The following is a 72,089-nucleotide window of genomic DNA, read 5'->3' as shown; positions in this document are numbered from 1 at the left end:
GATCAAAAGATTACAACAATATTACTCTGGGTCAGAAACATTCATTACACCGACAGATGTGCACATCTGCCATATCTGCCTGTAAGCTCTTGATTTCGGTATACTTGATCTCAGTACAAGGGGAATCCCGTGTTGTAGGTCCTTTGCCCTTGGGAATTAGTCTGCTTGGAAGACCTCCTGGTTTGAGGACATTTTCAGTTCTGAGTTAACCCCTATTATGCATTATTAGCATCAGATAAATCAAGACATTGTGCAGACGTGTTGAAGTTAGAGAAAATGTTTTCACTAAGAAGCAAAAGTTATAAGATGCTCCTAATACTGCAGCAATACACACCACATAGAAACACAGAATTTAACGTCAGAGAAGAACCGCTGGGCCCATCTAGTCTGCCCATTTTTTAACCTATTGTTACCTCCAGCCCTATTTAATCCTTATTTTTATTTTATTTTTAAAGATATCCTTATGTCTATCCCAAGCATGTTTAAATTGCTCTACTGTATTATCCTCTACCACCTCTGATGGGAGGCGATTCCACTTATCCACTACACTTTCTGTGCAGTAGTTTTTCCTCACATTTCCTCTGAACCTCCTTCCCCCCAGTGTCAGTGCATGTCCTCGTGTTCTAATACTTCTCTTCCCCCAGTGTCAGTACATGTCCTCGTGTTCTAATACTTCTCTTCCCCCAGTGTCAGTACATGTCCTCGTGTTCTAATACTTCTCTTCCCCCCAGTGTCAGTACATGTCCTCGTGTTCTAATACTTCTCTTCCCCCCAGTGTCAGTACATGTCCTCGTGTTCTAATACTTCTCTTCCCCCCAGTGTCAGTGCATGTCCTCGTGTTCTAATACTTCTCTTCCCCCCAGTGTCAGTACATGTCCTCGTGTTCTAATACTTCTCTTCCTTTGTAGAATGCTTCCATCCTGCACCTTGCTATAACCCTTGATATATTAGTTTTTTGCCATAAACTTATGATTATGTAATTATTCTAAGACCCCCACTAGACAAATACTTATCAAGTTAATCCCCTTTAAGTTTCCAGGTCTGTAGCTGGTTGAGAGGTTTGATCTCTTTAATCCACATCTGCTTCTTGTGGGTAGACAATCTTTGCAGGTCTTTCCACAACGCTGGCTCAGGTTGTTGCGATGGTCAAACCAAGTAGGGCAAGTGTTTTGTTGGAATGCTTTTGTTCTATCTTGTAGATTTTCTAACTGAGGGTAGAGGTGGTACTACTCCCTCTCCTTGGACAGATGGATCGCCTAATTTAATTTCCAGGTCATCTTGCTAATTTTTATCTGTTTCCAATTAAGCTTTTTGCTCAGACAGAACAACTTGTAAAATTGCATGAAAGTTGAGTCACATAGTCTTCCTCAATCACGGTGCCTCTGATAAATTGTTATCTTATTAATAAATAAATATCTAGAGCTATGCATAGAATATTAGAACCCTTTGATGCTCACATTGAAACTGCACATTGCAGCCATCTCTCTAAAGGAAGCGGTATATGTCTTGCTGTTCCGTGCCTTGGAATAATTATATTAAACCTGCATCAAAGAAACAAAGAGACTTGGGTATTAGTACCTGTGGATTTTCCAACATCTTGCTGCAAAATTCTCAATCATGTTCGACTCTCGAAGTAGCACATGTACATACCTCATCTTACAAGTCACCCTGGTGGCGGCTCATATTCCTCCATTGCTGCACGTCCTCTGTTGCTGCTTCGACCCCCTCGTCCCGGCTATATTCACCGCAACAGCCGGCACACTCTGTTGCTCCTCGCTGCGCCCGGCTGCCAGATTTTCCGCACTGGATTCTTCCTGTACACAGCCTCCTAGGCTAATTAAGGAGCACTGCACCATTTAATTAGGCAGCCCCTGGGGCTCATTGTGATTCTGGCCCCTCTTGATATTCTGATATCTTCACCTGATTCTTCGCTGTGACCCTTGCCATTGTTTCTGGACCCTGCTTGTACTCTTGTTGCCGCGACCTCTGGCTTAGTCTTCTGGATATTCTTGTTCGCTGTCAGCCTTGACCCTTTGGCCTGTCTCTGATTTTCTGTCTGCTTCAGACCCTAGACCTATTGGACCACTTCAGAACATTCTACCACCTCCCGGTTACACCTTTTGCCTTCCCCCTGCTATGGTCCCTAAACATAAGTTCCTACTTCTTTAGAGTTAAGACCTGGGGGCATCCGAGTACCTGCGAGCAAATCAAGCTATACGGGAAAGGCGGCTGCTATAGGTGAATACCTCTTCTGCCTTGTTGTAGAAGTTTATGCTTGGGACACTAGCTGTAACACTCCTAGCTTGAAAATATCCTAACATGCTGCAGCTAAAGCTTATTTTGTTTCCATTATTTTATGGAGTTTTTCACGTAGCCATACTGAGTAAGTCATTATAGAGATAACAAGTTGTCATGATTGCTTTACCCCAATATATCATTGTGATATCTGCGACAAAAATTGTACTTTTCATAAATAGTATAGTTCTTTCTCTCTGCAATGCCATTCCATCCAGGATTGTATGATAGTGTGGTCTGGAACATAATTCCCATCCATTTCATTGTGCCTTGTGTCTTATCACCTGTACATTCAGTCTTGGGCAAAATATTCACTTGTTTTACTTTATTGACTATAACTCCTATCCCAATCCTGTGTCTTTAATGCTGATTCGGCTTGTACCCTCTCTGTTTCTCGCTCTCATCCACATTTAATGTGAGCTCATAGTCTGGTGAATTATAAAGTGCCGTCACAAATCTTGCACCTCACCACCGACTAGCAACAGTGCTACATGGAACTATTTTATTTCTTCTCTAATACCACATAGATTGGCCCCCTAAATAGCTTAGTTTGATATCGTTTTCTGTTTAAACACAATTTAATGCAAATTGCTCTTTCGTGCTGTTTCTGTAGCTCTTTCTACATTTATTTTGCAGTTTGCCGTTTCCATGCGTGCATAGTTTAATCATCATTTACGCAAAGAGAAATTGTACTTTGAGCTTTTTGATCTTTCTAAACTCATTCATCTGGGAATTATTAGCAGTGTATTTACTTTTAAATTCCATGACTGGTAGTTTGGATTTTTCAGGTTGGACATTGATCTTCATTGAATTGCTATTAACAGCACTTTTCCTAAGTTTTTGTTGAGAGATGTTCAAATTTGTTTGATTGGTTCTCAAATGGTTTATTAGAACTAAGTTCTGAGACATGCTGTAGTTTAAATTCAAATCCCACCAACGTTGGGAGGGAGACCAATTGTTTTGTTTGAAGGAAAAGAGCAGAAACATAGTGCTACAGAATATTTTAGCACTCCAAAAATAAAAGCTAATCAAATTATTTGTGGCAATTGGCCTATTTGCAAAAATAAAGTCTATCGACCACCGGTCTTGGGAGATGTACTATCTAGATCTACTGTCAAAGGGATCAATACCATCCCCGATGGGTCTGCCCTACAGTGTGAGGATACCAGGCTTATGTTTAGCTCTTTGCCCACTCAGTACTAGCTGGTCAGAGCGAAGGGTGTTGGTACCAGGTGCCTTTAAAAGTTTGGAATCACTTAGGTAAACAACTGGAAATGTACAAGTGTACTTCATTTTATATATAAATGTATAGACACACAAGATACAAATTATACAAGTAACAAAAAACAGGGGATTTACTGCACATATAGCCTACTAAATATCCCTTCCCTAAATGGGCTATATTCATCGTTGCCCTTGGAGCGATGACCCGCTGTTGAGCCACTCATTCACTCCTCTACCAGTGAGTAGGGGCAGAGTCTTCCCGCTTTTGATAGGTGCACAAACCTACAAGGTCTGCAGAAACTTTGAAGATCCCAGTTTTCAGCAATATCCCAGCCCAGCCCATCAGGAGCCTTAAGTCCTAGTTAGAACTATCTCAAAGTACAAGATGATACACACAATGTATTAACATTGGCTCTATATAGCTCTAAAACCAGTCTCTTCCCCTGCCAGAAATTCAAATAAGCCCGAAACAGCATGCCAATCCTGGTGGATGTTTCGGCATGATCCAACAATCTAGGACAGGGAGTAGCCTGCACTGAGCCAACCAATTAGAACTAGGCTTGACTGGGCCAATGGAAAAGGTCTTTTGGAGCATGTGCAGTTCATTTCTTCCCTGGCCTTCGAAGGAGAAAGACTTCTTTTCCTTACAAATGACATGTTATAGCTTCACCTCAAAGATGATTACATAGTAATGTTTAGCATTAGAGGGAAGCTCTATTTAAGTTATTTAAAATCGTGTTTCAACGCTAGCAATAAAGTATAACAAGATATACAGTAATATGTAATTTAACAAAGACTGTAGCATTGGAACAAGTTCCACACTCTTAAACATAGACTTACAAGAGGTGTGTATTCAAGCCAAGAATGTAGTGGTCAAGGTAACACCAGCTCTCTCTAAAATACCAGTACCTAACATACAGTTACCATAGTTACAATAATATACCAGGTACCAGGCAGATTATAATAATAAGGACACATTTATACCTATGGAACTCACTTGGCAATATTTAAGAGCAGTGTCCCAAAGAACACACAGGGTAATACAATTTTAGCATAAGCTATTTAGCAGTGGCAGGAGAGAATGGATTTCAAGGGGGCTCAACCTTTATTTTGACAGATCTGTGTGCCACTCTAACAACCCAACTTGAAGTCTGCAAATATCTATACATAGTATCTTCATGCCTGGACAGTCCACTATTCCCCTCTGAACCATTAGAAAGTTACAAGGTTCTCAACTGATACATCTGATGACTGAGAATGATGTTGCATCAAATAAAGCACTTCAGAAAAAGAAATAACAACCTGGTTCCCACCACAAATGGCAGGTTATAAAAACCATCCCTCAAGCCAACCAAGAAGTGACCAAGATCCAGGCCAAAGGAGTGGTGGCCAGGGCTGGATCTTCTGGTTGAAAGATACCAGTGCTACATACGTTCTGGCCACCAATTGTACATGTGGATTCCACTACACACACACACACACATATATATATATATATATATATATATATATACAGAGAGCGAGAGAGGGACCAGCTGCTCTTTGTTATGTATGTGAACAAGATCTGCAATGTTTAATCTCACCTCACATTGCGTACAATCATGCTGTTGTTCAACTTTGATTTATTACAAGTGAACTCTCTTTTCTGTAGAACTAATTGGCTAATTAAAACAACCACTTCTCTAAGATGTTGTATGAGTATGAAGAATTTACTGTTTGTTTCACAATATCGGTGTTGTTCATGAGTATAGATAGGAAACGTCACCGAGTCATTTTATCTTCCGGAGAGAAAATTACATTTTAGGCTTGTTGGCTCAGTTCACAGGGATGTGATCTGATAATTATATAAAAAAAATATATATCTATAATATAAATGCCTAGTGGCGTGTGTTAGTCTGTCTGTGTGTGTGTGTGTGTGTGTGTGGAAAAAATAAAACCAAGCTGCAGCGCCACCTGCTGGGCGGAGTTATACACTGACCTACTAAATTCTTAGTGTGTGTGAAAAAAAACTCAGAAAGGGCTGAAATTTGGTATACTAAGATGTTTTTAATTTGTTAATTTAATTTGTTAATTGTTAAAAGTGTTTATAAAGATTTAAAAAATATATATATAGTTCTTGAAGGAGAAGTGACAGTTGGGAGTGGTTTGTGGTTGCCAGGGGTGACAGTGGGGAGTGGTTGGTGGTTGCCGGGGGTGACAGAGCATGAGGAGTGTGATACTCAGGACCGCTGAGAGAGATTCCTGTGTCTGGATAGACATCTGGATAGATGTGGCGATGAAAATGAAGGATGAGGTGATGGAGAAGAATGATGAGGTGGTGACATGTGGACAAAACCACGTTAATAAAAAGGCGCTTGCATCGGGAAGTAACGCTCTTCCCCTGAGGAGGCCTGGCCTAGCCCCAAATGCATGACAAGACCCTTTTTAACACCTTAAGTAGCTTGATTTGACTAGAATGCATGAGTATCATGCACGGGTTAACTTGTGTATATATATATATTCCTAAAATATGATCCTGGTGACATTGGATATGGCCAATTCATCCACTTCCATTTGATTAAGACCAGTTCTCCTGTCTCAATCCTGACTACTCTTCAGACAAGCTTATAATATTCCTCAACCACCCTCTTAATCTCCATGGGTTACCTTATTGCCACCCTCTACACAGTTAACACAAGACTCTGTGACTAATGTTGCTGTGTGACTGATCACACAGCTCACTAAGCATTTTTGACCTCTGCACTTTAGCTGGACCAATATGCAATATTTAGCACTTACCCTTGTGTATCAAACTCCCATTGTTTTATAGATTGTAAACTTGAGGGCAGAGCCCTCTTACCTCTCTGTATGTATATATTACCCAGTATTGTTTTATTACTGTGTTTGTTCCCAATTATAAAGCGTTATGGAATTTGTTGGCGCTATATAAATAAATGATGATGACAATGATGACTACATGCCTCGGCTCACATAGGCAACATACTTGTGGTCATACTAAGAATATCATACAGTCTAAAGCACCCTCAAGTTAAAAACATAAACAATGCATAAAACCCTAGATAAGAAGCATCAAGTAAATAAAACGTAACATACTATAATATAACTTGTATGGGGTAATAGCAACTAAGCACTTGTAAGATTTATTTTTATTTTGATTAATTTCCAGGAATGGAGATACTCTCAGTGCTGTTGGATTTCAGGAAGTAAAGGGGGTAAAAACTCCCCAATTTATGGCTATTTCTAGTTTACAGTTGTGAAGTGCTCTTCACAACATCTTAATAGTTATCGGCTATGGGACAGGTGAAACAGGGTAATGTTCTGCAACTCTCTAGACAAGTTAAGAGGACAGCATTATGTACATAGCTCAGTATGCTAATCTTGTCATGGCTAAACTAGAGGAGGAATTCTTATCAACTTGCACAATGAAACCTCTAGCATACTTCCGTTATGTTGATGATTTGCTACTAATCTGGATGGGCTCTGAAGATGAGCTGCTGACTTTCCATAAAAATGTCAACAAATTTCACCCAACCATTCACTCTTAACTACTCGCGATCTCAGATACATTTCCTGGACGTGACCCTATACAATAAAAACAATACAATACAAACATCAGTCTATTATAAACCTACAAGTCGCCCAGCATATGTGAGATGGAACAGCAGGACACATAAAGAAGTCCATCATTTACAGTCAATCTCTGAGATATATTCGGATTTGTTCAGACAGTGAAGACAGAAAACAACACCTGTTATCACTGAGGAATATATTCCTACAAGGATACCATCCAATAGTTATAGATGAACAAATCCACAGAGCCACAAGAATCCCAAGGAGTAGCCTCCTGGATTACAAACAGAGGGAGGTTAACAGCAGGGTGCCCCTAGTGGTCACTTACAATCCCCACATGAACATCTTGGGGAAAATTGCTGCTAACCTTCAACTTATATTTCAGAAAGACAATAGACTGAAGGAAATATTCCCAGATTTACCTCTCCTTTCATACAAACAGCCTCCAAACATAAGAAATCTCCTTGTTAGAAATGCCCTCTTATCACCATCAGAGTCTGGTACCTTCCCTTGCAAAAACAAAAAATGCAAAACCTGCACCCATGTCCTACCAACACACACAGTCCACATACCCAACATACAACGGGACTATAAAATCACTGACACATTCTCATGTACATCCTCCAATGTGGTGTACATAATACAGTGTACAAGGTGCCCTGAGGGGATTTACATTGGAGAGACCAAGCAGAAACTGCAATCCAGGATGAATCTGCACAGACACACAATAAAGAAGACTCTGGACACCCCCGTGGGTAAACACTTATCTGGACCAGGACACAGTATGACAGATTTAAAAGGTATACTGAAAGGTATTTTTAAAAATGACAGGGAGAGAAAAAATATGGGAATTCAAACTGATCAGAACATTCCAGTCATTAACTCAAGGGCTCAATCTAACATCTGGCTTTATGACCCACTACATGGACACACTTCACACCCCACAGCAAAGTGATTTCAGACCTCTGAACTTGTAAGACTTTTACTCTTCCATCCCTAATGAAAACCTCAGTTTTATTACTTTAGCTTATCCTAATGATGTATTCCCCCCTCCCCTGTACAAATTTCTTGATGCAACAGCTCTTGAATGTTGTGCCTTTTTCTCAGTCATTCATTTGTAAACCTGCCTGATGAATGGGCTTCTGTGCTCTAAAAGCTAGAAAATATAATATTTTTTTTTTGGTTAGCCAATAAAGGTATCACTCCTAAAATACTTTTGTCTTTTCTGACACAAAAGTATTTAACAACACATCAGTAGTAGGAACACTCTTAATAGAAAGTGTTGTAGAATATCTCAAATAACTAAATAACTTGCAGGATGAATTTACTGGGCGGAGTTTATGTCAAACAAATCTTATTGACTTTATTGACTTGGTGACTAAAGTAATAAATTAAGAGGGGGTGTAGATGTAACTTACATAGATTTTAGTAAGGTTTTTGACAGTGTCCTACATCACAGACTGTTAAATAAACTTGAAAGCTTGGGATTGGATTCTATCTTGGATAAGATTTTGGTTACAGGATAGAAAACAGAGCGTTATAGTAAATGGAGTACATTCACAGGAGGGAAAGGTTACCAGTGGAGTACTCCGGGGGTCTGTACTTGGACCACTGCTTTTTAATATCTTCATTGGTGACATTGCAAATGGTATTGAAGGGAAAGTATGCCTATTTGCAGATGACACAAAGATATGCAACAGGGTAGACACACCAGGAGGGTAAAACAAATGAATGATGATCTAGGTAGACTAGAGGAATGGTCAAGAGAGTGGCGACTACAGTTTAATGCCAAAAAATGCAAAATCATGCACTTGGGTCTCATAAACCCAAAGGCTAAATATAGTATTAATGACACTATAATGGAAACTACTGAGGAGGAAAGGGATCTAGGAGTCGCTATTTCAGGTGACATAAAGGCAGGTAAGCAATGTAACAGAGCAATGAGGAAGGTAAGTCAGATGCCTGGTTGTATAGGGAGAGGATTCAGTAGCAGAAAGTAAGAAGTAATAATACCACTGTATAGGACATTGGTACGGCCTCATCTAGATACTGTGTTCAGTTCTGGAGGCCGTATCTCCAGAAGGATATAAATACATTAGATACTGTACAAAGAAGGGCAACTATAATGGTGCATGGCCTACAGCACAAAACTTACCCGGAAAGATTAACAGATCTTAATATGTGTAGTTTGAAGCAGAGAAGGGAAAGGGGGGACATGATAGAAACTTTTATATATATCCAGGGTTATAACAAGGTGCAGGAGGGAAACATTCTACAAAGGAAGAGAAGTATTAGAACACGAGGACATGCACTGACACTGGGGGGGGAAGAGAAGTATTAGAACACGAGGACATGCACTGACACTGGGGGGGGAAGAGAAGTATTAGAACACGAGGACATGTACTGACACTGGGGGGGGGAGAGAAGTATTAGAACACGAGGACATGCACTGACACTGGGGGGGGAAGAGAAGTATTAGAACACAAGGACATGTACTGACACTGGGGGGAAGAGAAGTATAAGAACACGAGGACATGTACTGACACTGGAGGGAAGAGAAGTATTAGAACACAAGGACATGTACTGACACTGGGGGGAAGAGAAGTATTAGAACACGAGGACATGCACTGACACTGGAGGGAAGAGAAGTATTAGAACACGAGGACATGTACTGACACTGGGGGGAAGAGAAGTATTAGAACACGAGGACATGTACTGACACTGGGGGGAAGAGAAGTATTAGAACACGAGGACATGCACTGACACTGGAGGGAAGAGAAGTATTAGAACACAAGGACATGTACTGACACTGGGGGGAAGAGAAGTATTAGAACACGAGGACATGTACTGACACTGGGGGGAAGAGAAGTATTAGAACACGAGGACATGCACTGACACTGGAGGGAAGAGAAGTATTAGAACACGAGGACATGTACTGACACTGGGGGGAAGTGAAGTATTAGAACACGAGGACATGTACTGACACTGGAGGGGAAGAGAAGTATTAGAACACGAGGACATGTACTGACACTGGGGGGGAAGAGAAGTATTAGAACACGAGGACATGCACTGACACTGGAGGGAAGAGAAGTATTAGAACACGAGGACATGTACTGACACTGGGGGGAAGTAGGTTCAGAGGAAATGTGAGGAAAAACTACTTCACAGAAAGGGTAGTGGATAAGTGGAATAGCCTCCCATCAGAGGTGGTAGAGGCTAATACAGTAGAGCAAATAACACATGCTTGGGATAGACATAAGAATATCCTTACAAAGAACTAAGGATCAAATAGGGTTTGAGGTTACCATAGGTTGAAAATTGGGCAAAGTAGATGGGCCAAGCGGTTCTGATCTGCCGTTAAATTCTATGTTGCTATTTTTCATAATGTTGAAAGAGGACCTATCATTTCTGAAATAATGTCCTTTATATATAGTGTCCTGTGCCCCATGTGCAATCTAAAAGAATGGTCTCACTCTTCCGCTACCAAATGCTGAATGTCGGCCACAGAATCATGCTTACTCCCAGGCGGAGGACCACCAACTTCAATTTGAAATAATTTTACACATTACATAAAAAAATAATTTGATAATTGATTTATTTTAAAAATGCTGCAATTTATTTTAACTGCTTAATGACGAGAAGAATGATTGCATCCTCATGCTGTAGTACAGTTATATAATATATTTTTTACTTTTTAGTATAACTGCGAAAATTTTATATAGTTTTTTTGGAACAGATAGGACTTTGTAGGTATCGAGGCGGCCAATAGAAAAATAGGCAAAATATACTTCTTTCTTTTCTTAGCTGTTCTTAAAGACTCAGCACAACAAACATAAAGTATCTCTAAATTTAAATTCAGAAATAGTAAATAGTGATAATGTGTACTTTGCTGAAACCTAGGATTAGAAAACAGCCCTGGGATACAGAAGACACCAGCACAAACAGAGTCAAAAAATTGTTGTTCAGGCCTAGTGTCTGCAACGGGATCCAACATTCACTACGCGTTTCACTATTGTGTCTATCCGAGCCAGATGAATCCAAGCCATGGAGTAGCCAGTGACCGGTTTTTGTAAATGAATTCTAGGAGGCCGACAGAGGCTGAGCAACCTTTGTAAAAATTACTTTTGGGAACCCAAATAACAAACTGATACACATCAGCTTTCTGGAAAATGCCATAAAAGTCATTAATTTCATTGACAGCAAAAGTCTAAGAGCTCAACTCTACTATATCTGTCTCTGAAGCTCAGTCTTCCTCTATAAGCAGTAATATGGCTTCTCCCTCTCTCAATTTCCCACACTACAGTTTAAACAGAGCCTTGGTATAACACCGTGGTCAGACAGTCAATATGGGCCTGATTCATTAAGGATCTTAACTTTAGAAACTTCTTATTCCAGTCTCCTGGACAAAACCATGTTACAATGCAAGGGGTGCAAATTAGCATTCTGTTTTGCACATAAGTTAAATACTGACTGTTTTTTCATGTAGCACACAAATACTTGATAGCTTATTTGTACACTGACATTTAAAGTTGATATTTGTGTGCTACATGAAAAAACAGGCAGTATTTAACTTATGTGCAAAACAGAATACTAATTTGCACCCCTTGCATTGTAACATGTTTTTTTGTCCAGGAGACTGAAATAAGAAGTTTCTCAAGTTAAGATCCTTAATGAATCAGGCCCTATATGTGTATGTCTCACCAATAGAACTTTTAAAATCAGGAAGTTGTAGACATACCTCGTTGGTGTGTCTGGTCACTTTACACAGGGGCAGGCTACCCCCTCTTTGCCTTCCTAAAACGAGCCTTGCATCTCCACACTCACCAACAGCAGAGTGAGTGGGATATACCCCCACCCCTGCCCCCGATATGTTTGACAGTCAGGACAAAAGTTCTGGGACAGTCCACCCTCCTCAAATTGGGACTGTCCCGATTTGGCATCTAAGGAACCCTTATATTTTATCACTTAGACGGACTTCTCCGTTGGTTCCTAGACGTTTCTCACCGCTTCCTAAACTCATTACACTAATGCTTATAATGTGCAATTGTGGTTTTGTGCATTTGTGTCACTTATGCAGCTCTCTATGTGAAGGTTTGCAGATGTGGACACCTATAAACAAAAGAGAAAGTGTATTTGTGAAGACTAATCTCAAAGGTCCTTCAGAGGCTTTTCAAATATGCGCTGTACACTTAGAAGGCCAAGCTGGCTTTTAGATTCTCCTTACTAGCTTGTAAATTTTATATATTGCCCACTTCTGACATAGACAATAGCCACAAGTTACACTATAGGGAAAGCAATGTAAATATTAAACACAACTTTGAATTTTTTTAATCTGGGACATTTTTTAACGTCAAGTCAAGAGATTTTTGTACCTGTGGTTTCCTCTTTGGCTTAAGAATGAGACTCCTAGTAGAATTATGTACACAAATTCCATTAATAAGACAATTAGCCTGAGGAACAGGGAAAGTATTCTGCACGCAACCCAAACCCTCTGTCCTCAAAAAAAGACCCCCACATCTGGCAATAGTATCGTAATGAGTAAGCTAAGTCAATTTGAAACCCACAAATGTTGTTGACACACAGAGGGAACTAATTACTTGAATAGCAGATATACTATATATTACGGAGTATGAGGGAGAACGGAGAGCTGCAGATCCGTCAAATTATTTACATTCAGGCTGTTAGCGGAGAGATGTGCAGTGTGTAGTCTCTGTACAATGCTCAGTCAATGATGGAATTCTCAGTTAGTTCAGTGGAAGCAAAAAATAAAGTAATATACTTGTGGGTTCATTAAATGGAGAGAGGGATAATTGCTTTATGTGGTCCTGTCATCAGAAAGCAGAATGGGATTTTGTGCATCTATTGAAAAGAATACGGTTTTGTAATACATGTTCTAAGATAAAATAAGTTACACCGCACCACTCATCCACCCCTTGATAAATGGTTTTCACTCCAGTTCATGTGTGTTTTGCTGTGTATACATGATAGAACATGTGTTTGCAATCAGGTGCTACTGTAAAAATGTATTTTATGTACAGTAGACATTAATTACATCCTAATAAATGTATTTCATGGAAAAAAAAAACATTTTTTTATTATTTTGTTTTGTCATTAATGAATATACTACTAACAGATGGCATTATTTGAATAGTTTGTTTATTTTTTTCTGTGTGACTTTCACACAACATTCCATTCCCAGCATGCATCACTGCTTCAGACTTTTATTTTGAAGCTAGAGCAGAGCAGTTTACAAAAAGATACTTGTGGAGAGCCCAGCCAATCCCTAGTGATCCCTCTGTATGATGCTCTATAGCAAATAAACTTGTCTCTCGACTTCCCAGAAACGTGGAAAACAAATAGACACTGCAACGGCTGCCTACCTGTCCCACTTAACTGCTCTCAGCTAAATGTTCATGGTCTCAGGTTTAATGCAGACAGCGTTTACAGGATGTAATGAGATGACCTCAGGTTAGAAGTAAAAGTTGTTACCATAAATATTGCATTTATTACTAATAAATATTATTTTACATAGCCCATGCAATCTTACCTATAATTTTTCTGGGCCAATAATGTATATTTCTTAGCCTCGAGTATGAGAGAGACATAGTGCTTTATCCATGGTCACAAGGTGCTGGAATTGGGATTTGTACTGAGGTTTTCAGTTTCTCAGTGTCATTTTATATAGACAGCACATATAGCAAACACCAAGCTTTGTCTTCTCTCTATTGTAACGTCAGCTTTAAAAGTAACACTAGGAAAGATTAATTGTTTTATGCTTTAAAGTAAATTAGCTGTTATGTTGCCTTTGTGTATTGATCTGAAATCATTTAATCATTTAATAAATCTAAGTTTAAAAAAAATATGTATTATATTGTATAGTTCAAAAAGTCACATGACTATATAATTAATAAGGTTAAAAAAGAAATTGGTCCATCAAGTTCCACCAGCCATAAATTCTGTGTGTTGATTCCGAGAAAAGCAAAACAAAAACTCCAGTGTAGAAGACAGTTGCCAATTTAGTCTCACAGGGTAAAAGCATTCCTTACTGACCTCAAAAATGGAAATCTGACACATTTCCTGAATTATTCACACCCATAATGTTCTCTATTAATTATAACATTGCTTGTAAGAAAGGCAGCCAATCCATTTGTAAGTGCTGTTAGTGAATTTACCATCACAAATTTATAAAGTAAGGAATTCCAAGGCTTAATCGCCCTTACAGTAAAGAACTCTTCCTTATGCTGAAACCTTTCTTCTATTTAGAACTGATGACCCCTAGTCCTCTATATAGCCTTTTTTATGAAAATATCATTATACGAATCTCTTTATTGACCTCAAGTTTATTTACAGATATTAATCAGGTCATATTTAAGATACTTTTTTTTCCAAAGTAAAGAATTGTAATTTTTTTTTTTTTAGGTTGCATCCTCATGCAATACATATAATAGTTGATGTCTCACACCCCAGATATTATCATCACATGCAATAAATGGCACTGCTGAAAGTTTTATAAAACAAGCACAGAAAAAAAAGCTCACATGGCAAAGCATAGCATGTCAGTTTGTCCATTTAAACTTTCAGTCACATCTTTGATCTTGCATATTAAAGCCAGTAATGACTAGTTAGCTTCTTTTAACTAAGTGACTGAAAATGTATCAGGAATTTGCATCAGCAGAAAGTGAAGCAAAATAGTGTGTCTGTCATCCTGCCTAACTATCCAGTCACCTGCTGGCAAAAGCAGGAGACAAGTTCACGACCAGATAAATGTAATCTGGGACAACATAGCTAAAGTGCTGGGATTACACAAGCGGCTGGTGAGTGACTTAGAATAGGAGAAGTGACAACCTGTGACGGGTGTTCCCTGATGGCAGGGGCTGATTGGCAAATTTTAGCCCGAGGGGAAGACTCAGAGACTAAGGTGATATTAACATGGAACGCTGGCATCATTATTAAAAAGTCGGGCAAGAACTTTTTATTGCACACTCAGATCTGGCCGTCAGTCGCCGTCAGGATTGACGAACCAGCAAGGTCAAAATCAATTCAAATCGAGCGTAAATGTATCAAGCTGTGAGTTTCTGATGGGTTTGCAAAGTGGAGATGTTGCCTATAGCAACCAATCAGAATCTAGCTATCATTTCATTGAATGTACTAAATAAATGACAGCTAGAATGTGATTGGTTGCTATAGGCAACATCTCCGCTTTCCAAACCCGCCGGAAACTCTCAGCTTGATACATTTACCCCCTGATGATATTTGGATTGCGCATGTGAACGTGATCGCCAACTTGTGGCAACATCTTGTTAATCTACCAATTTTGACATGTCTAGTACAACTAAAATCTGTAGCTTCTCTATCTTCCCATCTGTGCAATTAGCCCAGTGGTAATGTCCAAACATCTGCCTGTAGTGTGTTTATCTCTCCCCATCTATATATCTGCTTACAGTTATCACTTCTCTCTGCGTCTGACTTTATTTGATAATTACTCACTCTCAGTAAATACATACAGAGATCTGTTTCTCTTTTCTCCTCACGTGTTACATTTTTGTGACTGACCTCAGGAATTCCAAAGTTGACGGATGTTCTAAGGAGGCCCATTGAGAGCTCTTCTATGATCCTCCTCTCCACGGGCTCCATGTCCAATGCTCGTTAAACTGTGCAGAACGGTTCCATTTGGAAGATAAGAGAAGTTAGATAAAAATAAAAAAAATCCCAAGAACTGAAAGTTTTGTGTCAAACCTGAATATTTTACAGATGTATGTTCTGCTTTTAAAGTGAGATTTTTTTTTAATGGATAGCAGTTCCTTCCATGGTAATAGAGATATGTATTTCTTTCCGTTCACCTCCCAAACTTCAGCAGCCTTCGAGTCAGGTCACCGGCATTTGAACAATGACCTCCTCCTAGAAAAATGAAGCTGAGGATGTTAGAGTAAGTTTATTGTGGTATGATCCAGACAGGATTCCAAAGCGCGAAAGTAGCCAGAGTTTCTCAAGAATTTACGTCAGTTTTTGGCTGTGCTTCCACTCACCGTAGGGAAAACCTACTTGATAAACGGTCTCAGCACCTTTGTTTAGAGGCACACCTACTTAGATACATATTTTTAAGATGAGCTGCTACATTGCCAGACATAGCGTTTTCTAACATACATTTATTAAAAAGTGATTTCCCAACTGAAGCATTATGGCCAATATCTTCCTTTGCGCGGCGTAGCCATCGCCGTGCAGACTTAGCGCTTCCCGTTGCATGATTAGAGCGATATATCGTGAAGAGTCTAATATTTAAAAGAATATTATATATACTGTACATACACATATATATAAATTTATTAAGAGAGTTTTTCTATAACATGGTACAAATAGCGTGCGTGTTCTGTAGCAACAGATTCAGATATCAGCTTTTATCAGTCTGCTTACTCTAGGTTGCTGTTAGGCTTATCGGGCCAATTACAAGATAAACGATTGTTCGGCCCGTTATCACATTAGTGTGTACACTCCAATGATGAACGATCACCATTCCAAAGTACATTGTATCATTTGAATTGATTCTTAAACTGGACTAAAAATCTCGTTCAACGATGGAACGATGTTGTTCCAATCCTGCAGTGTGTACGCACTCAGGACCGGCAGTGTCCATAGATCTCTTTGGAGTGTGCAGAGTCACCATCTTTTCAGCCGATGGTTATGACAGATGAAGATCACAGATCTGACAGTAAATCTTGTAAAATGTGTGTAGTGTGTACACAGGAATCTGCATGCTGCTCGGTCAATAATAAAATCGTTTACTATATCGCATAGGGAGAAATTTTCTGTAGTGTGTACGAGGTTGATGTATTTTTACAGCACCCCATTAACAACACGGTGGCTCAGTGGTTAGCACTTTGTCTCACAGCACTGGGGTCATGAGTTCAATTCCCAACCATGACCTTATCTGTGTGGAGTTTGTATGTTCTCCCCGTGTTTGAGTGGGTTTCCTCCGGGTGCTCCGGTTTCCTCCCACGCTCCAAAAACATACTGGTAGGTTAATTGGTTGCTAACAAATTGACCTTAGTCTCTGTGTGTGTGTGTGTGTGTGTGTTAGGGAATTTAGACTGTAAGCTCCAATGGGGCAGGCACTGATGTAAGTTAGTTCTCTGTACAGCGCTGTGGAATTAGTGGTGCTATATAAATAGCTGATGATGATGATTGATCTTTGCACCTTGTAATTAAATTAATGCCATCATTGATATTAACCAACGTGTTTGGATTTTAGGTGTTTTTTCTGTATGTCACAATACAAGAATATCTATCTGTATCAATTAAACAGGAATTGCTAGTGTTACATGAGACATTTTGAACAAGTTTTATTATTGGCTCAATGGGTCTCCTTTACAGTTGGATTGACAGCAATATTTTTGCATAAGATACGCACTTCCGTACTGTGAACATACATCAATAATGTCTACACATACAGTCATATCGAGATTTTTTGCGTATGGGTGACTTGCATCACCTGACACCTGGAGAGGCGGAACGTGGTTAACGAGCATTACCTGCATACAGTACGGGTTTGTTCAATTAATTGTGGCAGGTACAATTAGACATGGATACATCCTGGAGCTGGCTGTGCTGGGGGGCAAAGGGCATCTGCCCCCCCCCCCCCTCCCCCTGGGCAAGGGGGCCCCATAGGCAGGGCTTTTTTTTAATTAGAATAAATAATCCTGCAAAAAAATAAAACATAGCTTTTTTGGTCACCTCAGCTGGCGATCCGGCTCCCTCCCTGTTCCCCTTCTCCGTGCTGCGCTCGCACTGAAGGTCCGGCGTGACATCATCACCCCCGACCTTTTCATTGAGGAGCACAACACGGAGGAGGCACGATGCGAGAAGCAACGGAGGAGGCACGATGTGAGAAGCAACGGAGGAGGCACGATGTGAGAAGCAACGGAGGAGGCACGATGCGAGAAGCAACGGAGGAGCTACGATGCGAGAAGCAACGGAGGAGCCACGATGCGAGAAGCAACGGAGAAGCAAGCGAAATTCAAAGAAGCAGAAAACAGAAAATAAGAAAAAAGTAGAGAAAAGGGGGGTGCAATCGGAGAACAATATATATATTCTGTGGTTGTGTAGGTTGGGGCCCCAATGCACTGCTTTGCTTGGGGGCCCATAGCGTTGGTAAGATGGCCCTGTCCCCGGGGCTGTCCCATAGTGGGCGACCTTGGGCTGGATCACTTGGCTACCAGCCAGCAGCACTATCCAACGTCTTCTGATTGGCTGATTGAATATTAGCCCCTCCATATATTGGTGACATTTAAACAGTGCGGACTGTGCGTTATTTACCAATATTATCGAGTGGCAGCTATTTATAGCAGAATTCCAATTGGAAGAATAGAGGGTATGTTTCAGAAAACACTGGGCCTGTATAAAACCAAAATAAACCCCTTCCACAAGTCTGCAGCTATAACTAATCGTGGTCAATCAGTGACATAATCCCAATTAGTATAATGATTGTGACATCATTTCCTGAAAGCAGACAGAATACATATAAAATCACCAATGCACATAAGAAACAATCACAAATTGCTAGATTTACATATAGTAACCCTAAAACATAAAGTATAGGAAGGATGGAAAACAAGGAGGCGTGTTATTAAAGGTATCATAAGACAATTATACAATCTATCCTATGGAAAATAATTCAAGTTCAACAAGGAAGGAGGGTCATCATCATCATTTATTTATATAGCGCCACAAATTCTGCAGCGCTCACATCAGTCCCTGCCCCATTGGAGCTTACAGTCTAAATTCCCTAAGATGCATACACAATCACACAGAGGGAGACTGGAGTCAATTTAATGGCAACCAGTTAACCTACTAGTTTGTTTTTGGAGTGTGGGAGGAAACCGGAGCACCCGGAGGAAACCCACGCAAACACGGGGAGAACATACAAACTCCACACAGATAAGGCCATGGTCGGGATCGAACACATGACTCCAGTGCTGTAAGGCAGAAGTGCTAACCACTAAGCCACTGTGCTTAGTGGTTAGCACTTCTGCCACAATACTTAGATGATATACAGAAAGCATACCCCCCCTCCTCTGAAAATGAACTAAAACAATCCCTGGGTGGCTTCACTAAACAGCAAGTACTCCCAACACGAGGATATCCCAGCAGGTATCAGTGTGCAATAGTTACCTAGAGTTAAAAGACAAAAACAATTAAACACAAAATCTGATAAACAAGGACTATTTAACCAACCAGGGTTAATGTAGAACTGTTGGGTATCTTAGTAAGAACACATAAGATATTATCAGGATCTGGAAAATTGTAATGTTAAATGAGCATGTATTATGAGGCATGAGAGTACACGTACTATAAACTGAGATAAGATAAAACAACAAGAACTGCCAAATCTTTGCAAAAACTGGTTACAGACAAACATGATATCCAAACAGGTAAGATAATTACTGGCTCAGGCTCCCAGCTCTCAGCATGTCATGTGATAGCTTAGAGGGAGGAGGAGAAGGATGTCACAGTGCACATAGAGCTCAGAGGGGTGTTCGTAAGCCTCTCTGCTCGCTACATCATGTGCCATGTGACTGTGGTTGCCATGGCAGTCCAAAATCATAAATCATTAATAGCAGCCTGAAAAAAACCCCAAAGCAAACTGGTGAACACCACATTTTTCTTATAGCCTGCCACAGTGATTTATGAGGAAGGCTCTTCAATGGCTTTTTTTAAGTGGACCACCAAGGAGACACAACAAAGGGAGAGGTGGTCGGAAGCATAAGAGGAAGATAAAAGAAAAAGACTTAGTGGTGAATATCTGAACTCTTTCTGCTACTAAACTATCTGTCATCAATAAGTGGCTGTCATACTGCCCAATGCATATAGGTAATTGGTTTGAACTTGTTGAGCTTATGTTAGCCAGACGCTCTTGGCTGGTATCAGCAGTGAGAATTCACTGATCTTTATGTATCGAGTCTGTGGAATCTTGTTCTTAGGTATAAGAGCGGTTTCTCTTCAGAGAATAATGTGACTATTTCTAATGGTGTGCCTTGAAAAACATCCTAAAAAACACATAAATATATGAATAAAGATAAAAAAACATAGAAATGTTTTTCTCCACCTCAGTTAACTAAACCTCAGGATGGCGCAATAATGGCGCACAGCCAACGTTTCAGTCCTTTATCAATCCATAACTTACCCAATCCACAAGTATAGACCTTGGTCAATTAGTGACATAATCACTGCTAGTATAATGAACGTGACATCATTTCCTGAAAGCAAGAACAAGACATATAAAATAATCATTCAAATAATAACCACAAAATCCTAGATTTACATGCTGGAACAACTGAAACATAAGGATTGTGTTGACTGATTGTAGATAAATACCAATCTACTTAACTCAAGATAATTATGCCAAAAAAGGGAGCATGACAAGCAAAATACATGGAGCCAAAATCTCCCATCCAAAAATTGGGCCATAACAGTCCCTGTTTAGCTTTACCAAACAGCGAGTGCTCATAGTGTACACATGTTTCAGGAAAGCAAAGCACTCTTTACTATGTTAGCAAATAACTAAAAATTGACAATGCCTCTGATCCCCCCAGCCACACCACAATCTGCACATCCATGCCTATTGTCCGCCAGGGGCTGACTGGGCTGGGGCGGCAGGGGGGCATCTGCTCGCCGGGCTGGTCCATAGTGGGTTACTTTGGGTTGGGGCAATGGGAGACCTGCATTTATTTTCCTTTAAAGCTGCTAAGCTGAGTCTTGCCCCCCCCAAAGCAAACCGAGGGGGGGTTCCTAGCTCTTGGAAGCCCCCCTCCAAGCCTGGGGCAATGTATAATTGAGGTGGCTGGACTCTGCCCCCGCTTCACATGGCTCTGCTTGAAAAGGGAAAGCTGCGTGCACCTAACAGTAGTGCACGCAGCATTGCCCGTGTATATTATGTGGATAGGAAGAGTTGGAGAGCAGCCAAACACATACTAATATTATAGCCACGCCCCCATGTGTGATGGTCACACCCTCTGGCGACATGGTGTGAAAACCCCCCTCTACAAATCCTGCGTTTGCCCCTGCCCCCAGGCTAAAAATACGCCAGCCAACCCCTGTTGTCCACCCAGCCACTCCCCCATTTACTGGAACCACACAACCCAAATTGATCAAGCCTTTGAGACTTTCTTGTGAAAACGGTGACTGCTCGTGAGTATGAAATAATCCTGAGGTGCTTTCCCAAGAAACTCATCCCTGTCTTCATTGGCTAGGAGAGGCAGCCAATTGGTGGGCTTTATCCATACAGTACCTTTAAGCACTGCATTTATTGATATTATCCACAGGCAGTGGGGACTTTACCGGAAACCGTGGAGGTCCTGAACATGGGAAGGGGATTGCTCTTCAAGTTTCTAGGTAAGTTGTCTATAAATAAAAATACTTCAAAATAAAATAAAAATAGTAAAACAGTGAAATTATCTTATTCTCTTTATTACAGGTTTATTTAAAAAATATATATACACTTTTTACAGTGTTTTCAGTTATATCTTCAAAGAGGTTTTAATCACAAAACTAGCACAGATGTAAATAATTATGTCATTGTTTATAATTAGCAAATGACACATGAATGCAGTTTTATCAATGAGTTTATTTTAGTCCATGTTCTGCTTTCATCAAAGCAATCCTTGAAAAGTACTAAAATTCCAGGAACACATTTTTTCATGTCGTGCGTCATTTGTAGTTCTGTAAAGCGTAAGAGAATTTAAGTAAAGTTTCATTTGTTACATAAAAATAAATAAACGTTTGCTGTTATGTTCCTTTTTGACTTATATTATGCTTATAATTTGAAGTAGGGGGCACCCGAGATCCTACATATATAAAGATCGACAGAAAGGGAGAATTCAGTTCCCCATAATTTACAGTGGAGTGCCTCTGGAACGCACTGAGGGGATATGTAACATCACAGATCTTTCCTTACACCCCATAGATATGTGCAGGAAAATCTGCAATGTTCAGGTACGCATAAGCTGAAAATTCAAAATTAGCGCACCTGGACATTATGGTAATGTCTGGTGACCTATAACAGGCAATTGAATCACCCCCCCCCCCCCCTTCCCCCTGCTAGATTGTATGTTTTAATAGATCAGTCCAGGGTTTCCAAAATCCAGTCCTCAGCGAGCCCTAACAGTGCAGGTTTTTCATATCTCCTTGCTGGAGCACAGTATTCATTACTGATACATTGTAACAGATCCACAGGTGGTATAATTATCTCACTGATCATCTGAAAACCTGGACTGTTATTGGTCTCGGAGGACTGGTTTTGGGTAACCCTGGATCAGTCCAATGCAGAGTATGTGTGAATGGTCCTTAATGGTGATGTGCACATTCGGTCACTACCTACCGTATTATCATCGGTACCTAACTTGATTTTTTATAAATATGTGTAAATATGTGTTACAATATACATTCCAAAGAACCAATCAGTACCTTGAAAACATTTTTAAAGAAACAGACAAATTGTAAATAGTACCCTTTCAATATTAATCCGTTAATCAGCACACCTATATATTTATTAACATTTATTTATTAACATGCTTTATTAGCATACTCTGCAGAACTGCACGATAGTATTGAAGTAATATAATTATTAACATCTATGTAGATAAAGAATTTGAGAAAATGTGTTATGTGTCCTTGCTGTACAAAGAAATGTCGGTGACACAACACTGGAACTATTAGATTCCGACTGTCAGGTTATTATAGGTCGGAGATATGAGGAGTTGTGACCTAAACAGAAGATGTATTGAAGTAGTACAATATGTACAGACAATCACTGCAGATATCACGAAAGCTGGATAGAAACTTAGCAGATATGAAACCAGGGAAGGCAATATGATATAATCTGGCACAATGATGACAATAGTGTAGGTCTCTGATAGGATAATAGACCTCGGAAAGTCACTGATGCAAATAATAAATTACACAGATGGCGAATGGCATGGGCAACACAGTGACTAAGTGGTTAGCACTTCTGCCTTACAGCACTGGGGTCATGAGTTTGATTCCCAAACATGGCCTTATCTGTGAGGAGTTTGTATGTTCTCCCAGTGTTTACGTGGGTTTCCTCCAGGTGCTCTGGTTTCCCCCCACACTCCAAAAACATACTGGTAGGTTCATTGGCTGCTAAGAAAATTGACCCTAGTCTGTGTGTGTGTGTGTGTGTGTGTGTGTGTGTGTGTGTGTGTGTGTGTGTGTGTATTAGGGAATTTATACTGTAAGCCCCAATGGGGCAGGGACTGATGTGAGTGAGGTCTCTGTACAACGCTGCGGATTTAGTGGTGCTATATAAATAAATGAGGATGATGGCACAATATGGTAGGAAACACTTGGCACAGGTGATGAAAGGCACAGTAAGCTGGTATGCAAGTAAGACATTTATAATACAGTCCGTTGTTTAAAGGCCAAGTCCAACCAGCAGGGGTTAGTATCCACAGTACTCTACAAGGTAGTGATCACTCCTGAGACAGGCCCAGAGCCCCTCAGTGTGATGCAGGTGAGTCCAGACACCGCTAGTAATCACACGATATAGTGACGGTAAGATTACCACTAGTGTGATGCAAGGAAGGAGTAGTTCGTACACAAGCCAAGTAATCAGAGCCAGAAGTGTTTAATATCCAAAGCCATTAGTAGGAGTCAGAAGACATAGGAAGGTGAGTAGGTTACAAAACCGAGAAGCTGGCTTAGAACACGCTATCATCGGCAATTGATGACAGCGCAAGTGGGGAACTTTATCTGGGAGATGTCCAATCAGGTTAGAGAGAGGAAACACCCCTAAAGATGTTCCTAAGTCTTTTTCTCCCCACGTGTGGGTGGATTCCTCCCAGTTTTCCAGTCTCCTCCCATGTACCAAACACATACCGGTACGGCAAATGAGTTCTAACAAAGTTCACCCTGCTGGGTTTTTGTGTGGCTGCTGTGAGGAAATTAGATTGATGAACCCAAATATAATCCTCTGCTTATACATCTTATTACTGCTTAAATGATGAAGATGATGATAATAATTAAACATTAACCATGTAAAAGTGTGCATGTATAGTTGTGCAGCGATTGGGGGCCCATCTTTTAGGGTTCTCAACTTTAATGACCGCTCTTATCTGTACACAGTCTATTTTAACCTGTATGATGCAAAATTACAGAGATCGAAAATACTGAAAGGAAAGTGAAACTATGTATTCTTATAACAAAACAAATCAGCCATCCTTAGAACCTACACTATATAAATCAGTGGTGGCAGTATTGTCCTCATAAAGATAACTATATAAACATTAACTAAACAAGCAGGGAAGAAGCAGGAGCTTTGGTGTAATGAATCTTAGAAGTGTGAATCTAACCCTTCCCTGTTTTGAGGGCAGCACGGTGGCTCAGTGGTTAGCACTTCCACCTCACAGCACTGGGGTCATGAGTTCGATTCCTGGTCATGACCTTATCTGTGAGGAGTTTGTTTGTTCTCTCCGTGTTTGCGTGGGCTTCCTCCAGGTGCTCTGGTTTCCTCCCACATTCCAAAAACATACTAGTAGGTTAATTAGCTGCTATTAAATTGACCCTAATCTGTGTGTGTGTCTGTCTGTGTATATTAGGGAATTTAGACTGTAAGCCCCATGGGGCAGGGACTGCTGTGAGTGAGTTCTCTGTTCAGCGCTGCGTAATTAGTAGTGCTATATAAATAGCTGATGATGATGATGATTAGGTAGCTGGAAGGAGAAGCATTGAAGAATCATTTCTGATACATACGAGTACTAAAACTGCATGTTCTTTGGTATACAGCTAGATACTCACCGTGTGATATGGGCTGGGAAAAGAGGCCACAGGGCAGGGATTCATTTCTTATAACTCCGAAGGGTATATTTACTAAACTGTGAGTTTGAAAAAATGGAGATGTTGCCTATAGCAACCATTCAGAATCTAGCTGTCCTTTTGTAGAATGTACTAAAAAAATAATGACTACTAGAATCTGATTGGTTGCTATAGGCAACATCTCAATTTTTTTGAAACCCGCAGTTGAGTAAATATATCCCTGAGTGTCCATCAAATTTGCCCCAACTATATTAATACAAGGAGCATCTCAACCTATACAGCAACACATGTAGAGTTTATATACAAGAAATGTACACTTTATACATACACAGGTTTATGTGTCCTCTCCTCCTGTTCTCCACCAACTTAACTCTGCTCTCCAGCTCCATGTCTCTTCCGTGAGGTCCTCCTGCCCTTCTACCCCTCTCTCTACCCCGCTGGGGGCTCTCACCTCTCATCTAGCTGTACATTGAGCTTCTGAGTTACTGTGCGTTTTGTTAACTGTACCGTGCTGTCTCACCCTGTATCGTGTTTCTATCTGTCCCTGTACGGTGCTATGGATACCTAGTGGCGCCCTATAAATAAAAATTATTAATAATAATAATAATAATAATAATGTATTCACTCAGAGATTATTATTGCAGCTGCTTATTGTACTCTTTGTACCTGTATCATTTACAAACCTCATTAGCAAAAAAAATTGTATAAAAAGAGTAATAATTGTACAAAATACCATAGGATTGATACAAACTGATTATTATCTAAAAATTGTCAAAAAATGATTTTTTTTCAGTTTAATTTGCTTAAATGGTGAGCAAATTACAACTGTCCAAAAATGAGGCCATTCGCAAAACTGTGGTTTTGCGAATATTGGACAGAGTGCGTTTACCCATAGGCAATTCTTATGTGCTTAATACAAAAGTTGAAAAAAAAAAAATTGAATTGAGTCATTTTAAAGGCTACATATGATATTGTATTCTTATCAGGAAATAACATCTATAAAATTCTAATAACAATTGGGGACCTAAACTTGGCCACAGGTCCCCAAAGGTCAATTGCAGCCGGACCCCCGTCAGATTTCACTGTACAAGTTGATACATACATGTGTCTAAGTCTGAACAAATTCACATTACTGGGGTCAAGAGTTGGTTCCTACTAGGGACCTATCTGTGTCGAGTTTATGTGTTTCCTCTGGGTGCTCCCATTTCCTTGCAAAAACATTGCAGGTCAATTGGCTTCTGACAAAAATTGTCCGCGGTGTGTGTGTGTGTGCGTGTGCTAGGACGTTTAGAATGTAAGCTCCAATTGGCTACAATGATTACATATTTGTTCAGAACTGCGTAACATTATTGGCGCTATTTAAATAAGCAACAATAAAATAATTAGTCAGATGTGGTCAATATCCAGCTAGATTCATCATTTGTCCCAATCCATATCTAATAGATGTTATTATTATTATTATTACCATTTATTTATATAGCGCCACTAATTCCGCAGCGCTGTACAGAGAACACACTCACATCAGTCCCTGACCCATTGGGGCTTACAGTCTAAATTCCCTAATATACACACACACACACAGACAGACAGAGACAAACAAACATACAGACTAGGTTCAATTTGTTGGCAGCCAATTAACCTACCTGTATGTTTTTGGAGTGTGAGAGGAAACCAGAGCACCCAGAGGAAACCCACGCAAACACGGGGAGAACATACAAACTCCTCACAGATAAGGCCATGGTCGGGAATTGAACTTATGACCCCAGTGCTGTAGGGCAGAAGTGCTAAACACTTAGCCACCGTGCTGCCATGTTGGCATTGGTTTTTTTGGGGGGATTCATACACGCTCTGATTGGCGGCCACTCAGGTCTAAAACGGCTAATTGGCTGTAAAAACCATAGCGTGTATGGCTATTTATAAAAATAAAATAAAACAAACCTGGACAATGGAAATCTATATAAGTAGATGTCTCTCTTAGATTCTTTAGCCTAGTCTTGCGTAAGCAGAGTTACAATATTCCATTATTTACAGCCTAATGTAAATGTTTCCCAGTTTTAAACATGTAACAAATCCACAGTTGTTTAGTTCAGAATGACAGGAGGTCGATGACCCTGAAATAACGTTTCATTTATGTATTGAACGTGTAAACGTTGTCACGGTTTTAGATATATCAATACTGCAATTGTAGCTCTGTGATTTAACCCCTAACCTACCATACATTAATCAATTGATGTAACAGACCTCTTCCCTCACTGGGAAAAAAAAAACATCACACAGCGTAGTCATTTTATTCTAAAATAAGTTTTTAGACTTGTGCCTCATCTGTGAAAAGGAGGGATAATAAAGGGGGACTAAACTCAATGAAATAAGGATAATTTGTAGGGAGAGGTAAAAGTCTTGATTGATAGCTGTGGCTAATGAGAAAATGATTCATGGAAGTGCTCACTGCTCACTGCCATATTTTTGTAAAAAGTCTTTTCCATGTCCTAAGTCGCTGACTTGAATCAATGCATACAATAAATGTTGATGATGATACATTGCCTTGTGTGAAACAGTCTTTCTTGCAGCATGCTAGTTTTAGCTGGTTCACATATCATACTTAAAAAATGAAGCAGGACTGACTCTTGCAATTATTATATATTCATATATTTTTGGCTCTCATTGTGTGTTATACGGTATCATTAGGGTACTTCCCTGACAGCCAAAGCTCAGACTATAAACCTAATAAAAAAATACCAAATCATCACTTTCACAGTGATCAGACATTCCCCATTCAAGTGTTTGGCTCTTGGTTAAAGTTTCACTTTAAAGTTCATTTAGTGCTGATTTAAATACTATAATTCTCCAATAACACTTCTAGCACTAAGACCTTGTTCACATCCTGCTGTTAACGTAAATTAAAGCAAGCGGAGTCCCATATAAGGATATCAGGATATTTCCCTTAAAATGTCTTGGTTCCTGTTCAGTTTCCAGTGAGGCTTCCCACATAGGATCAGCCAGCCACAGGGATGAATGACTTTAAGGAACTTGCAAAATTATTTCGTACAAAACCAAAGGACCAAACCAACCTCCACTTTAGATAAGGTAACAAGCCAACCCCCTGCTCGTATTTATATCTAGGAACAAATTAAAGCTTATCCTGTCTAACATCTAAAGGAGAGATTTACTGCATGCTACGAAAACTAATTTTGAATTATTATATGTTTTGCTTTTGTTTATTAATATGACTTTTATGCAGTTTTGTAGTCATTGCTAAGCATTTACTAAAAAGTTATTCAGTTGTCAGTGTCTGCTAAGATCCCTGGATGTATAATAGAACAAGTTATTCTAGGGTTGAAGTAGCTAACAGCTATTGTGGAACTACAAGTGCCAGAGCTGCTAGCTGAGATTCTGCCATGTAAAACAAAACATAGTTTAGAGCAGATGTATGCAGTCCATGGTTCATCAGCTGATGTGGGACTACAAGTGCCTGTCAGCTTGCTGAGACTTGTAGTTCCACAACAGCTGGGTGGAACACGTGTTGCCCAAGCCTGGTCTAGGGATAGGATGGCTGTGTTGATGTAGATGAAACAATGTTTAACATTTCGCTCTCTCAGCTGAGATAACAAAGTAGCAGCTGCAATATTATCAGTTGTGTAGAATGTTATGTTTGCAGCAGATACAGATCACGTAGATAGTTCTATATATAACCAGATGTCTAGGTTCTGCATTGATGGATGAATGTTTATGGCCACTAATACAGTGTAATGTTATTGCAATGCACAGTACTGCTTGTATACAACAGGCACAGCTAATGTGGTATTTGCACCGTGCCTTCCAATGTACTGTGTGACACCTTCTGTCGTGCGGACTGACTGTCATGTTCTGCAAAGGGCTGAGGCATAATCAACCTATCATATTCATGTTCCATAGCTGCAATTCCCTTGCTCCACTTTAGATAGTGTGGTCATATAATTAGTGTTGGCTGAGTATTTTAGGGTAGCGATCATAGTGCATTTTGTAGTCAGGTTTGTGTAATTAGGACACCAAAAAAAGGGAATGTTTATTCACTAATTATCCACATATTCGGATTATGCATCAGTTTGTAATGGTAGAGGGGCTTTTTTTAGCAATTTAATAATAAACGTGCATTAAAAGCCTTTAAATAATAAGGCTTTACTGATTAGCCTAACCTGATCTATAACCATACCCCCACTTCATTCACTGTATAGATATGATCATCATTTATATAGCACCACTAATTCCACAGCGCTGTACAGAGAACTCACTGACATCAGTCCCTGCCCCAGTAGAGCTTACAGTCTAAATTCCCTAACACATACAGAGGGTCAATTTAATAGCTGACAATAAACCTACTAGTATGTTTTTGGAAGGAAACAGGAGCACCCGGAGGAAACCCACGCAAACACGGGGAGAACATACAAACTCCAGACAGAAAAGACCATGATTGGGAATCAAACTCATGACCCCAGTGCTGAGAGGCAGAAGTGCAAACCACTGAGCCACCGTGCTGCCAAGAGATAGATAGACAGATAGATAGATAGATAGATAGATAGATAGATAGATAGATATGAGATAGATAGATAGATATGAGATAGATAGATAGATAGATATGAGATAGATAGATAGATAGATAGATAGATAGATATTAGATAGAGAGATAGATAGATAGATATGAGATAGATAGATTGATAGATAGATAGATAGAAATGAGATAGATAGATATATAGATAGATAGGTAGATATTAGATAGATAGATAGATAGATAGATAGATAGATAGATATGAGACAGATAGATATGAGATAGATAGATAGATAGATAGATGGATAGAAATGAGATAGATAGATAGGTAGATATTAGATAGATAGATAGATAGATAGATAGATAGAAATGAGATAGATAGATAGATAGATAGATATTAGATAGATAGATAGATAGATATGAGATAGATAGATAGATAGATAGATATGAGATAGATAGATATATAGATAGATAGATAGAAATGAGATAGATAGATAGATAGATATTAGATAGATAGATAGATAGATAGATAGATAGATAGATAGATATGAGATAGATAGATAGATAGATAGATAGATAGATAGATAGATAGATAGATAGATATGAGATAGATAGATAGGTAGATATTAGATAGAAAGATAGATATATAGATAGATAGATAGAAATGAGATAGATAGATAGATAGATATTAGATAGATAGATAGATATGAGATAGATAGATAGATAGATATGAGATAGATAGATAGATAGATAGATAGGAGATAGATAGATAGATAGATAGATAGATATGAGATAGATAGATAGATAGATATGAGATAAATAGATAGATAGATAGATAGATAGATAGATAGATATGAGATAGATAGATAGATAGATAGATAGATAGATATGAGATAGATAGATAGATAGATATGAGATAGATAGATAGATAGATAGATAGATAGATAGATAGATAGATAGATATGAGATATGAGATAGATAGATAGATAGATATGAGATAGATAGATGGATAGATAGATAGATAGATAGATATGAGATAGATAGATAGATAGATAGATAGATATGAGATAGATAGATAGATAGATAGATAGATATGAGATAGATAGATAGATGCAGAGTATTTTTGGACAATACCGTTCTCTTCCCTTCCCACCTGCCTTACACTCGCCCTTTGTAGTGAACTGTGTTTTGCTCTGTGTATATTGGAAATGTTCGTACAAAATCTAATAGCGCACTGGTTTTCTTCATGTAACAATTACAAAAGACAATCCTGACACCATCGCTGCGAGTAATCCTGGAGGCTCTAACAGGGTATTCCATCCTCATATGAAATAAGTTTATTGATGAGTTATGTCTACATGTGTCCTATTGCAGCCATGTACTAGTAAAGAGCCGCTGCAGGGAATCATTTGTTTGAATTGTTTCTTAACTCTACGAAAGCTAGAGTGGCTCTACAAGTCCTCTGGGACTAGTAGTTCCACAACAGCTGGGGAAACATGACTAAGCCTGTTCTATGCTTGTTGTTTTCATGTAGTGGAAACAATGTTTAACATGTCTCTTTAGTACCTAGACATTATTGTATTATCTGTACAGCTTTCTGTTGTGATTTTCAGCAATGTCTTTATATGAGAAGTCAGAGTGGTTTGTTCCTGTTGCCCTGGGATACGACACCACTGTGCTGTGGTCTCTTCATTGGATACAATTGTATCCAGAGAGCGGCTTTGAGTCGTATCCAGGGAAATGAAAATAAACACTTCTTCCTGCTCTTATAAATGCATAACTGAAAAGCATAAACGGAAGCTAAAAATATAAAACAGAGGTGATTATAAGTATTTAAGATATTGCAAAAATGTCCTAGAATTACTGAGGGTAAATGTTAACGGCAGTGTGCAGAATCAAGTCACTGCATGTTCACTGGCCTGTAATGATTTAATTATATCACTGTACACTGTATTCAGACAGTATAATGGATTTACTATAATATCAGCAGGTGCTAATTTAATGAGATTCCTGGTACACAAATGACATGGAAAACACCTAATTCATTCTACTTAGCAGCTATCAGAAAGGACTACAGGAAGGGACAGGAGCAGCTGTATACAATTCCATTGTTACATTGTATTCTGATTTTCTGTAGCCTGGTCCCTTCAAGGAGTTTAAATATCTTATCCTATCATATTGAATTAGCAAACGCACACTCCAAGAGCAGTAGTATGCAGCAAACAGGTGTATTTCATGAGCAGCACAGTGGCGTAGTGGTTGGCACATCTGCCTCGCAGCACTGGGGTCATGAGTTCAATTCCCAACCATGGCCTTATCTGTGTGGAGTTTGTATGTTTTCCCTGTGTTTGCATGGGTTTCCTCCAGGTGCTCCAGTTTCCTCCCACACTCCAAAAACATACTGGTAGGTTAATTGGCTGCAATAAAAAAAAATATTGATCCTAGTCTCTCCCTCTCTCTCTGTCTGTCTGTGAGTGTGTGTCTGTAGTAGGGAATTTAGACTGTAAGCTCCAATGGGGCAGGGACTGATGTGAATGAGTTCTCTGTACAGCACTGCAGAATTAGTGGCGCTATATAAATAAATGATGATGATTTCCATGGCCCAGACATTCACATTTTATTACAAATGACACAAAATGTATATTTCTCCCAACTCGCTCATGTAGTGATACAACTCACATCACTGGAGACAATGGGCTTGATTCATTAAGGGAAGTTAAGCAACAAAAAAAATTCTTACTCAAAGTTTCTGGACAAATCCATGTTGCAATACAAGGGGTGCAAATTAGTTTATTATTTTGCACATAAGGAAAATACTGTCTGTATTTTAATGTAGCACACAAATACTTGATTAGCTTATTTGTACACTGAATTTTACAGTTGATCTAGACCATGCCCTACTCTAAATATAAATCTGCCATCACATTTTAAATTTACCTCCCCCTCCAATGCAACATGGTTTTGCCTTATTTGCTTTTGCTTAACATTCCTTAATGAATCAGGCCCAGTATGATTATATAATGCAGTGGCGGATCTACCATTGGTACAGATGGTGTGGTGCACAGGGGCCCATGGAGGTAATGGGGCCCGCTGCGTGGGGAACTAGAGAGTTTTAGGCATCGGTTCCCTCCACCGGGGACCCGCAGCTCGCTAGTTTTTTACTCTGATGTAATGTAACACTTTATTTGCATAGGTGACATTGTGTCCACCTTAAGCTGTCCTTCTACACCATTGTCAGTCAAGTGATAGACAATTACCTTAAAACTACATCGAAATTAAGCACCCATCAATGCAGTAGTAAATAGGAGGGCATTCATTTCCTACAGTCCCCCAGTTGTTTTACTGCTTAGTTGCCTACTCTCCCGAATTCCTTGGATTCCTCCCAGACTCCCGGGAGAGCAGGGCAACCTCCCAGTTAATAAATTCTTCTATATTAAAGTGACGGTGGTGGTGGGGTGGAGCTTATGATGCAAATTGTGCGTTATAGTTGCCCCGCCCACTGTTATAATTGGCCAGAAACTGTGATGGCCGTTTAGGGGGTGGGGTCAAATGATGTGCCTGCCGGGCCCTGCCCCCGACACGCCCACTTCCCCCCAATCTCCCAGAATGCCTCTTGCTAAAGTTGCCAATTATTTTTTACCAATGTTGATATTACGAGGAAGCAAAGAGATAGCTTGGAGATATGTCTTAGTAGCAGATGCTAAAGTCACATTCCCCTATTTGTAACCTATATAATAATGTAATGAATTGACATACACATGAGATAATATTGCCCTGCGTTTTTTAATAAATGTGCAAGTCGCATTTTTAATATAAAATATAATTAAATGCCAATAGAAACAAAATGATACTAAATTCAATTAAATTTAATTTTATTACGTTAAATTAACTTAAATTAAGTAACAGCTGTTGTTATTTTCTTTTTAAAATTCAAATAGAAATCTTCTCTCCAGCAGTGGTCCACATGGAAATGTCAATTAAGTAACGTTCCCAACTTGACCTATAATAACCGCCACGCTAATGATTTAGTGATGAAGGGTCGAGACGCAGAGAATCAGAAGCCGTTAGATAATGCAGCTGGAAGTTATAACTGACACACTAAAATTAATGATGTGACAAGTGTGGGCAGGGTCTGTTCTTTGAATACTTATGTAATACAAACATAATGTAATCACACACATAAAAAGTACAAGAAAAACCAACTGAGAATGTCTGAGATGTTAGTTCACTGTGAAAGCAAGTGAAGAGCATGTTCTCAAATGAAATGTTTGCCCTAAAACGGCCGCAAGGCCTAAAACGCAGGCTGGTTTATATAAAATAGCAGCCGGCTGTCTTTTTTGAGCAGAAATTGTTGAAGACATAATGATAGCTTGCATTCACCTGTACACTAACAAGTCAACTTTCTAATCTCTATCGACAAGGGTGATTGACAACTGTCACTCACACTTCATCTCCCCTCCGGGATCTCACAGAGGGAAAGAGCTATTTAAAAGAGTTTTTAATGAGGGAGAAGGTGCATTTCGGGGTGTTGCTGCCAGTTTAGTGGGGGACCTCTAAGCATCCTTTTACCCACAAAAGGGCTTAAATTTTTACACGCCATTGGAGATGGTGTAAACTAGACCACTGCCTATACTTTCATTGGGACGCCTGCTGCGCATTCCAGGCGCGTTATACGGAAAAGCGCATTATAGGCGCACATCAACCAACTTAATAACGAATTTCAATCACGCAAAAGTGAGTCAAGTATTAAAGACACTCCCGACGACCCCTCATTATTCATTTAATAAGTGATCTTAAACTTGGCTGTATTTTAGGGGGGGAACTGAAAAATTTAAATGAATAAAGTGGTCCTAAAATGGTCCTGAAATGATGTTTTACTCTTTCCACCAAATTAGGTGCTGTAAGCGCTGACATATTTTGCAGTTCATAAATTACAATTTACTAATTGCAGTCATTGACATAAATACGCAAATGCTTTAGCAGTTCTTTGACATGAGGACACTTCTATTGCTAAATTTGGTGGCCCTTTAACAATGGTTTATTTTGGACTAGAACTTGATGTCTTCATATCTTCTGTTTTTTTACCCTGGGAACAGAATAAAAGTGTATGAATAAAAGTGCAATAAACAGACCATTGATATTACACAATAACGTAAAACCTGTCACTGCAAAGTTCTCCTGAGGGCAGACAGACCCATGAGAAAAATATAGATTAAATAGAACGTAAAGTATAAAACACTAACGTTATTGTTACTTTAAGCATCAATCCTCCTTACACAAAGCAAGTTGTATGACATAAAACGTAACCGCACAGTGTCTCACCTTCCCACTTCTGGAAAAACGAGTTTTACTCTCTGGCTGTTGGTGATACCGATGCAATCAGCCGGTATTGTATCAGACATCAGCGGTGCTCAGCTGTCTGCAGGGAGCCAGGTTCTATAGATACTGTAGTTACTTAGCAGACAATCAGGACACACCTGCGACATTAAGTCATCCCACTTGCTGCTCTATGGTTGCCAAGAGTCCTAAAATCATTATAGGTGTCTGCTCCTACTCATTTTACTTTACACCAATTGTAATAGAAGGCTTTATTTTGGTATGATAAGTAATCAGATTTATAACTTTCCTAGGGGAAAGATTGCGATTCAAGGGGGACTTCCAAGCAAGGTTACAAGGGCATTTGCCCCAGGGCCACTGTTGGTATTACAGATGAGAGATGGATGAAACTTAATTCCTTTCTGCATATAGTCAATACAGCAATACTGAAACACTGATTATTCTTTACTATATTCTCTAAATGCCCAGCAAGACTCATACTTCAAGTAATTGAAATAAACAGCAATAACATTTCCCTTAGAATATAGGAACACACATCAGTCCTCTTACCCAGACCTCTCCTTATTTCGTCAATATACTAGTCGTGTCACTAAGTTGGAATGGGTAATATCTGTGCCCCCTTAAAGCCCTGGGCCACTGTCACTGACCAAATCACCCCAATTATAGTCCACCATGACCACCCTGTAAGACAGTCATGGTTTCCAAAAAATCTTCAGCGCCTTCAAATGCCAGTCGCCAATGGATGCTTTCAAAACGGTGGCTCAGTGGTTAGCACTTCTGCCTCACACCGCTGGGGTCATGAGTTCAATTCCCGACCATGGCCTTATGTGTGAGGAGTTTGTATGCTCTCCCCGTGTTTGCGTGGGTTTCCTCCGGGTGCTCCGGTTTCCTCCCACACTCCAAAAACATACTGGTAGGTTAATTGGCTGCTATCGAAATTGACCTTAGTCTCTCTCTCCCTCGGTCTGTCTGTGTATTAGGGAATTTAGACTTTAAGCTCCAATGGGGCAGGGACTGATGTAAGTGAGTTCTCTGTACAGCGCTGCGGAATTAGTGGCGCTACATAAATAAATGTTGATGATGATGATAATAATACAGTTTCTGGGGTATATTTACTAAGCTGTGGGTTTGAAAAAGTGGAGATGTTTCCTACGGCAACCAATCAGATTCTAGCTGTCATTTTGCAGAATGCAGTAAATAAATGACAGCTAGAATCTGATTGGTTGCTATAGGCAACAACTCCACTTTTTCAAACCCGCAGTTTAGTAAATCTAGCCCTCTGTCTTACATTGGCCACGCACCATCTCCACACAATTATAATTATTGTTCCACTGCCCTACGTATCATGTGTCCCCCACACCTCTTAGATTGTCAGCTCACTGGAGCAGGCTCATCGGAACTTCTGTTTCATGGAATTGTATGTTATATATTTTTATCATTATCATCCTTTATTTTATAATTAATCACCATCATCATCATCATTATCACCATTGCAATCTTCGCATCATGTACCATAGTAGCCTATTCTATATTACTTGTTGGTGTTTTGGTACCACAGCACACGTACATCTATATAATTATAGATGTAATATATTCACGACATATTTGTGTCTGTGAGTTTGACTTTAAGGTAGAACTCTGACCTAGGGATGTAACAGGCAACGGTATCAGTCCTTTGTATCAACAGTCTCCTGTTACAACATTGAACAATACCGGGCAGGTCATTGATGTAGTCTTTTATTTCACCTGGAAATCACCTGAAATACCGGAGGAGGCTGGGTCACGTCTCACGGCTTCACCATTAGTGTTAGAGGAGCACAGGAAGAGCTGACATGTCACCCAGATGACATAAACAGATAATTAACCATAACAACAACGTGTCATGTGAAAGGACGCGTAATAGGATTACTGTGGCAGTCATTTAAAAGGGAACTTTTGCCAATTAACTTCGCCCCAGTAAAACAGGATGTTTTGCAAATGGCTTTAATACTGCCTTTTAGTGGAAACGTAAACATATATTTGTTTATGTTTAAGACCCATCTCCATGGGAAAACATCATATTTCCTTTCCTATTTAATAAAATAGGATGTGGTGGACAGCCATTGACGATTTTACTTTTGTGCAACTATGTTGCTGCATTCTGCAAACCATTGGGGTGCCTGTGTGAGCTTAATCACATGACACAAATCACATGACCGGTAACCAGTGGAGCCGTATGGGTTAATAATAACATCATCAATGCTGACCACTGTGTCACTCTGCTCAGTGGTCATCTACCCAGTCTTAGGCTAGGTCTTGCTCAGTGATGTGTATTCTGCAACTAGTGTTGCTTGCAACAAATAAAATAAATTGAGTTTCTTGCAACTATCTCTTTCTTTGCATTCAATTTGTAACTTTCTTTTATTTTTACATTTGCAGACCAGTTTCTCTGCCAATTTGTTCTCAAGGAGACGCCCACACGATTTTCTATTAATATTCATCAACTGATAGCGGGGAGTTCTGCAAACAATTTTATTTATTTTTCTGCTACCTAACGGGAGCTCTAGATGCTAGCAAAGTGCTGCGTTCATCGCGCTCAATCAGGTCCACTGTGACAGGTTGAGGTGAATGTTTTTTTACTTCTATTTTAAATGATTATAGGAAATCACTGTGATGCCGGTTAGATACAATTATTTCCTCTCATTAAATACAGCAGTGTAATGACCATTGGGGTAACTCCCAATGAAATGCCTGATTTTGCAATGTAAGTCAGTATATATTACCCAGAACGGGCTTTAAAATTCCCATGTATTAAGGTGTAAAGGATAACTGATACTTGGCAACTCTCCCAGGAATGTCCTGGAGACTCCTGAATTCTGAGAGCAGGAAAGTCATCATCAGTTATTTATATAGTGCCACTAATTACGCAGCGCTGTACAGAAAACTCACTCACATCAGTCCCTGCCCCATTGAAGCTTACAATCTAAATTCCCTAACATACACACAGAGAGAGACTAGGGTCAATTTTGAAGTGTGGGAGGAAACCAGAGCACCTGGAGGAAGCCCACGCAAACACGGGGAGCACATACAAACTCCACACAGATAAGGCCATGGTTGGGAATTGAACTCATGACTCCAGTGCTGTGAGACAGACATGCTAACCACTAGGCCACTGTCCTGCCCACATCCTGACCCCGACGGGGCTTAATGACATGATACATGGCGAATGATGTCGTTTTGGACCCGCCCCCTGTGACACAACACCTATTTTGACACGGGGGTGGGCTCAAAATGACACGATTTGCCATGCTTGCCCTCTTCCACCGTCCCACTACACTCCTCTTCAGGGATCTCCCGGCAAGTATGGGATAACGGCACCCAAAACTTTTTTTTTATGTGTGTAACTCCTTAATAATAAGGTAATAACATACAAAACAAAGCGGTATAGTCATTTTAGTTGCAGCAATCTTTTGATCCAGCAGGTACCACTGAACGCTCCGTCTAGTGATCACCCAGCGATGTTGTAGATGCCCCTTCCCTATGACCTCGTCCGTGAACTTTTCATTGGCAGAAATGGGAAATTCACGGCAGTCAGGTTTTGAACAACATCGCTGACTTTCGGAATGAGAGAAACAGATATTGTAGGTTATTGGTTTCTTCTTTAAAATAAATATTTTATTTTTCATTTGAGTTCCACAGTTGAACGAATATAAAATTAGAGATGAGCGGGCTCGGATTTCGCAAATCAGAGCCCACCCGAACAGTGCAGGTCGGACGGGATCCGAGCACTGTTCGGGAACTTCCGCCCGCCAAATGAATCCAAAACGAGGCTATGACATCCAAGTCTCGCGTCGGATCTCGCGAGACTCGGATGTCATAAATTCCCCGCTCGCAGCCGCCATCTTCATTCTGCCTGCGTTTAGTGAAGAGGGAGGTTGTGGTTTGGGAGCCCCTGTATATATATCTTCAGTGAGAAGCCTTTTGCACAATTTTAGGTACATCTGATGCAGAAACCAGCATAGTTATTAGGTATGCTGACAGATTCTAGTGTAATGACATAAATGAGCTACTAACAACAAGCAGAAATTTATTAGGAGTAAAAAGAAAAAGCAATTAATGTATTTCTTGGAGTGCTAGTAGTCAGGAATCCAGAGTAGGTTGTACAGAGTCTTTTTGTCGGGGAAGAAGTAGAGTATACTGCAGGCAGATAAATACCCATTTACACATAATTAAATGCTACTTGTCTGTATTTCCTGTTATTAGTAAAAACCCTTTTTATATTAAAATGTGTTTGTGTGCTTAAAGGATGCAGCTCCCAGCAGCAGGAGTGCCCATGTTACAATCACTATACAGAGCACTACAAGGTAAAAAGTCATTTCAGATTTCCAGTGTCCTGCTGAGTCCAGTGGTGCTTTTGTCCTGTGCTTTGTTCTGCTAAGTCCATAGTTATTTTAAAATTATCCAAAAATCATAAAAAAAATAAAAAAACAATTATAGAAAATTAATTAAAACATTTTTAAAAAAAATTATACAAAAATAATTAAAAATAATATAAAAAAATTATTTAAAAAGTATAAAAAAAAATCTAGTGCAATATATTCTTGCAGTCCAGAAATATTACTACTGGAATACCTACGTTCACTGTTCTTGTAGTCCAGAAATATTAGTATCAGATATTAAACTACGTTCACTGTTCCTGCAGTGCAGAAATATTAGTATCAGATATTAAACTACGTTCACTGTTCCTGCAGTGCAGAAATATTAGTATCAGATATTAAACTACGTTCACTGTTCCTGCTACATCACAAAAGCATGAACCTGCCCTGCCATCAACAAAAACAGGAGGTAGTGACGCGCTTGAACTCCACCCTCTATATGCTGCAGAGGATGGAGGAGCAGCAAAAGGCCATTCAAGCCTACACAGCCACCTACGATGGGCCACGTGTTTGTGCCGCCCACTTGTGCTTAGCTTAGACATCCAGCTACCTCGGTGCAACCTTTTGGACTAAAAACAATATTGTGAGGTGTGAGGTGTTCAGAATAGACTGGAAATTAGTGGAAATGAATGTTATTGAAGTTAATAATAGTGTAGGAGTGGGAAAAAAAAACAAAATATGGATTTTAGCACTTTTTATGCTTTTTTAAAAAAAAAAACAGAACCCAAAATCAGAACCAAAACCTTTCGTGGGGTGTTTTGGCAAAACAAATCAGAACCCAAAACCTCAAGCTAATCAGAACCCAAAACCCAAAACACCAAAAGTGGCCGGTGCACACCCCTATATAAAATACACAGGGCCAGATTCATCTTCGGATGTCAGTCCCATTGCGCACCGTATCTTGCGTGAAATTGCTACGCACATGCTCACAAATGGACCTTGCGTCAGTGAACGCGATGGCCTGCAACTCATGTCTGAACATAACTGACTCCTCAGACTGTCTACGACTTGATGAGCGGAACAGAGGTGGGAAGGTTCAGGCGCACGTGGGCAATGTACAGGAGTGGCTCAGTGAGGTTGAGCGGTAAGGACATTAGTCCGATTGAAGCTTTGGTCAACTCCGAGGTACGTGGCTATTTTAGCCGTATAATTTGCACCAGCTACAGGTCGGGTGTTAGTGCCGACGGATAGTGATGACTGACACATATGTGTGCCAGAACATGTGCATGTAAGAGAAACTATAAAAAGGTATTGTATTTACAGTGTGCGTTAAGAACATCATGATTTATGTAGTTCATGTAAAAAAAAACTTGTAAAATGTATTTTTATCCATGATTATAGTATTTAATGTGGATCATTTATTTTATAAAAAAAAAATTGGCATTCGTTCTGATGGTACTTTATATTGCACATATACATGTGTGTGTCCTGCACTGTATCTGTCTACATACGGCAAGTAACGTACAGCCAGGTCATACTTATACCCAGATTCTAATGGAAACGTATCTTGAAATCCGCTTGCACTTGAATACCGGCGGAGGTGCGTGACAGTTACGTTCAATATTTTAAACGCAAGTTGCGTTGCAATATTTATCAGGGGTTAGGCTGGTATAATGAAGCAAATATAATTCTTAAAGAACAGGATTGTGGACTCTTTCTAGTGGTTAAATATGCAGAACAGACCTAAAAGTCACCTTTAAAAAATATCCAAAGAGGTGGACATTTCCTTTAATGTCAAGCTGACCCTGTGGTCTGGCACGCTGACCGGCTGTCAATGCCTCACATCGCCAACACTGAACTGATGCCCATGCGCAGAAGCTCCCCCCCAGTTCCATTGTGGATTGGATCACTCCTGTGTCTGCAAGAGGTAAGTCGCGTACACACTCACAGGTGACTAATGTGGCATCGAATTAACTGGGGGCACTTATGTGAGGCATAACATTACCTGGGGGCACTTATGTATGGTAGAACATCAATTGGGGGCACTTATGTGGGCGTAACGTGAATTGGGGGCATTTATGTAAGACATCAAGTGAATTGGGGCACTTATGTGAGGCATAACATTAATTGGGGGTACTTGTGTGGCATAAAATGAATTGGGGGCATTACTGTGGCATAATGTGAACTGTGGGCACTTATGTAGGCATAATGTGAATTGGGGGCACACATATAATGCACTGGCGGCATTACCGTGGCATAATGTGAATTGGGGGCACTTATGTGTGGCATAATATGCACTGGCGGCATTACCATAGCATAATGTGAATTGGGGGCACTTATGTGTGGCATAATATGAACTGGGGGCACTTATGTAAGGCACAATATCACCTGGGGCACAACTATGTAGTATGTTATGAATTGTGAGCACAACTATTTTTCATAATATTAACTGGGATTCTTATGAGGCATAAAATGGTTTGTGGGAACAACTATGAGGCATTCGCTGAATTGGGGGTTCTAGTGTGTGGCATGAACCTGAGGTGGCACACCGACCGGCTGTCAATGCTTCACATCGCCAACACTGAACCGCGTACGCAGCAGTTCCCCCCACAACCGGCACACCTGGGCATGACTAGATTTTAGCCGACACACTGATAGAAACATGTTGCCGGCCCCTGGTCTATTAAGTCGGTTTACAAAGCTGAAGTCAGGATCGGCATTGATTTATCTCACAATGCTTAGATCGCCTCCCTTTACCCGTTTCCTTGTGAGATATTTTTTTTCCTCGCTGAAGAGATTAAAAGCTATTTGAAAACAGGAAACTTCATGGGTACGGCTGAAAAAGTCAGGAAAACATCCAGAGAGTCTTTTGTTGAGCTGCTTGAGGAAATGTCTGTCCTTCTCGGGCTGCTTGGTGTGAATCTCAGATAAACACATTGTACTTGGAAAATATCTCCTGCTGGGATCTGGGGCTCCTAGTTCTAACTCTCTGGAGGGCAGGGGGACAGAGCAGATATTAATAAGGTACAAATTCCACATTAAAGGCAACCTTGTAACTGGTAACTGCCCCAGATCATCAGCATCACCATTTATTTACATAGCTCCACTGATTCCGCAGCGCTGTACAGAGAACTCACTCACATCAGTCCCTGCCCCATTGGAGCTCACAGTCTAAATTCCCTAACATACACACACAGACACACAGACACACAGACTGACAGACTGACAGACAGACACAGACTAGGGTCAATTTGTTAGTAGCCAATTAACCTACCAGTATGGTTTTGGAGTGTGGGAGGAAACCAGAGCACCCAGAGGAAACCCACAAACTCCTCACAGATAAGGCCATGGTTGGGAATTGAACTCATGACCCCAGTGCTGTGAGGCAGAAGTGTTAACCACTGAGCCACTGTGCTGCCCATAAAATAGGTGCAGGAATCCTGACTTTGGTAATATTTCATGAGAACATCCCCTTCCTTTAAAATAAAGCATTTCTTATATTATTTGGTTTTGTGTGCTACTTTCAGTAATCTCTTTTGCGTGTTTGCCCCTTGAAGGAACCCCGTTTATTACCCCAGTTCTCACAGAACCAAGGGAAATGGAAGAGTCCCGAATCGATGCATTGAGCCTAGGGCCGATGTCAGAGCCCCCCAGGAAAGCCTCCTCTCCTCAACCCCCCCTTTCTGCACCCCTGACTGTGTTTATCACTCTATGGTACATGCGCAGAAGATGCTTCACTGCTCCTCCCCCTGCACCAGCGCTTATTCTGTTATCCACATTTTTCTGTTTTTACAGTCTCAGAATTAATTTCTATTTTTTTTATTTTCACTTAACAAAAACTCCTTTGTTGCAGTGATCATATTAATGTCTATTGCAGCCCACTATTAATGTTTTGCCACTTTTTATTGTCCCCTACAAGCGACCCCTCCTCCACCACCCATGTATATTACTCATGTGCAGTTTTTACTTTTTACCGGTTTGAAAATGTACAAACAAACAATAGAACTTCCTGCAGGTCGGGTGTAATCAGCGCGTACAGATGGGAGCTGTCTCCAGCATGTTCTGTGCACAGTGCACCGTGGAATTTACTGCAAAGCAAAACAATGACACTTCCGTCTCACAGGACGTCTGTATAGAAGACCCTTCCATGTGACTGCAGAGAATATGAATGTTTACTAAGCCCCACCTGGGAATTATATTCACTGTGTTCTTTGCTAAGCCACGGTCTTACATCAAACTGATTATTTCTACGATATGATGCTTGTACCAATTTAGCCGCTGCGTGCAAAATAGATTGTAGGGACGAGAGACTGATTCGGGGAAGACCAGTAAGGGGAGAATTGTAATAGTCAATTCGGGAGATGATGAGTGCATGAATTAAAGTTTTTGCAGTGTCTTGTGTGAGATATGTACGTATTCTGGAAATATTTCTTAGATGTATGTAACAGGGTTTAGATATAGAGTGAATGTGGGGAACAAACGAGTTCTGACTTGATCTCTCTCTGTTCTTACAAATTCACCTGTCAGACTTGGCATTAGAATGTTACATAGCTGAAACAGTGGAGATCGTTTGGGTTATGATAACTCTGATTACAAACAGAATAAAGATGAATGACTCCAAATATCAAAATTCCCAATGTCATGCTATGCAATATGAAGTAAGAAAACAAGAGTGTTTCCCATGAAAGGTAGCCCAGTACATTGTGGTATCTACCTCCAACAGGCTTCAAGCCTGCACACCAGTAAAACTCTAAGATATACAGGTCATCATCCCGGGTGTGACGATGTGCAGTCTGAAGGCTTTGAAGAAGTGACTGGTCCAGCAGGGGCAATTGGAAGTGATTTTGAGTGACAGGTGAGCTTGGGTAAAGTAGCCAGGAGTATGGGGGGGGGGGGGGGGGCTGAGCCAGGTCATGTGATTGGCCATGGTGGGATAGGATTTAGAGACCATCCCCTGTGAACATAAAGGGCCTGGTGCAGACTTGGACCTACTCCTGTTGCATAGCATAAATTATGTGCATGCTCACAAAGACAGTGCACACATATGTGGGAATGCAGAGTTGCATCTGACACTCGCACCTAACTATGACCAGAGAGGTGGAATGGGGGAGAGAGGGGGTGGTCTAACGTAGGCCGAGTATAGTAAGGGCATGTTCACAGAAATGTGGTTGTGGTAGATGCATATACACCAGTCTAGTGCCCAACATACTTCTAACTCACCAGGCCCAAAGACCATAGATCCGCCCCTGCTCGGTTGGTGAGTTGGGCTGTCAGAGAAGAAGGCTCGCTCAGGAAGTCTGCTTGGGAGAGAACATGGCCCATTGAACAAAATTCTTTATTTCGGGAGTACTCCTTATTTTGCTAACTACATAGTTCTTGAATGATAATAATATCAGAGTGTTTGGTACCAGGTCATCTGTCATAATCATGACTAGCCGGAGTCACTTACCGTCTGCCCCTTAAAAATGACGTCACTGTCAGTTTCTCCTCGGGCTCAGCAGTACAGTCTGTGCAGCTGTTATATTTTTACATTGTGCTCTCACTCAAAATGTTTAATTTTGGGCTGATGCCAAACACCAGTGATATCAAAGGATCTCTGTGACCTTAGAAAGTCATTCAATTTTGAGGACAAACGAGCCGCAATTCAGTCTGTCCAACTATTTAATCTATGTTTAAATATTTGTCCCTGTGACCTGTCTCAATGTACTGACCGTATGTTCCTGTACGGCGCTGTAGAATATTTTATCACTTTGTAAGTCAAACATGATAATAGTGTACTGAGAATGTTGCTGATAGTGATTGCACAGTATCACTTCTCTCTTCCTGTTTACTGGGTGTAATTCTAAGTATCTGTTCATATGTTGTGCGTGTGGATATCTGGGACAGTTCTTTTGTCCTGCTAGTCGTGGTTCTCAGTATCTTTTCTTATTCTCTATGTATGTGCACAGTACCACTTCTTTTGGTACCTGCTTGCAAGGTGAATTGATGACCATATTGAATAGTACATGGTGATGGTATCTATATTTAAATATTGGCAACAGTGTAACTGACTTGATTTAACTAATAATGACTTCACTGACATGATGAATTACTGTGTCTTGAAAAACACATTATATACACAATAAAAACTACCATTATGTTCAATCTCAGATTTGTATCCATGTTTCTCTGTTGTTGTAACTAATTCTATCATAAGTTGAAATTGCATTGTATTGTTAATGTTGTTTTATATCTTTATTTTCCCCCACAGAGTCATGCTCCTTTATCTCATACTATTACTGGCATTGGTTAATGAAGGATCCTCAAACTACCGCCCCTTAGAGGAATCGCCTTGTGTAACGGTATGGAGAGTGCGATTACAAAGTGTTTTCTTCTGACTTTTGACACCCGTTTTATTTACGTTATATGATTAACTACTGGAACCTACGAAGACTTAGGACACCAAGGGTCATTTTATCTGATAGAAACCTCTGACTGATGTCTTTACTAGAAAGGATGCAGGTAGCTTTAGGTTCAATGTATGGAAATCATTCCCTATTCAGAAGCCTTCAACAAGCTTAAAAGTCCCAGAGAGAATGGTTGCATCCTGGTAACTTGGTGGACACATTGGATGAGGTTTCTGTATATTTCAAGCAGCAACAATTAGGGGAGGTTTCCTGTGGAAACCTGGGGAATCCAGATGGGAGGAGCCAACTGTTACATTAGGCCTAATAAAGACTTCTTTTAAACTAAAGTTACCATTTAGGGGCTTCTATGAAAGAAAGTAAGATCTAGCATCTAAGGGGTATATTTACTAAACTGCGGGTTTGAAAAAGTGGAGATGTTGCCTGTATCAACCAATGAGATTCTAGCTGTCATTTTGTAAAATGTATGAAATAAATGACAACTAGAATCTGATTGGTTGCTGTAGGCAACATCTCCACTTTTTCAAACCAGCAGTTTAGTAAATATACCTCTAAGTATTTTATGGTCTAATAACAGAGTGCAGTGACAAGTACAATTTTTTCCCCTCTGGCCCATCCACGCCCCCCTCTATGATGTCATATCTATACCAATTTGTCAATGATGTCATTGCAATATGCCACCCACTGAAAAATCTCATATTACATAAGTATTTTGGGATTCTCCGTTTCTCTCTGAAGCTGGGTTTCAGAGCTAGGATCAATCTAATTCTCACCAATGATTCTCTAAGCGCTAATGTATCTTGTGACCTCAATATTCTGATGCTTTGGTCTTATGATTCTAAACTAGTTATACTTATAACGCGTCGAAAATTCATCTTTTTAAAAGAAACAGTGCAAAACAATTAAACGATTTAAAGATAGCATGACGATTGAAAAAACACAAGGCAGCATAAGTGGGGATAAAACAAAGGCTGAGGATTTTGTTATGATTAAAGCTTAAGTTTTCCTGATACCGCTTTGGTTTAAAGAGAATATATTTAGGTCCGTTTGTACAGGGTCAGTCCACCTATTGTAGTCATTCTTCAAAACGGGGCGCACACGGACAAGCAGGAAATAAAGTGGGCGAGGCTAGAATCACCTTTAGCCAATCGTAGCAATAGGATGTTAACTGCAAAACAGAATATATCAGCTCAGACAACTCCTGTGTGTCCATCTATAAGTATGAAGTGGGAGGGGCTAATCCAACACATAGACAATATGAACATCTAAATGATGACAACAGCACAGAGTAGCGATTTGAGGTTCCTCCTCAAACAGTTGCAAGACGATTGTGATGTCAAATGCAGCATTCTTATGTGAGACGACATTCATTCATCCAACTTGTTATATATAGGGTTTCCGTTCACTATATTTTTCTGTAAACAAAGCAGCAAAACATCAATTATTCTACAGATAGAGCTGTATAGGTCCAGTTAATTGTATTTATTAATATTTGAAGAAAAATTTTATCATCCATAAAAAACATTACAGTGCCACCCAGTGGACACACTTTTGTGAAAAACCTTTGCATGGATTACTAATTCATAATATTTGATCAAATCTAGAGATGTTCACTGACCCCCGTGTTTGGGTTTTGGTTTTGGATCTGGATTAACTTCGTGTTTTGGTTTTGGTTTTTGATCCCTGTTTTTTTTTTAAAAAAAATCCCAATTGTTTTTTGCTGAAATCGCATAATTTGGCTCTTTTTTTGTTCCTACATTTTTATTAACCTCAGTAACATTAATTTCCAGTCATTTCCAGTCAATTTTTGTCAAGTGACAAGAACACTGCTACCCCTCCTGTTTCTGTATGAGCAAAGGCACTGAGCAATGTCACTGGAGACTGGAGAGTGACAAGAACACTGCTACCCCTGTTTCTCTTTAAGCAATGGCACTGAGCAATGTCAATGGAGACTGGAGAGTGACAAGAACACTGCTACCCCTGTTTCCCTATAAGCAAAGGCACTGAGCAATGTCACTGGAGACTGGAGAGTGACAAGAACACTGCTACCCCTGTTTCTCTTTAAGCAATGGCACTGAGCAATGTCAATGGAGACTGGAGAGTGACAAGAACACTGCTACCCCTGTTTCTCTTTAAGCAATGGCACTGAGCAATGTCAATGGAGACTGGAGAGTGACAAGAACACTGCTACCCCTGTTTCCCTATAAGCAAAGGCACTGAGCAATGTCACTGGAGACTGGAGAGTGACAAGAACACTGCTACCCCTGTTTCTCTTTAAGCAATGGCACTGAGCAATGTCAATGGAGACTGGAGAGTGACAAGAACACTGCTACCCCTGTTTCCCTATAAGCAAAGGCACTGAGCAATGTCACTGGAGACTGGAGAGTGACAAGAACACTGCTACCCCTGTTTCTCTTTAAGCAATGGCACTGAGCAATGTCAATGGAGACTGGAGAGTGACAAGAACACTGCTACCCCTGTTTCTCTTTAAGCAATGGCACTGAGCAATGTCAATGGAGACTGGAGAGTGACAAGAACACTGCTATCCCTGTTTCTCTATAAGCAAAGGCACTGAGCAATGTCACTGGAGACTGGAGAGTGACAAGAACACTGCTACCCCTGTTTCTGTGTGAGCAATGGCACTGAGCAATGTCACTGGAGACTGGAGAGTGACAAGAACACTGCTACCCCTGTTTCTGTGTGAGCAATGGCACTGAGCAATGTCACTGGAAACTGGAGAGTGACAAGAACACTGTTGCCCCTGTTTCTGTGTGAGCAATGGCACTGAGCATGTCACTGGAGACTGGAGAGTGACAAGAACACTGTTGCCCCTGTTTCTGTGTGAGCAATGGTGCTGGATCTCCTGGGGAGGGAGGTACTTATGGAATCCAAAACCAGCGAGATCCGACAACGCAACAATGACATTTTGCCTTGATTCAGATCCGAGGACACGCGAAAGTACCGAGCCGGCTCGCGAGCCTACTCGGATCCCCTAATTTCGAGTGGGTTCGGTTTTCAGTAAACCGAGCCTGAGCCTGAGCATCTCTAATCAAATCATATCTCACGCCTGAAAATATCTGTTTATATTCAGTCATTGAAATAATATGGATTTCAGTAATTCTAAACAGAATAACTTTAACAACAGAAATATTACTTTGAATTATATGCAATATTTAATGTTGCACATGTTTTTTAAGAGCACGTCTTTCAAGCTGCAGCAGGAGAGTGCTTATAGAACTCATTGTTACTGCATAAATTCATTCAGTGTGTACACTGTGTATTTTGGGTCTGATTTCACAGGGCTGTATGGGATATTGTATGTGCTTATCTCAGGAGAAATGTTTTATAGACGTGTAACTAATCCATAGCAACAGAATTACAGATGTAATAAAGTAAAGGGTCAAATTCCCTCTGTTCCCCCTGTACGCACAGAGCGCAGAAGAAAATATAGAGCAATGTATTTGAATTGCAGTTATAAGGAGGTCTCTCCTGTCTGTGGCTTTTAGGACAGTACAGGGCAGCTGTGTAGGCACCTCCCTGTGGGTGTGGCCACGACCACATTGGGACATGGCCACACCCCCTATCTCGGTGAAAGATTCCCAAATGTTGGGAGGTATGATAAGCAGACATAGGTGGTCATACCACATTGGAGGGGGGGTTGGATGTGTCGCACAGAAATGCACATTGGCATGAGCTGGTTTTGGATCGGACATTTAGGGGCGCCAGTGTAAAACCAAGAAGTTTTGCGCTGCTCGTCTCCCAGAATGTCAGGAAGATTCCCAAATTAGAAGGAGACCTCTTGGGCTGCTCAGAGAGCAGGTGATTCTCCTGGAGAGCACAAAGTGGGTGGGGACATGATGCGAACTGCGTCATAAGGCCCCACCCACTGAGGTGGGTGGATCTTGATGACATCATTGCCCCTCCCACTTGGCGATGACTCGCCCATATCTCCTTTCTCCCACGAGGTAGGAAAATGAGGGTGAGCATGAAATGAGGTTGAGTGTACGTGTCAGTGTGTGTTTACGTCCGTTTGTGTAGCTGTACAGAGGCACACGCAGGGATGGGGGGTTCTGGTTCTCCAGAAATCCCTCCCCTCTGCAAAGAACGGGGGCTAAACAGTGCCCCTACATAGCGGCACTGTACTGTACAGCAGCCGCGGCGCTGTTAAACAAGCGTCCGCGGTGGTGCTGTATTGTACTACAATACAGCACCGCCGCGGATGCTTCTTTGACAGCGCCGCGGCTGCTGTACAATACAGTGCCGCCGAAGTGGAGCTGCTGTGTATCCGCGGCCGCATGCACAGCAGCACTTTCTCTAGTTCCCCCCCCATTCCTTAAAAATCCTGCGTGCGCCCTTGCTGTAAATGCTGATTTATCAGAGCGCTGGACATGAGATACGCTTTGACCATTATAGTTGATACTTAGGAGATAATATATACAGGATACAGCTGATCCAGGTTCCCGCACTGATAGGACACCATAGGGAAGCAATGGGAGTTTTTCCATTGGACAGTTCTATTGCAGCAGCTTAAATACTAAGGACAAATCCACCAGGACCTCAAAACATGATGTGATATTTACACGAGCCAAGAAAATAAACTCCAGGAATGTCATGCTGTAACATTTGGAAACCGCTAAGAGTGAAGCACATATCCTGAATTGTAGGGAAAAGTCTCAGACACTTCAAATCACTGTGGCCCATTGCTAGAGGATCACTTTACCAAAATATATTAGTACTGAATTAATTGATCTTATCATTTACATAACAGTAAAAGTTACATTAAATCCATCCTTTTTCATCTTACAAAGGAACTAAAATTGTTTTAAAAAGTTTTATGTGTTGTCGCTGAAGGTGACTTGTAATCTCCTTTCTAGGAATGTCAGAGAAAAGACTTTGCTATGTCTGATATGAGCGTCGTATCTGCGGAATCCTTGCGGAATGTTAAGCGCACTCATTCACCTCGTAATGCGTCCAAATGCAACGCCAACATTTTGCATTATGGGATGAGATATTTCAATAAGCTTCATGGGTGCAGAGTGCACACTTAGGGTTGTTCCTGGTTTAGCGGAAGACATAGTTCCCTACTTTTCACACCTCTTCTCCAGTGGGATAAAAAGAGGTGGACATGTATGCTAATGCATCATCACGATTCTTGGTGTTCAGCTGGGCGTGGTATGATTTTATCTCCTAACATTCCAGTCCCTAGCAGTGGAAAGGGGCATGGCTAAGTCATGAGGGGTGTGGCCAAGGGGCATGGCCAAGCTGGGCGTGGTTTGATCGTATCTCTTAACAATCCAGCCCCTGACAGTGGGAGAAGGGGCGTGGCCAAGTTATGATAGGCGTAAAGCACTAGGCTGCTCATTAGAAATTTCAACGTTGACACCCGCTGGACAGCGGGACAGATCCCTAAAATCATCACATTTACTCCAAAATCCGGACAGTTGGGAGGGATATCTTGACAGAATTTGCATAAACACAGCACATCCGTTGAAGGAGAAATTTCCAGTATTTAGGAAGTTTAGGAGGTCTCCCCCTAATTTGGGATTTCATACATCAGTTTAATTAGAGATTAACATGTACGTATGTGATATATGAAATTTAAGGGCCTATTTATCAACATTTCTTAGCCTTAAATCAAGCGTAAACAGCTGTCAGATTTGTTTACGTTTATTTAATGTAATCTAGTAGGGACTAAATACCATCCGTACAATAATTTAAACCTTTTCCTTAATTTTTACACAGATGGAGCTAGTTAAAAAAAAAAAATTCGGGGGAAATTTTGATTCATTCCTGGAAATTGCAAAAGTCCAGTAGGAGTTCATGGGAGCGATAGTTGAAGAATTTGATATTTTCAGAAGTCTGCGGCTTAAAAGATTTATCTCGTTGGTTGGGAGGAAAGGCAGGATTGTTACAAAGTGGAATTAATTTGTAAGGTTCAGATAATAAATTATATCTCTTTGTCCCATGAACCCAAATTGTTAGTGAAAACGTCTTACTGGAGAGATTGGTTTGGAGGGTGGTCTCTGGCCTGGAGAGAACCATAGTAATGAATAAGGGGAGAACATTCCTCGGAGGTCAGCCTCCATATAGACAAAAGTCAAGTATTTCCATTAGCATGAATTAAGATTAATTGCGACAAATGAGTTGCGATATATTCTTTTTGGATGTTCGGTAATCCTAACCCTCCCTCATTACACCATTTTGAATAATAATAGACTGAATTATTGGTTTGTATAATACTAGAGTGAAGTCTCGGTTTGTATAATACTAGAGTGAATTCTAGGTTAGTATAATACTAGGATGAATTATCGGTTTGTATAATACTATAGTGAATTCTCGGATTGTATTATACTGGAGTGAATTCTCGGTTTGTATAATACTGGAGTGAATGCTCAGTTTGTATAATACTAAAGTGAATTCTAGGTTAGTATAATACTATAGTGAATTCTCGGTTTGTATAATACTGGAGTGAATTCTCGGTTTGTATAATACTGGAGTGAATTCTCGGTTTGTATAATACTAGAGTGAATTCTCGGTTTGTATAATACTGGAGTGAATTCTCGGTTTGTATAATACTAGAGTGAATTCTCGGTTTGTATAATACTGGAGTGAATTCTCGGTTTGTATAATACTAGAGTGAATTCTCGGTTTGTATAATACTAGAGTGAATTCTCGGTTTGTATAATACTAGAGTGAATTCTCGGTTTGTATAATACTAGAGTGAATTCTCGGTTTGTATAATACTAGAGTGAATTCTCGGATTGTATAATACTAGAGTGAATTCTCAGTTTGTATAATACTAGAGTGAATTCTCGGTTTGTATAATACTAGAGTGAATTCTCGGTTAGTATAATACTAGAGTGAATGCTCAGTTTGTATAATACTAGAGTGAATTCTCAGTTTGTATAATACAAGAGTGAATTCTAGGTTAGTATAATACTAGAGTGAATTCTCGGTTTGTATAATACTGGAGTGAATTCTCGGTTTGTATAATACTAGAGTGAATTCTAGGTTAGTATAATACTAGAGTGAATTCTCGGTTTGTATAATACTGGAGTGAATTCTCAGTTTGTATAATACTAGAGTGAATTCTCATTTTAAAAAATGTCATAAGTTTATAACAGATACCATAACTTTAGAAAGTAACATGAAGATTTGTGTGTAGCAGTTCATTGGGGGGGGGGGGGGAGGGGGGGGCACAGTCTTTGCCCAGCAGAAATGATTTGGGAGGAAACTGTTGCCTCTGTCCCTCCCCCACTGCCCAGTTCCTAGCCCCTCAGCAAAAGTTTGCATCTAAATCCATGACCGCTAGCTTAAAAACAGGTTCAATAGAGGGCAATACTGTACAGACATATGATTACAAATTACTTTTGTGGGGTTTTTACACTACTTACCTGTCTACTTTCCCGGTACATCTGTGAGACTCCCGAATTTCAGGGAGTACTCCCGGGAGAGTAGGCTACCCTCCAGATTCCACCTTTCCTTCCTATAAATAGGACAGGACCATGATGACGCGAAACACGCTGTCACTCCACCGTTGCATGGTGCTCTCAGTAAATAAATATTTTTTGCCAATAACAAGCAGCCCAAACGTTGAACAATTGTATACTGTTCTGTGCCTTGTGATGTTTTACTTAATCAGAATCATACTTTGTACTTGTTCCGTGTTCTACTTATTGCAAAATTGCAACCAGAGCTTATTCCAGAATCTGTGTTTAAAGGCCGTGTTAATCCATCATAGGCTGGTCTTCAATGCATTTGGCAGTGCCACAAAAGGTTGGAAAAAAAAAATCTCCGTATCCAAATCTGTGGGAGTTTGTGCTAATTGTTGTAGTTATATAGAGACATCTGGCTCACATGAAGCCTTTAGCAAGTGAAGCAGCAGCAGATGTCGTTGCATAATCCTATCACATGTCTTACACTAGATTTGCACTTTTATGTAGACAACAACAGCAAGAAAAAAATATTATTTAGATAGTTTTGCTCGTGCAGTGTAATGGCTAAAACAGGTTTTTATTAGAGATGTTCACTGACCCCCGTGAACTGGTTTTGGATCTAGATTAGCTTCATGTTTTGGTTTTGGTTTTGGCAAAACCACCCTTGCGTGTTTTGGTTTTGGATTTTTTGAAAAAAATCCTAAAATATGCTAAAATCACATAATTTTGCTCTGTTTTTGTTCCTACATTATTATTAACATCAATAACACTAATTTCAAGTCATTTACAGTCCATTTTGACAACCTCACAGGTCACAATATTATTTTCATACACTTTCGGACAAAGACTGCAGCGACCTGGCTGGATGGTAAGCGACAGAGCAATGACACAAACACACGGCAGTTCCTAGCACATCTAGGACACATTGGCACACAGCAGTGGCAGAAAAAAAAATGGGGATCCGCCCTGCCTCCCACCCCTCGCTATGTTGGATCTTAAAAAGGAATTCAAAACTCGCGAGATCCGACGACGTCACAATGACGTTTTGCCTCGTTTTCAATTCCGATGGTGCGCAACAGTACCAAACATCCATCATTATCTTGTGTACATTAGGAGACACCCCCCCTCTCTCCACCACCACCAGTTTTTTATACTACATTTTTCATACTGGTTTTTAAGTTACTTTTCTATGTATTGTTTTTCATTTTAAGCTGAAATTATTTTATATTTAATATGTACATTTTTGATACCAGTATTATGATGTTTAAAATGCAAGTGAAACAAGCACATTTCGTAGTAAATTCTTACAAAAGGGAGATAGAACCAATCAGGAGCAACGGCTAGGAAATAATTATTATATTTATTACATGATAGGGGAATTGTTCTGCACACAATACTCAGCAGATTCCACTTTCTGCTTCAATAAAACTAACACCACTTTGCACACTGCCATGGCCTCAGGCAGTGCTACCCACCGCCTTCTTGCTATTTGCCCCCATCCCTGATGCTTACCTTAGCAGACGGGAGGTGCGGGTGGCACCCTCTCCCCCTGGGACAAGGAGTTCGGTGGGGGGCTGTGACATCATAGCCAAGCGCCACACTGACGTGCACAACTCTGACATGGAAGACAGATTCGACAGATTCATATGTTAGGAGCCACTGGCTGCTACTCATTCATGTCTGTGGCCAGTACTCCACGGAGGACATTAAAACACTATATAAGCCACATTATGTCACTCATCCAGTTTTTCGGTGCCCCCTAACCTTTTGCACCCTAAACAACTGACCTGCGCCCTGCAGCCATTCTCCTAAATACACAAAGCTTTCTCTTATTTCCCTCTCACAACTCTGTTATACCCTAATCAGAGTTACTTTCCTCTACAAAAACATCAGGTGCCCATGAGAACGTGCGGGTCTGCAGACCATCTCTCACACACAGTGTAAGTCCAGCACACTGTGTTACAACCACCACATGCACACAAATGTTTGTCATTCCCCTCTTTCACCTCTCCTATTCTATAAGTAATGCTGCATTACCCCCATAGGAACACCACAGGCCCATGAAAACTGCCATCTCTGAGCCCTGCTGCCCGCTTTGTCAGACTTTCTGTATATCAGTGGTTCCTTAGGAGACAGCGCCAGTGCAACTGATCTTACGTCTCCGTTGTCAAAAACCACATACTGTACCTTAATCGCATTGTGCTTTCATCATAGCATCGTTCACTTGAATGCAGCATATAGAAATAAATTCAAACATTACTTACTTTATAGAAAAAGGACCACGTATCAAAAACAAAAGTTAGCCACGTGTAATTTGTGTACTACACACCATACTCTTTGTCAGAATGTTATCTCCTCTCTTTCTTGTTTTCTGTTTGTCACTTTTGCCCATCACGATGATGGGTAAAGGTGAAACAAGAAAGCACCTTTAGCTATAGAGGGCAGGCTTTATCTTAAACTACAGCCTGAAAACATAACACTAAATGGCAGCTTGTATTGGAATATTTCAATAATTTTTTTACCCTATTCCTACATTAAAATGCCAATACCAGGAAAATTGTAAGCTCTCAGGAGCAGAGCCCTCTCTCCTCCTGTCTTCTAGTCTGCTCCCGCCTTGTCCTCCAGTCTTCTTCTCCGCTACCACCTTGTCCTCCTGTCTTCTCTGCTCCCACCTTGTCCTCCCGTCTTCTTCTCTGCTGCTACCTTGTCCTCCCATCTTCTTCTCCGCTCCTACCTTGTCCCCCCGTCTTCTTTCCGCTCCTACCTTGTCCTCCAGTCTTCTTTTCCGCTCCCACCTTGTCCTCCTGTCTTCTTCTCCACTCCTATCTTGTCCTCCCGTCTTCTTCTCCGCTTCCACCTTTTCCTCCCGTCTTCTTCTTAGCTCCTACCTTGTCCTCCAGTCTTTTTCTCTGCTCCCACCTTGTCCTCCCATCTTCTTCTCCGCTCCTATCTTGTCCTCCCGTCTTCTTCTCCGCTCCCACCTTTTCCTTCAGTCTTCTTCTCCGCTCCCACCTTGTCCTCCCGTCTTCTTCTCCGCTCCCACCTTGTCCTCCCGTCTTCTTCTCCACTCCTATCTTGTCCTCCCGTCTTCTTCTCCACTCCCACCTTGTCCTCCCGTCTTCTTCTCCACTCCCACCTTGTCCTCCCGTCTTCTTCTCCACTCCTATCTTGTTTGATTAGTACATTGGCTATTATAGTGTTTTATAGCTATTATAATAATAATATTATTATTATTATTATTATGATAAACATGCCGTTAACGCGCTAAAACAAAAAAAAACGAGCGCTCTAAAAATATTAGCGTTAATACGGTAATTACTCGCCAAATTTCATCCCGTATTAACGGTATTTACGCGCATATTACCGTATTAACGCTAATATTTTTCGAGCGCTCGTTTTTTTTGTTTTAGCGCGTTAACGGCAACAATTGAATACCCCCCTTTGAGTAATGCAATATTTGGAAATTGAAATCAGCCTCGACATAACATGTATTTAAATTGGATGGGAACCACGTGAAGGGATTAAAAGTATAACTTCACCTTCCATGGTGAACTATTGAGTCTTCTAGTTTGTATTCTGGGTCTTTAATAAAAGAAATATCAGTTACAATACAAGGCATACATGCACATAACGCACATTTCTTCAGTAAACGCTTACTTAATTTCTTTGATGTCCTTCGATGGAGTTTACAGTTTGAAAACAGATGCTGGGAGTCAACAGCAGGAGTTAAGGAATGGTAAATATTTCCATTGAAAAGGGCTTTACATTCCAAAAACATTATTTCCTACAATACTCTCTGGAGAGGAGACGATTGTGCATGTTCACAGGGAGTTACTCATGGCTGCAATGAGTTTTTAGGGTGGAGAAGACACTGTGACTCTTTCTAGCAGCGTGGTCAGTACTTTGATATGTGGCAATGTATTGTTTAACCAGGGTTTTTAAAAGTCACAATTTATCACTCTCCAACCTTATGTTTTTATGCCTTAAAATGAGCAATTATTGCACAAAGTGTCCATCCACATTGACCATGAGTTTACTCATTAGGGTGGGAACTATGCTTAAAATTAGTGAACAAATGTGCGGGTTTGTAATATATTTAGAGAGGTTTATACTGCAGGCATACAAGCCCCCGTTCGAAAAATAACTTCCCACTTTTTACCTCTGGGAAATTTCTGCAGCATCCCAAATACAGCTATAGGGGTGGAAGCAAATCAGTTTAGTGGTTTGGCTATTATAATGAGCTACGCCATGGTGCATAATAAAAACATGGGGCACAGTGGTTAGCACTTCTGTCTCGCAGCACTGTGGTCATGGGTATCACTGGCCCATTTATCATAACCTGGTTACCGCCACTAGTCTGTCCACCACTAGCTCCACCACCGTGGAAATATTGAATATTCGTAGACTGGTGACTAGGAACTGTGCTTCCGTCATGTGTGTGCTGTACCTGAAAAAGAATCACATCTGTCTGGTGATTGTATATCAACATGTCTGTATTGCCAAAACATACTGGTAGGTTAATTGGCTGCTAACAAATTGACCCTAGTCTGTGTGTGTGTGTGTGTGTGTGTGTGTGTGTGTGTGTGTGTGTTAGGGAATTTAGACTGTAAGCCCAATGGGGCAGGGACTGATGTGAGTGAGTTCTCTGTACAGCGCTGGGGAATTAGTGGCGCTATGTAAATAAATAATGATGATGATGATGATGATCTATGGAACAAAATGCATTTTGGTTGAACAAACTACCTTGGTGCTTTCCAAGAACCAACTAGGACGTGCGGTTCTCACATCATCCTATACCAAAAGTGGTGGGAAGCAGAGGCAGAACTAGCAAGCTGTGGGCCCCCGATGCAGGGCAGTAGGGAGGAGGGAACACAGCTCACTAGTTTCATTATCTCCATGGGCCCCTATGCACAGCACCTGCTGTGCCAATGGAATTTACGCCACAATGTTTTCCGAATAGAAATCAAACTCTATTCATCTACGGGAGGGGGCACCGCATTATCAGGGAGTGGAGATCCTGTCTTGCCTTACACTTTTCTTGAGGCACTTTTGCGCTAGCGCATTTCAAGGGCCACTTTGACCACTGCAATAAAAGCTTTCAAAGACACAAAAGTGCCACATGTAGTGAATACAGTTCTAATGACCTCTCATTCTCTTGACTAATATAAATAAATAAGTCTAAACCCAGTGGTATTTTAGGAGAAATAAAAGTTGAAATGGATGTAAGTGGTAGTCAAGTATTAGTAGGTTGGAATTCAAAGTGACATTTCCCTATTTCCACCAAGTTCATTTTCAAGCGGATCCGCAAACCCGTAAAGCTGGGCGCAGATTAATTTTCCAGGGATGGATCCAAGGATCGGGAAATGCAGCTTGAAATGCGTCAGTCAGACAAGTAGGCGTTTGTGCGTACATAACGCAGCATTTTGGGTCAATAGACTAACATGGCTTAAATGAGCAAATCTGCACTAAATCCAACGCCAGCAGACATTCGCTTTCTAACTTGTGCTAGACAAAGGAACGTTACTAAATAAACCTCTAAAAGTTATAAAAATCAACTTTGTGTGAAATCTAAATTTTTGAAGACAGAAAACCCTGTGCAGCTTAAGCCCATATATAAAATAACCATAAACACAAGGCAAACATGGGGATCACCTATAGACTACACACAGATAAGGCCAAGGTGGGGAATTGAACTCATGACCCCAGTGCTGAGAGACAGAAGTGCTAACCACTGAGCCACCAAGCTGCCCAATGCAATTAGGCTCTATTCAAGCCTGGGTATTTGTAAGTGTACTAATTACTAACTATAGCAAACTTTTAATCTCAGTCTTCTTTTAACCCCATCACGCTTTGCACTTTATTTCATTTATTCACTCATTATTGCCACTAAAGGACGATTTTTCATACGTCTGTGGGGAAATTCTTACTTGGTTTCCGGATAGGAAGAAACTAGGGCTGACCTTCCCAAAAAAAGTGGCTTTTCACAGACATACGTAGTGATGTCATCATGACTGACGCATTTGATAGAAGCTTCTGGGAACTGGGGACTCTTTTGGAAAAAAAACATACAGTTTGTGTCAAGCTGTAGATAAGGAGGTAGGAAACTCTTATTTGATGAGCACAGACCATGCCTAAGCAGCAGAGTAAGTTTGGAGCATGCAGTTGGATATTTTAGTCCTAGCAGATAACCAGGATATTGGGTCAGTGCCTACACTTTAGCTGTGTACTAGTGAGTTCACCGGTGACTCAGACAGGAGAAGCTGACATTGATAAATATCACAGCATAGAGCTCTCTAAGGAAGCAACTCAAACGGAAGTGAGTCGATGTAAAAATATCAGTAGGACTTTTTACTTTATTGGTCTGTAATATCATTGTTAGTATAATAATGTCTGGATTAGTGGCGTACAATGGCTGTTTGGTATTTGTGTATTGTGCAACATTCTGGAGATATAACAATTGCCCAGTCTGTATGTAGTGCTCACATTTGCACAATGAGTTGAAAATTGTCACACTCTCAAAGTCTCAGTCACCTCCTAAATTATTTCCACTCCCCCAGCGACTCTGTAGGAGAAGAGCAGTTTGGACCACTGTAGGATCTGGAAGAGTTAGTGCTGTGGCACGTAGACATGTCCCAGAATTTATCCCTGTATATAATTAATTTTCTTTTCTTACTGAGCATGAAAGCGATATAGAAATCGTGAATCCAGGACAGGAGACTTGTTTTTACAAATGCCCAACAATTTGATGGTTCTGGAAGCAGTGATGTCCCCTTGTTACAATCTGCCTGAAACTTTCAGCATTTGCATGCTGCTTTGTATTGGCAGCTCCTGCCTCCAGGACTTTTGGACTTGTTACATTAAATCTATTATCTGGCAGTACCTCTATTCACCAGAGGTGCTGCGATTGTGCCTTTTCCCTTGTCATTACTAGGGCTTAAACTATTGCACTAATTATCTCCTGCACCTGATGGCTCACTATTTATGCCTGCCTCTCTCTGTTACCTGTGCTGGTCATTGTTGGTTTGTTGCTATTCCTTCTGGTTGTGTTCTCCTGCTTCTCCCGTGCTCTGGGACTTTCACATGCTGCTGCAGACATCCCTACACTGGATTTCTCTCCACCCAGCCATTCTACCTGCACCCACTGTATTCCTTGCTACCAATATTCAGCCTTACTTAGAAATCCCTGTACAGTATCAGCAATATCTGGTTTGTATCATTTTCTGTATTTTTCATTAAAACCTGCTCAATACACACCTTTTGCTTTCATCACATCCCGGGGTCCATAGCTGTGATTTCCACTGAAGCGTGACACCCAAAGAGAGTTCATTGAATGAACAAACTTCTCATAGATGATTCTATGGTCATCTTCATCAGCGAATGTACCTCCTATGCTACCCTGTCTGTTGTGTTGCTGAGAACCGGCTGGGCTTGCCTTGCCACTGTCCCTGAGCTGCGAGCAAAAAGCCTGCATTGCAATTACCGTATTAACGGTAATTATGCGCACTATTACTGTAATATCGGTAATAGTGCGCAGGCAGCGTCACTTTTTACAGTAACGCGGCCAATTGAATTCCCCCCCTATGAGTTAACGCGATTTGAGCTTTAACAAAATTTATATCAATCTCTTGATTTCCTGCATCCTGTCTTAGAGACATAGGAAACCTAACAAGTTTAATTATCCCATCAGCCTAAGGGATGTGTTGGACAGTGAGTTGAAAAGGTCTAATTAACATGAGATTACCCGCCTTCAGACAGTCACAGAAAACACAATTCCTGCCCTGGCATGGCCTCAAAAATCAGCACATTGCTAATACAGAAATATAACAGTATCAAAATCAGTACATTTGCAATGACATAAATTGACGCCTGCGCGACTAATTCAAATAAATTTCTACAATAAATTATTTTTATGTGAACCAGCCACAAACTTCCCCAATAAACAATATCCAAATTCCCCCCAAAATACAAAAACAAAAACACACGTATAAAATAGGGCGCAAAATAACAAAATGTTATGTTTCTCCGTTTAATTTATATCAATTCTGATAGTTGAAATAGGCTATTTAATTGCTATTTATCACACAGATCAAATGACTTAACCAAAGGACGACTTATGTAAATACAGTTCTTGGTCTTTGCATCCTCAGATTAAAACATAGGTCTAATAGCGAGTGTGTACGAAACACCTTTTCGCAGAGGATATACCTGGAGGTACGTGAAAAGAGGATTATATAGGAGTGTGGAATACTGTACTACTGTTATATGCTTAAACTCAAATAATGCATTGCCTATTAATTTCTTTGTAAGGTCCCATTATTAAATGTTTCTAATACTCCTCTCTCCAACAGATAAAGATGGTGGCATCCTGCCAGAACCAATCCTTGCAACGGATTCCACTGGCTCTTCACCCGGGCATCAAGACACTCAATCTGTCTAATAACCACCTTCACAACATCACCAAGAACCCATTGTCCTTCTACTCCTTGACTGAGATCCTTGATCTAGGCAACAACAAAATAAGCTTTATCCAGCCTGATACCTTCAAAGACATGGTCAACTTAAAGGAAATTAATCTTTCCAACAACTACTTAGATAGATATGCTTATTATAGCTTACAGAGCATAGGACTTTTACCCAATGTGCAAAAGTTGGATCTATCAGGAAACAGCTTGTACACAGATATGACTGGATACTTTTTAGAAAATGCCCCCCACCTTCGCTATCTCTCGCTGTCAGAAAACAGCATTACCATGATTTCTCCAGAAACGTTTTTGGGCACCCCACTTTTAGAAGAGGTGGATCTTCGTAATAATATTATCATGGACATCGAGGAAGGCTCTTTCGAGCACCTTAGTCATCTCACCAAAATTAACCTGGTCATGAATTCCATCACATGCATATCAGAATTTAACCTACGACAGCTCCACAGCCTTAATCTCAGTAAAAATAGTATACAAACGTTCCACACATCGGAATCAGAAGAAGAATACAATCTAAAATATGTTGACCTAAGTGACAATAAGCTTGGGCATTTCCCCGTTTTTCCAAGCGTCAACAACATAATTTCCTTGAACTTGTCTATGAATCTCATAAGGTTTAGAGAAAACACATCTCATGAAGAACTCGAGTGGATGGAAGAGGAAGGTGTAAGAAACACGGGCATGGTTAGTTTGCTAACACTCATCCATCTAGACTTAAGTTACAATAACATAAACTTCATACCTGAGGATTTCTTTGCTACAATGCCAATGCTTCAATTTTTAAACCTGAGTAAAAATTGCCTTGAATTTATTTCATTTGCAGACCCTATTAAACTCAACTCACTGGAATACCTTGATTTAAGTGCTAATTCTTTACAGAACATATCACTGGCTTCAGACTCTCTGTGGTCTTTAAGAGCACTTTACTTACAAAATAACCAACTGCAGGTGGTTGATTCGAGAGTCTTTCAAGGTCTCTCCAGCATTGCCACTCTTCACCTTCAAAACAATAATGTTGCTTTGTGTGGTATGAATTTCGAAGAAGCAAACCATGGACCAGAGAAAGACGGATGTATTTGTTTTTTTAACATTCCAACTTTACAACATTTAAACCTCAGAGAGAACATGTTAGAAGCAATACCGCAGAATGCGTTTTATGGAACACCGTTGACTTTTCTTGATTTCTCCATGAACCTTGGTCTTACAGTAAGACCAAATGCATTAAAGGGGTTGGAAAGTTCTCTAGAAGTTCTACATATAGAAGACAATTCTCTTATTCAGTTGAATGTTGATCTGCCTCTTTTAGTCCAACTCAGATATTTAAATCTCTCTGGTAACCAATTGACGTGGCTGCCTACATGGAACACAAATTGTCATCTGGAGACCCTGGACTTGAGCAACAACAGCTTCAGCAATCTGAAAGACAGCAACATCCCAGCCTTAGAAAACACTTTAAAAACTCTATCCTTACACGGAAACCCACTCGGCTGTTGTGCAAACTCCTGGGTTATCCACATGGCCAGGAGGAATACAGTCACCATCACATCTCTGGACGTCACCACATGCCAGAACTCGAGTGGTCAAAAAGAGGAGATACTTTTACGTCAAAACACTTCGGACAATTGTGAGAAAGAGGATTTGAAAAACATGAACACAGTCATTATTTTAACAGTTGTGTTGGCTATTCTAGTGACTGCAGGGGGAGTTGTCTCTTTGGGTTGTTACTGCAAAAACAAAGTTAACCAACAATTTAAGACTTAACATGAAGGATTTGTGTTATTATGGTGGACTCACAAAAACTAAGAACCCACCACTAGACAGTAAACCCACCAAAAGGACAATGAAACATACCTCCACCTAAATCATTTTAAAACAAGTGGTATGTGTTTTGTATTCTCTCATAAACACTTGTGACAATCGTAAGATTCCCGAGGAACACTAATTGTTTTACGTTTAGATGTCACCATTGTTTGTGACTGTCTTTGTGCAGTAATGGACCGTTTAGCAATTCTGTGGCAAAGGATAGAATCTTTTGTAATAAGCAGTACCGTATTTTGTACTTCCTATGGAAGTTTACAATATCAAGGGAAATAATTGCTAAAATACAGGTAGTTACTATGTTTCACAGCATTGTGTAAAAACACAAAAATTTTCTGTGTGCGCAAATGTTCACAGGCGTTAACAGTAATTTTGGGGTGCATATGCTGCATGCAGACTCATAAGAACTTCCTAAGATTTTGAGTAACTGCAAAGAGAACACTATATTATATAGTTTATCAGTGTGGTTTGACAACCATATATGGAATTTCAAACATCTAAGGTGTTCTTTCATATATTTTCAAATTTAATTTTACATTTAATTTTTTCTTTATTGTTCCTTTAAACAAACAATGCACTTTTAAGGAAACTTGATTATATGAAGTTAAATTCAGAGACAGCCTAACTTTACCTCTAATGATTGTTATACACTCCACTGCGGGACAATATAAAGGGGTGTAGCTACCTTCCATAAAATATTATCAATACAGTTACCACCCTAGCCGAAACAGACATGATGTCCTAAAAACACATCTACATTCCTTATTGCATTGTGAATGGGTGTCATTGATTGGGCATCCAATCGCAATACAGCATTGAAAGGGGCGTGCTGACAACTTAATAATGGAGCAGGTTGTCAAGAGGGGCTTAGATCTGTAGCACGGACGGAGCAAATAGATGTATGTTTTTGAGAACCAATATCCTGTTTAATGTCTATTGGGTATATTTTCACAAGTTGATGTTAAAGTAACAGAAGGTACCGTTTTAAAGAAAATCCCCATTCTACTAAAATTTCAGATAAAATAACAATTTTAACAAATAATTTTTGAAAATTCTGCCTTTTGCAGATAAATCAAGGGATATAACACAATATGTGAAATGCCATTGTGCTAAAGAAGATGATGTAAAGATATTTATTTTATCAATGCAATAAAATCAGTATTATTTGATAAAATGAAAATTATAATGATTCAGGAAATTGGTGTATTTACTCATCAAGACATGTAGATGCAATAAATCTTTTATCAGGTGACTTGTGGAATTATGCTAAGATTTCCGAGATTTTAACAGAGAAAATCTGGACATTCTACTGTTATGAAATTTGTGATCAAAGTAACAGAAAATTAGCCAATTGGCCTTTAATTGCAATAAAATGCTAAATATTATCATTAGGAGAATTTACTTATAGTTGCTTTTAAAATGCCTGGCCGTGAAGCAGAGAAACCAGAGGCTAGATTTACTAAGCTGCAGGTTTAAAAAAGTGGAGATGTTGCCTATAGCAACCAATCAGATTCCAGCTGTCATTTATTTAGTACAATCTATAAAATGACAGCTAGAATCTGATTGGTTGCTATAGGCAACATCTCCACTTTTTTAAACCCGCCGTTTAGTAAATACATCCCCAGATCTCTGTTCGATGTGGCCATAGATATGGGTGAACAAATTGGACAAATACAGCTATAGGGTGCTCAGACTGAAATTAAATTAATTGATTCCATCGGGTCCAATGTATTGACAGATTGGGGTTATAAGCCAAACAGATCTTCTGGCAAACCTGGTCAACATTTGTTTGATCCGGATCAGGTGTTGATCAGACTTGCTGCCTGTTTTGGGTACACATAGTCAGAAATGTATGGCTATTTTGGTCTAAGATGAGCTAATTGGTACTGTAAATTACCGTTTATATTGGCTCCTTTACATTAATGAAATTATATATATATGATTCAGTTTGGCATATATTTAAGATGAAGATGGGGCATGCAGTAGAACCTTAAAATAATTACTCTGTAGTGGATTTGTAATATTAAATAACTTTAATATATACATATTTATATACAATTGTGAAGAAATCATGGATTATATAAATAGAACTGCCCCCTGCCCCCCTTATGGCTAAGGCTTCCATGTGTCCTAATTTTCCCAGGGTAGTCCCTTTCTTTTCCCATCCAAAATATTAAACTAATTGCGATTTTCCAATAAGCTGCAAAAATCTAGACTGCCTATGAAAATTCGCATTCCTTCTATCCCCTCTGCACCCCTCCCCCCCCAAACAATGCCAGAAGATGAAATAATTGTGTGTCCAAACTGTGCAGAAAAGATCAACCCAGCACTACCTATAATATTTTTCAGATAAAATTTCAACTGCTTCTCCTCTTGTCAGGCCTCGGACACCTACATGGTTTGCAATGTTTTGCAGAGCATATCTTTCTACAGCTCGGCAGCATTTTTGGCCCGGGCAGAGAGGAAACTTACCATGGAAGGTTAGCAAATAGGTCAAACGTATGTTTCATGACCACCAAATCCAATTGCGTTGAGTGCGTACAGGCTCCAAAATGGAAATCTGACTCTGAAGAGTATTATACAGATGGCAGTGCTTAACTAGTGAAAGTAAGTCAACTCTGTTTATCTATAAGTGAAAATGTTCCTTCAAAAAATATTTCCATACAATATGATCTTGTCATCTTCCACTGGACCATCACAAAGATATTTACACAATATAATCCATCCAATACTTAACTAACCAAAAGTGTAGGAGAAATACAAATAAACTTAGTGAAAACTTGATATGTTTCAGACTATGTTGGCACACAAGGGAAGTTACGTGCAACAAACCAGAGTACAGGGCCTCTGTCTTTTGTATACATGTTTGACACGAAATGTAAAATAGGTTTTCTGGAATAATGCCAGTGTAGCTTGAGTGTATATATAAAACTCAGCTCTCCGACGACCACGTTATTACTGCACAGAAAGCAACATACAGATGTCTTATTGTATCTATCATTTTGCTAAGCCTCTTTAAAACAGTGGGAAAAGTAGACATTTCAATTCCACATAAGCCTGCATTGATGTATTTAAAAGAATAAGGATTTACCTAGATTATAGTAATTAAAGTTTACATGCAGCGGAGGCAACCCTACGTCTCCAACCTCATCTCCTCTATGCTCCCTCCCACCATCTGCAACCTCATCTCCCTCCACACTACCTCCTGCCAACTTCAAACTCATCTCCCTCCACACTACCTCCCACAAACTGCAACCTCATCTCCCACCAAATTATATCCTGCCATCTGCACCTCATCACCCTCCACATTACCTCCCACCATCTGAAACCTCCTCTCTCATCACATTACCGCCAACCATCTCCAACCTCATCTCTCATCACATTACCTCCCGCCATCTCCAACCTCATCTTCCTTCATGCTCCCTCCCACTATCTGCAACCTCATCTCCCTCCACACTACCTCCTGCCATCTGCAAGCTCATCTCCCTCCACACTATCTACTGCCATCTCCAGCCTAATTTCTCTCCACACACCCACCTGACATCCTCAACCTCATTTCCCTTCACACTCCGTCCCACCATCGCCAACCTCATCTCCCTCCACACTACCTCCTGCCATCTCCAGCCTCATCTCCCTCTACATGCCCTCATGACATCTCCAACCACATTTCCCTGCACACTACCTCCTGCCATCTCCAGCCTCATCTCTCTCTACACTCCCTCATGACATCTCCAACCTCATTTCCCTCCACACTCCATCACGCCACCTCCAACCTTATCTCCCTCCACACTCCCTCTCGCCATCTCCAACCTCATCTCCCTCCACACTACCTTCTGCCATCTGCAACCTCATCTCCCTCCACACTACCTACTGCCATCTCCAGGCTCATTTCTTTCTAAACACCCTCCTGACATCCCCAACCTCATTTCCCTTCACGCTCCTTCCCACCATCTCCAATCTCATTTCCCTCCACACTCCATCCCGCCATCTCCGACCTCATCTCCCTCCACAGTCCCTCCTGCCATCTCCAACTTCATCACTCTCCACACTCCATCCCACCATCTCCAACCTCACCTCCATCCACACTTCATCTCGCCATCTCCAACCTCATCTCCCTCCTGCCATCTCCAAGTTCATCACCCTCCAAAATCCATCCCACCATCTCCAACCTCACCTCCATCCACACTGCCTACTGCCATCTCCAGCCTCATTTCTCTCCACACACCCTCCTGACATCCCCAACCTCATTTCCCTTCACACTCCCTCCTGCCATCTCCAACCTCATCTCCCTTCACAATCCTCTCATGATTCCCAACATCATCTCCATCCACAATTCCTCCTGCCTATTCCGATGTGCCAATTGCCGCTTCATCTCTCCACAGATTACCTCTTTTCACTCCGACCTCGAAGATTTCTCCCGTGCAGCTCCTCACCTTTGGACCTCACCCCCATGCCCAATCAGGCTATCCATTGGTGTCCGAGGCTTCAAACATGTCCTCAAAACTCATCTCTACATCAAATCTTACCAGCCCTCCTCCTAACTCAATCCCCCCTCACACTGGCTCACCCACACTTTGTCAGCATTTTGTCACTGTCCCTCCCCTCTAGATTGCAAATTCTCATGAGAAGGGTCCTCTTTCATTGTGTTTTCCTGCCTTAATTATCTTATCCACCAGCTCACCCATGTCTAGTACCCTCCACCTGGTCTCCTAGTCTCAATCTTCAGCGCCTCTGGACTTGCCTCCTCTGCCCTTTTTCCTGATTACTGGCCTGTTTCACACTGTTAGTTGATGCTATTGCACGTTATACTGTAAATCAACCAAATAACCTGACACGTGTGGAAAAGTTGGACAGCTCCCAATTGGTTGGTCAAAACACTTGGCCAATCAATCGATAGCTGTCATTTCAGTCCCTGTTTTGGTTCTCGTACTCTTGCAACTTCCTCCCATGACAAGGGGGTCTGTTCATTCTTAGTATTTGGATTTTGTGCCAGGTGGAATGACATAAGACAAATTAAGCTTATTTATTTTGAAATTGATTAAATATTTCAAGTCTTAATGCGTTAAAAAAAATAGAAATCCCTCCTATTTGTGCTCTGAGTTTTGAACTATGATACAAAATAAAAGTTTCTGTTGCTGGCGATTTAATACGACATGTATGAAGTCAGTATGAAAAGCTAGTAGTCTGAGTTCTCACTTGCACCTCCCTACCCTATACACTAAAAAAGAAGATGGCAGGCAGTCAACCTACTATTAGTTTTAACAAAAGAAATACATCTAGACACTGTCCAGACAGGAGTGATGTAAAGCATACAGTATAGTACTACAGTACATCATACAGTAGTTTCCATTCTCTTAGACTTGAGTCAAAGATTGTGGATAGATAATTTTTGATGCCAAGGCTACATAATAAAGGTCATTAATGCAAGTGAAAAACTGCAGACGCTTTGAAGAAATGCCTTTCTGTTACATCATGCTCCCATTGTGATTACGGCTATTTAGCAGTGTGTGCTTTTCCAGGTCCAGATGGCAATATCCACAGGGGTGCAAAATTTAGCATCTTCTGATTCAAGGAGGAGGCCATATCGAGGTGTTCTCTACTGAGCACGGGCTAAATGCATGTATGCTTCATGCAACAATGATCTGCTACTGGATGAGATTGTTTCAATGAGATTCAGGGCTTGTTCATAGCAACGTACTGGGAAAATCAGTGAAACGCGTGTGTTGGGCTTTTGGCAATGCAAACTATTGTACTGAGAAATAGGTTACACCACATTCCAAACCAAGTATTTATATTCCATTGGAACCGCAAAAGAATGCACAGAGTGTTTCTAAGGGGGCAATTCTGGAACACGGGCATGCTTTTTAGTATACACAAGGTGGATAATTAGGATTAATTGTGCAAAATGAAGCCGCATATTTCATAGTTCGTTAATTACCTTTATTGTCTTAAACTATAACTAGAAGTTGTAATGATGGTAACAGCAAATACAATTCCCCAGGGTTGTAAATTGTATTTTTTCAATTAAGATGCTTTTGCTAATGATACAAAGTCAGTTTATAATCTCAACACACTTTGCAATCTCATTATTACGATACTGTAAATGCAGTAAAGTTTTGTGCGTGTCGTGTATTTTTAACTGTTGCCAAAATTTAAAATAATAACTGAACTGTCTAACTCTGGAAAATCTAGTCCTGATCTCCAATAAACAATTTTTTTTATAAAATGTCAAGCAGTACTGTTAAATGTATGGTCTGTCTCCTTTTATCAGTATTTACATAGGTTGTAAAGGCAGCAGATTTATGGCAGTGCGACGTGATTCAATAACAAGCTGAGAGGTGGATTAAGCCTGATCTCATTTTATGGTTCACTTACATTATTCTCTAACATCTGAGCTATGCAGACTTATTGAATGTACCATTATTTTCTGAATGTATTTTAATAAAAAATAAATAAATAAAGTTATTTTGATACTGTAATTATCAATTCTGAGTCTCTTGATTCTACAGCCTTATTGGTGTTACAGTGATTTTAAAGACCTTGGTGGTGCAGGGTGGATGTTTGAATAGATTTGTTTTGCTGGTGTTCCGGTTGGCTGAGGCGTTTTGCTGTTGTTAGAGTGATGTTGTGGTGTTCGTGTTGGGGTATTTCAGTTGCTAGGGTTGGAATGTTGTTGACAGTGTGGTATTGTTGGAATAATGTTGGTGGTATTAGTATGGTATAACTTATATGCCGTTGTTCATTTTGGTTGTGCTGCTTCTGGATTTAGTGATTTATTGGTGGTGTTGATGCTGGTGTGGGCATGATGATGGTGTAGAGTTGTTGGTGTAGGGTTGTTGGTGTGATGCTGTTGCTTGTAGCTGTGGTAAATTTAGTGGCATCATGTTGATGATGTGGTGCTATCAAAGACATTTTGGTAAAGTTGGAGTTTTTTTTATATTGTGTTGGTGGTGGTGTTTGTATAGTTGGAGTGAAATTTGTCACGTGGGGAGTAGTGTTTCTGGTGCTAGAATGATGCTAGGGCTGTAGTGTTGAGGTAATGTTGGTGGTGTTAGAGCAGTGTTTGTGGCATAGTGCTACAGGTAATTTTGGAGTAATGTTCCTGTTGTTGTCGTGTGCTTGGTATTGGTGGTGTAGTAATGTTGTTGTGGTGGTGGTTGGTGGTGTGGAAGTGTTGGTGTAGTGATGCTGCTTGTCATGGAGAGGTGCTGGTGGTGTTGATGTCATTGTGTCACTGCTGGTGAAGTGGTGCTATTGGCATTGGTCGAAGTGGACTGCTATATTTCATTGTAACACTATCACATTCCAGTCACTTACAATAGATATATATACATATAATATACACACACTATATGGGCAAAAGTATTCTGACGCTTGACAGTTACAACAACAGGGACTGTAATGACATTTCATTCAACTACATACACTATAATATGGAGTTGTCCCCCTTTTCCAGAGATAACAGCTTCCACTCTCCTTTGAAGGCTTTCCACAAGATTTTGGAGTCTTTTGTGATATTGTGGGAATTTGTGCCCAGTGATTCTGTAGAGCATTTATGAGGTCAGGCACTGATGTTGGAGGAGAAGGTCTGGCTCGCAGTCTCCGTTCCAGTTCATCCCAAAGGTGTTCGATGGGGTTGAGGTCAGGGCTCTGTGTGAGGCAGACACGTTCTTCCACACCGAACTCATCAAACCATGTCTTTGTAGTCCTTGATTTGTGCACTGGGGCAAAGTCATGTTGGAATAGAAAAGGGCCTTCCCCAAACTGTTGCCACAAAGTTGGAAGCATAGCATTGTCCAAGATGACTCGGTATGCTGAAGCATTAAGGTTGCCCTTCAGTGGAGAAAGGGGCCTAGCCCAAACCCTGTAAATCAGTCCCATACCATTATCCCTCCTCCACCAAACTTCACAGTTGGCATAATGGAGTCAGACAGGTAATGTTCCCTCGGCATCCAACAAACCCAGACTTACACATTTGACTGTCAAACACAGAAGCGTGATTCATCACTCCACAGAACACGTTTCCACTGCTCCACAGTCCAGTGTCGGTGTGATGTACACCACTCCATCCAACGCTTGGCATTGACTTGGTGATGGGAGGTCTGCATGCAGCTGCTCAGCCATGAAAACCCATTTCATTAAGCACCCATCGCACAGTTTTTGTGCTTACATTAATGCCAGTGGAAGTTCGGAACTCTTCAGCTATGGAATTAGTAGAGGGTTGGCGAATTTTGCACAATACTGCACCTCAGCAATCATTGACTCCGCTCTGTGATTTCACTTGTTCTTCCGCTTCATGGCTGAGTTGCTGTTGTTCCTAAACACTTCCACCTTCTAATAGTATCACTTACAGTGGACCGTGGAATATCCAGTGGTGGTGAAATTTCACAAACCATCTTATTGCAAAGGTGGCATCCTATCACAGTACTAAGCTTGAAGTCACTGAACTCTTCAGAAAGACCCATTTTGTATGGGCCTTCCACTGGATGGATTTGTATAACATTTAATAGAAACACAAAAACGACATTTAATAGAAACACAAAAACGACACTGGGCAGCCACCTAATGGGTGTGTTGGAAGTGCCTCTAAGCTGCTAATTATTTTTAAAATGTTGACAGTTACATCCAACTCATTGTTAACTTAATTACTTGAAGATTTAAACACGGGAAAACCGGATACATCAGCTGGTATATATATTTATATATATATATATATATATATATATATATATATATATTGTGGTGGAAGTGGGGGGGTATATGGTGGTATGTCATACTGCCACTAGTCCTACTACCTTAATTATACCACTATTACACAACAGTCA

At 40.4% G+C, this 72,089-nt stretch overlaps 1 protein-coding gene across 1 annotated transcript; it reads left to right on the top strand.

Moving 5' to 3' along the window:
• The first annotated feature begins 27,878 nt into the window (after window positions 1-27,878).
• On the top strand, window positions 27,879-64,781 carry LRRC32 (leucine rich repeat containing 32). The gene is made up of 3 exons (XM_075198573.1): window positions 27,879-27,996; window positions 45,377-45,467; window positions 61,315-64,781. The coding sequence occupies exons 2-3, from the start codon at window positions 45,381-45,383 to the stop codon at window positions 63,205-63,207; spliced, it is 1,980 nt and encodes a 659-aa protein (XP_075054674.1). The 5' UTR covers window positions 27,879-27,996; window positions 45,377-45,380; the 3' UTR covers window positions 63,208-64,781.
• Window positions 64,782-72,089: the final 7,308 nt, after the last annotated feature.

This window comes from Mixophyes fleayi, chromosome 2, assembly GCF_038048845.1.
Source record: "Mixophyes fleayi isolate aMixFle1 chromosome 2, aMixFle1.hap1, whole genome shotgun sequence".
Classification (NCBI taxonomy): domain Eukaryota; kingdom Metazoa; phylum Chordata; class Amphibia; order Anura; family Limnodynastidae; genus Mixophyes; species Mixophyes fleayi.
The sequence above is the reverse complement of the archived record's forward strand: the minus strand, read 5'-3'. Positions and strand labels throughout refer to the sequence as shown.

Coding starts and splice junctions, on each gene's coding strand:
- LRRC32 (XM_075198573.1), top strand. CDS start 45,381: ATGCTCCTTTATCTCATACTATTACTGGCATTGGTTAATGAAGGATCC. Junction 45,468..61,314: donor AGGAATCGCCTTGTGTAACG/GTATGGAGAGTG, acceptor TCTCTCCAACAG/ATAAAGATGGTGGCATCCTG.